The sequence below is a fragment of the Erythrolamprus reginae genome, chromosome Z, assembly GCF_031021105.1.
Source record: "Erythrolamprus reginae isolate rEryReg1 chromosome Z, rEryReg1.hap1, whole genome shotgun sequence".
In the NCBI taxonomy this organism is placed as follows: Eukaryota; Metazoa; Chordata; class Lepidosauria; order Squamata; family Dipsadidae; genus Erythrolamprus; species Erythrolamprus reginae.
The window spans coordinates 10,802,448-10,874,536 of NC_091963.1; the positions used below are offsets into that span (position 1 = coordinate 10,802,448).

The 72,089-nt window shown below is 41.0% G+C and overlaps 1 protein-coding gene across 3 annotated transcripts; it reads right to left on the bottom strand.

Moving 5' to 3' along the window:
• Positions 1-4,478: 4,478 nt before the first annotated feature.
• PAXIP1 (PAX interacting protein 1) lies at positions 4,479-57,633 on the bottom strand. 3 transcript variants are annotated; one of them, XM_070766895.1, is made up of 21 exons: positions 57,133-57,633; positions 51,866-52,000; positions 49,263-49,306; positions 45,274-45,337; positions 45,076-45,189; positions 42,076-42,708; positions 39,283-40,078; positions 32,014-32,108; positions 31,018-31,113; positions 29,462-29,599; positions 26,673-26,794; positions 24,838-25,022; positions 23,874-23,917; positions 22,644-22,711; positions 22,162-22,264; positions 20,748-20,916; positions 19,326-19,426; positions 13,054-13,188; positions 12,898-12,973; positions 6,807-6,867; positions 4,479-5,985 (listed from the first exon to the last, which is right to left on the bottom strand). In XM_070766895.1, exons 1-21 carry the CDS (start codon positions 57,226-57,228, stop codon positions 5,970-5,972), a joined length of 3,291 nt encoding a protein of 1,096 aa, XP_070622996.1. In that variant the 5' UTR covers positions 57,229-57,633; the 3' UTR covers positions 4,479-5,969. The 3 variants fall into 3 exon arrangements, with proteins under 3 accessions (XP_070622996.1, XP_070622997.1, XP_070622998.1); XM_070766896.1 differs by having other exon boundaries at positions 5,890-5,981; positions 6,803-6,867; positions 57,133-57,357; XM_070766897.1 differs by lacking the exons at positions 4,479-5,985; positions 6,807-6,867 and adding an exon at positions 9,398-9,503 and having other exon boundaries at positions 57,133-57,357.
• Positions 57,634-72,089: the final 14,456 nt, after the last annotated feature.

Sequence of the window (72,089 nt, forward strand, 5' to 3'; positions counted from 1 at the left end):
TGTTCACCCATTTTGAGACTGTCAGAAATCTCTACCCCTAAATCCTTCTCTTCTGAAGTTTTTGCTAGCACAGAACTGCCAATACAATACTCAGATTGAGGATTCCTTTTGCCCAGTTCTGGAGACTTCACCTACAAAAAGAATTTGAAGAATTTATTAGAATCACCCAATCAATTTGCTCTGATTAGACCAGAGGGGAATTCAGCCAGTTCAGACCAGTTCAAGCAAATCTGTAGTAGCAGCACCATGCCTTCCTATTTAGGGATGTTTTGAACTTGCATGCATTTATGCAAGCCACACATGTGAACAAAATGCATGCGTGGAAGACTGCACACTTGTGTAGTAAGAGCATGAACACTCACATTTTTGGTGCTGGGTGAACAAGTAGCTAAGTTATGTGAATCTCACCTCTGGAATATTCGTTACTGGTATTATTATATTCTTTAAACTACATGGATGTTAGCAAAAGCACTAAGCAAGATATTTTGTTTAATGTTCAATTCCTTGTCGTTTTGACCATTTACTGTGAACTTTTCCCTGTATCAAGCACAGGGAGATGTTTGCAGGTTTTCAGCATTTCTATGTAATGCAATATTCATTGTCAGTCATGCTCCTTCTGTCTTTCTGAAATGAGCCAACTTGATCTCCATATTACCACATGGATTGACACAATAATCAGATTATAATCGTTGTGGTTGTCTCTGGCCTAGCTCCTGCCCCAGGGAATGGGGAGGTGGATGCAGGGGAAACTTCAACATGTCACAGGTCTATTGCCGACAGAATCAGTTCAGAGTTTAGTTTCCTCGGACGAAGAAGAAGGTAGGAGTGACTTGGCAGAGGAGTGCTTGGCACACAGCCAAGGCAGTCAATCTCCCTTATCTTCCATTGATTCAGATGATGATGTTTTGAACCCACGCAAGCGCAAAATCATGGGTAGAAGAGACCAAGTAAGAACATATTACAGGAAATAAGGGAGGCCACCTGTGTTTGGGTGGGGCTCCAGTAATTAGGGCTGCTGCTATAAATAGCAGCATGTGGGTTTGGCCATTGTGGAAGAATATCTGATCACAGTTCGTCAGGAATCTTGTGTGCTGGACTTTGTTGCTTTTTCACGCCTTTGAAACCAAAGCAGAGCAAGGGGTGTGTGTGTGTGTCTCACTTTGTTGGAAGAAGAAGGGGTGTGAAGTTTCTTCACAGCTGCTAGCTAAGTACTTAATGACTATTTAAGGGACATTGTACAGACTACCTGGTTGTTTTGGGGAAGAGTGCTCTTTGCAATACAAAGAGTGCTTTGATAAAGAACATTGTTTTGAATTTTCAAACGTGTGTGTGTGTGAAATTTGTACCCTTGAACTTTCGGGAGGCTCCTACCAGAGAGCCCGGCAGAACAATAATTAAGCTTTGTAACAGTCGTTTCCTAGTCTTCTACATCTAATGCAGACAAAACTGTGCGTTGTGGCAACAAAACTTTATGTGGCAAATAAAATTGCAATAAAATTACAAACATCAGTTTGCATCCTTCATTTGCAATCATTAATTTAATGAACATTCAAAATTGCAAGGCACTGGGAAAAAAATGACTTACAACTGGTCATCAAGCTTACAACTTTGCAGCATTTCCAGTCACGTGATTAAAATTTGGGCTTAGCAACTTAGCAACAGGTCATGTATTTATGATAGATGCAACATCCCCGGGTCATGTGATCACCATTTATGACATTCCCAGCAAGCACTGGGAAGAGGAAGCTGGATTGATGATTAAAGAACACAAAATTCACTTTAACCTATGGCAAAAAAAAAAGGTGATAAAATTGATTCTGACTCACTTAACAAAATTTGGGTCCCAATAGTAGTTGTAAATCGATACTATCTGTATTGCATTTTTAAAAAATGCAATGCTGAAATAGCCCATTATGTATTTATACACTCACAGAAAACTGACAGCAACTAGAAAATGTCTTACGATCCACTGTAACCCTAATTGTCAGATTAAATATGTTCCGTTTAAAAAAGTCATCACACATCTTCGTTCAGAAGCCTGTAGCAAACCGGCTGTTGCAGTAAATGAATGTAGCATATGGTACCGCCGCCATGCATAGTATCTGCGTGGGTAGAAGGACCGATTAGGCTGGTGTTCTTCAGAGTTAGGGGGGAAAAACTGCCTGCAGCCAGTTTCATTTAAAACTGAGCAATAAACATGCTGTTTTGTGACTAGCAGCTCAATAGGGCCCGTAAAGTGTCCAAGAGCAAAATGTATACATTTATTTTTATTAACAGCCTTCAGAGATTGGACTTTTTTACAACCTGAACAAGCTCCAAGTGGTGGCCTTGCAATCCCACACCGTAACACAATGGCCTCCGATCTTAAAAACCAGTATCTCCATTTCGACATTTTCTCATGTGTCATGAGTGGCTATCAGCTGTGCTTTCTGTCAAAATCAACAGACGCACTTAGGAGCCAACATTTTTAAGAAGCGACTGTGGGAAAACTGCTTTCCGGACATGTTAAAAATCCTGAAAATAATTGCTGTGTATCCAGGTCATAGTTGCCCCAAAGGTGCTTTTACAAGAGGCAACTAGACCTTCTTGTTAATTTTATTGATAGCCGACAATTCTTTCTGTATGTGTCACATGTTTTTTTGCTGAATTTGAAAATTAAGGGAGACTAGGATAGATCTATTTCAGCCTTATTTTGGCCTCATCAGCTAGCCACTGGGATTTGAACCTGCAACCTTTGCCTTGTAAGGCAGAGAATTATCCTCTAGGCTACAGTATCCAATCCCTTCAGCTCTGCACCAGGGAAGGGTTACAATATTTTTGTGTCGAATCACCCTGGTGTGATTGAAGATGTTTCACTTCTCATCCAAAAAGCTTCTTCAGCTCTGACGGGATAGTGCGGAATGGAAGGATTTATATTCCTTGCAGACAGCTGGTCATCTGCATCCTTTTAGAGAATTGTTGAAGCACTTGGAGATTTATCTGTGTCCTCAGGGCCACCTGAGTAATGCTCCTGGTTCCTGTGGTCAGCAAGAAAGTCCAGTTGCCTCCTTTGAGACAACTATGACTTGGATGAGTGAGAATCTCTACAGACATTTAGCTATACAATCTGGGATCGACACCCTTTGAATGCTGTGAGATTTCTAGATTTCAAGAAGAAAAAATTGCATTGGCATCATCATTATTATATACTGTATATGTACAGAGGTGGGCTGCTGAGGTGGAATGGTCACGGGTGCTCGCCCCCGTGGCTCTGAGTGCTACCGGAGTCCAGCACAATTATGCTACTGCATCTGGGCAGGTAGCAAAATCATGCGCTGAGACGCAGGTGCGCCTGTGTTTCGGCGTGATTTTTTGCTTCCGCAAATGCACGGAAGATTTTTAATATTTAATATTTAATTGGATTTGTGTGCCGCCCCTCTCCAAGGACTCAGGGCAGCTCACAGCATGTACAGAAAAACAGGAAACAGTAATAACAATCCGATTAATAATACATTAAAAAACAATCTTTAAAATTCTAACTAAAACACTATCAATACCATCCATTCAGCAATCAAACTAAAACATTCATTGGTCAGGGGAGAAGAACTAAGGAACCCCAGGCCTGGCGGCAAAGATGAGTTTTTAAACTCTTTTGGAAGGCAAGGAATGGGCAAATCAGAAGTGTAAAAAAATCGATTTCTGCTTTGCCCATTTTGCTGTTTTTAATACTCCAGAAGCCTCAGGGAAGCTTCTTGAAGCTCCGGAGTGCAAAAAACAGCCCAACAGCCTTCCCCAATGCCAAAAAATGGCTGATTAATATTACATATAGGCAGGAGCTCGCATTGCTCCATGTGCTACCTGTGGCATGCATGCCATAGGTTTGCCATCTCTCTTCTACCCCATGGGAAGCCATCAACAAAAGCACACAGGCTCTCTATAAGGGACCACCAATAGAGTATGAATATTCCCAAATTAACCTTCCCTTCTAGCATCTCATTTTTCTTCCCCCGTCATATTGCTCATTGTTGTCTGCTTCTAATCCCTTGTCTCCTTAAAACAATATAGTAGATCTGCCCTTGGTCTTCCCCTTCATTTCTCCCTGAAGAGATTCCTACATAAAACTTCCTGACAAAACAGAATGTTCTTTTGCTTCAGAACTTGACAAAGATTGCTGGGAAGTTCTTGATGGAAAGGGCATTTTGGCTAAGCTGATCTTTCAGTGTGAGCAAAAAGAAAACAGAGCTCTGCTCTGGTTATGGGTTAAGTGCCATTGCCATGCCCATATTTCTAGAGGAATGAAACACTGGACTCAGTTCTCAGTCTATGCAACATACTCACCCGCAATTTGGGCATAATAATAAGAAAGGTGATGGTTATAAAAAACCCCCAGAAAAGCAACCAGCTGTATTAGTGACAACTGATAGCCATAGAAACCTTGACACATGTGGGCAGAAAATAGCAGTCATGTTTCCTTTCAAGAAGACAACATATAATCAGTGTTACGATTTAAAAATGAGTTTTATTTCTTTTTAAAGGTAAAATTTGTTTTTAGCTTGCAAAATCAATTGCCAATCTTGAGAAGAGTGAGCGAACGGGGTTTGCCCATTCATTTCAACCTACAAGGGTTGTAAAGCCTGTCACCTTTTACAAAAACCCCATTCATTTGGCTGCCATGGCTGAACACCTTTTAAAAAAGCACGCATAACCAAAGACAATGATGTAGCTTGGTCTTTTCAGTTCCTTAAAAACTTATATGGTTACAGCATGAGAAAAGTTATCTAACTTAACTGATTGAAATTAATGCAGTCTTCAAAACTACATAGCAGTTTTCAGTAAATATAATGGTAAACTGTTAAATCATTTCTATCAGGTTCAGCCAGTCACCAGATGTTTTAGTAGATTTTCTATGTGAAGACGTGGTGCCATACAGTACATTGCTAATATTTCTTAAATGCTGTACTTTTAAACCCAAGGCATTGAATTTCTAAGAACTATGGGAAATCTGTTGTCAATTCAAAAATAGTCAATACAGACTCATGTGTTACCGTAGTTGCAAACATGAAAAATGTATTTTTTTTAAAAACGAAACACACAGATATGATTTTAACATTTTATCTATTCAACAAAAGTCTTTCGAACTAGATAAAATTGCAAGCTATATGGAACTTATGCAAACTTGTTCAGTTACATTTTAATTATTTCTAAAATGATGAATATCCAATTTAAAATTAAATGGATTAAATTAGCAATAGATTAACAATAACATTTTAAAACCAATTAAATTTCAATGAAATAACTGCCTCCATGAATTCCATTTTGCATATTACATAAAAATTAAAAATAAAGTATATCACTGCAGAATATGAATGGATTCATTCTAACTGCAGCAGGAACATACTTAACATTAATAAACTCTGCTTAAAATACCAGGATTTTAATATTCAAACACATCTGGTAAAATAAATGGAAGAATATTTTACACCACATAACTCTTACCAGAAAGTGCTACAATTGCACAACATTTAAAAAAATTAAAACCACCACTAAATTTTAAGGAAACACGATTAAAAACTACATTTATTAAACCCTGGGGTAGTATTAATAAAATAGCATAATAAAATAAAGTATAAAATATTTGCTTCCTAATTTTAACATGCCACAAGCCCTTCTTCCTTTACATTTTAATGATTTTGGTTGAATACTGCTGATTATTAAAACGTAAAAAAACCAGGAATCTATTTTCAATATAAAAGTAATCTCTCTAGTTTACAATATAGTATAAAAACATAGTTAGTTTAATAATAAAAAGTGACACATCCTAAACAGATGCAGTAAAAATTTCCTTTCCTGCTTCAACTGTTCTTCCCTCTTCAGCAAAACAAGAGAAAACAAGAATTCGGTGAAGTCCTGATTAAATAATCCACAGGCTGGAAAATTTCAGAGGAAGGCTTCAAGAAATTTGAAGCAAAATAAGACATTTTACTTAAGAGTCAAGTAAATTTATATGTAGATTTTGTTAAGGGAAAAACTCACCGTCAAAATAATGATAGACAATGACAAATACGTAGATATAAATTTTTTGAACCTGTTTAAACGAGCCTCGGCTACATGAGACATATAACTTATTACTGGCAACATCAAGTTATGATAGACATACACAATTTCAGCATTTGTCTCATGACATCACCATGCCATGTCATCATTTTGATATCATCACGCTTCATCACATTATATAATAGCATAAACCAGTTTTGTCTAGTGGTTAAGACACCAAACTAGAAACTATGAGACTATGAGTTCTAATCCTGATTTTGCCACCAAAGCTGGCAGGACTTTGGGCCAATCACTTGGAGACAGTGGGTTCTAGTTGCATTTCAGACACGAAAATGCCTGGGTGATTTTGGGCCAGTCTCTCCCAGCCTAACCCACCTCACAGTTGTTATTATTGTGTGGAAAAGAATAGGAGGAATGAGTATTATGTAGATCTTTGGGATACCTGGGACATGCAGGCATGATCCTGTGCTAGGCCTCCAAGGGCCTCCTCCACCCCAAAGATCCTCTGCCCCACTTAATGGCCAGCAGGTTCATTTAACAGCTGCGTCAGGAAGAGCAGGGATGGGGTGATTTTGCTTAGTGGCTATTGTACTTTGAGACTCTAGTGGCAGGTTCCCTTATGATTGTATCTCAAGAATTAACTGTAATGTATTATTTCAAGTCTTTTACACAATATCCATTATGACTGAAAACAAAGGCTATTTCATTGAGCTTGGTATTCTTGCAGAAATCAGTGTAATATTTAAGGAAGGAGATGGCATACAAAAGGATATGAATCATAATCCAGTGTTTGAGTAAGGACTCCAGTCAGAACAAATTCTACACTGTGGACATCTGCAAAATATCAGAAGAACATACAAATATAAAAGTTATTAATATTAAATAAATAAATAAATAAATAAACAAACAAACAAACCTGGCAACTGGATCCCAATAAAAGATAGCTAAAAGGCAGGTGTGCGTTTGACCAGATTAAATCAGTGGCCAGTCATATCCTGGGCATTTGCCCAAATGTATCCAAGCAATAATTATATCTCACCCAAGAATTCTCTTGGTTTCAAGTCATAAAATGACCTGGCACAAAAATCAAATGTCTTTTCCTGTGGTTAGCATAATGGAAGATACCTTTACCATAAACAACAAAAGGAGATGAGATGCACAAAAGCTTTGGACACTGCTGCTTATAAGAAGTCATCCTGACTAATATCTAAAAACATCATTTCCAGAGCTTACTTACAGGGGTGTCTTATTTTAAATATGGAATACTATTTCGGAATCCACAAACATAATAAAAATGATATTTTAGCTTTTATTGAAAAAGATGTGCAGATTGCACTCTTAAAAAACCTGTCCATTAATAGTGATAATAATTACATTACTGACTAACAATAGTGTTAGCCTTTCTTAACAGTAGGTTTTAAATGGCGGCTAAAACTTTTACAAAATTGTCAGTGTCAACATGTTTGGCAACCCATTTCAACTTTTTATATTTTCTAATTTTCTAACCTGTTACACTAACCCATCTCTCTTTCACATTAATATGTATAATGGCATTTAATTTCATTGTACGAGGTACAATGACAATAAAGTAAACTTAACTTTAACATAACTTGGAACAAAATAGTACAGTGATACCTCATCTTACGAACTTAATTGGTTCAGGGAGGAAGTTCGTAAGGCGAAAAGTTCATAAGACAAAACAATGTTTCCCATAGGAAACAATGTAAAGCGATTAACTTGTTTTACTTGTTGTGAGCCGCCCCGAGTCTTCGGAGAGGGGCGGCATACAAGTCCAACTAATAAATAAATAAATAAATAAATAATGCGTGCAAGCAAAAAAAAACCCCGGCAAAAACGGTGCTCTGCTGGGCGCCGCCACCTTGCTGTCACCTTTTCAAACAGCCAGGTGCTTCTTGGCGTTCTCCCAAATGCCAAACCCGAAAAGTTTGGCAAAAGTTCGGGTTTGGGAGGCTGCCGCGAAGCGCTGCCGCCCGGCTGTCACTTTCCAAAACAGCCGGAGGGCTTCTTGGCGTTCCCCTGAACGCCGAAACCTGAAGTTCGGCAAAAGTTCGGGTTCAGCGTTCGGGAGAATGCTGAGAAGCGCCGCCGCCCGGCTCTCACCTTGCCAGAAGAGCCATGGAGCTGTTGGCCAGTCAGGAGGCTCAAACAGAGGTGGGGAATCCCAATAGGGAATTCCAGGGGCGGAGTTTTGACGTCATGGAGACATCTTTCCTGGAGTCCACGTTTCGGCTGGCCAGGAAGGACGTCTCTGTGACGTCAAAGATCTGCCCCTGGAATTCCCTATTGGGATTCCCTACCTCCGTTTGAGCCTCCCTACTGGCCGACAGCTTCACGGCTCTTCTGGCAAGGTGACAGCCGGGCGGCAGCGTTTCTCAGCATTCTCCCGAACCCGAACCTGAACTTTTGCTGAACTTCTAGGTTCGGTGTTCGCAGCAGCGGGTTCATAAAGCAAAAAAAGTTCATAAGAAGAAGCACAAAAATCCCAAACCCCGGGTTCGTATCTCAAAAAGTTCGTAAGATGAGGGGTTCATATCAAGAGGTAATACTGTACTTCCTATATTCAATAAACTCAGTAACTGTATAGAGTTGCTGGGAATCAGGCAGCATTTAAATTTAATAATGATAATCATATTTAATATTTAAAAATGAATATTAGTTATTTCAATTACTAAGAGTGCCAAGAAAATATAATTAAACATTTCTGTTATTTTATAAATAATTTGTAACATTTTAAGAATAAGAAAATGACAAAAAATAGAAAAAATATTTTATTACAGAATGCACAAAAATAGAATATAGTTCCTGATGTAAAAGCACAACAGAGTCCAAAATTTCCATTACTAAGCAAGATAGTTTAATGAGCATTGCTCCATTTTACATTTTTTGCAATGGCTATTAAGGGAATCACTGTAGCTACGTTAGAAACTTCCCAACAGATTTTGCTTGTAGGTCACAAAAGGTGATGATAGGACCTAGGGATCCTGCAACCATCATAAATATGAGACAGTTGCCAAGTGTTCAAATTTTAATCACATGACCATGGGGATGCTGCAACATTTCTGAATGTGAAAATGGTTGTAAGTTATTTTCTCCAGTGCCACTGTAATTTAGAAGAGTCACTAAATGAATGTTTGTTAAGTCTAAGACTACCTGTATTTTATCTGTCAAGAAGAATTTGCCAAACTAAGACTGAAATGGAAATAATGTCAGCATGTACTGCAATGTTTTTTTCCTGTAAGATTTTTTTTCCAGCAATATTTTAAAAATCATCCCAATGGTGAATTGTTATTCAGGCTGCCAATCCTTTCTATTCTTGCTACCCTGAAATGAAAAACAGCAGTACCAAAATTGTTCCAAGTTCGACTGTTTCTTATGGCCAGAACATTCAATTTATCATTGTCCTTTTGGATCACAGTCAACTGTAATGTTCAAATGAAACAGCATTCAGGCTTGAAATAAAACACAAATAAATAGGTAATGTTAAAAAAAGAGATTAAGGCACAAGTATTATCCAATCCATTTTGTAATGATGTTTTGGTGTTAATATTGATTACTGCATCAATATTTAGATTTATTTAAACAGTTTTTGAAAATAAATAAGACAAATTAAGAATAGATTCACGTAAATTCATGAAGTAGCATGTGGCTTGGGGCAATGGTAAAAATATTAAAAACTGTGTGATAACCACTAACTATGCTTTTTATTTATTTATGAAATTTAGATGCTGCCTGACTCCAAAGTGATTCTGGCAGCTTACAATAATAAGCAAACAAAATTTGCTGCATGCTCCTGCCACAGCTTTGGTAACATCCTAAAATGAAAGGGCAGCTGAGGCTTGGGACAGAATTGTGCCTGTGTGGTTTCCTCATGACCACACATTCCTTGTGATTCACACGAAGGAGGAGATGCAACGTTCTGAAAAGGATAATAAATGCTTTGAGCATTGCTGGAGAAGAAAGGAATGAAGCCAATGAAACAACTTTTATTGTGTCTTAAAACTATTTAGGCCTGCCTCTTCGCAATAACAGCAGCAAAACACCATCATTTATCAGCCCTTATTGCTTCCCATGCAGTCACTCAAAGGCACTGTTCGGGATCACGTGGTCCTTCCTGCAACACGAAGGCTCTTAATGCTATCAGTGCAACCACCTGCCAATTGCATCCCTGTCCCACCTGGCTGGTGAAAGCCTCCAGGGCAGTGACAGCCAGGTAAGTTCAGGCAATGATAAAGCAGGGCACATTTCCAGGACCTTTGTAAGAGATACTGACACCCCCCCTCAGAAAATTAAAACAAAAACCCCAATTCATTGACTGATTCTACAATTTTTTGTATAGTTTTCCATTCTCCCTTTTAGGGAAGGTGGTAGAAAACGTGATTGATCGGCAGCTCTAGAGGGCTCAGATGACACAAATTATCTCGACCTCTTCCAGTTAAGTTTTGGGCCTGGTTATGGGGCAGGAAAAACACTGCCATGCTTACAAATTATTTTTGGCACAAGTGAGATATAGTACATTCATCATTCCTCTCCTTGACCTCTTAATGATTTTCAGTATCATTCACCATAGTATCCCTTGAGGATAGCTGTGGGGTTTGGGGTTGGGCTGCACAGTTTTCACTGATTTGGCCCCTTTCTCCAAGGCCAGTCCCAATCGGTGTTGATAAGGAGGGAAAGATCTAGTCCATAGGACTCTATCTATCTATCTATCTATCTATCTATCTATCTATCTATCTATCTATCTATCTATCTATCTATCTATCTATCTATTACATTTGTATGCCGCCCCTCTCCGTAGACTCGGGGCGGCTCAGAGCAGTGATAGAAACAATGTACAATACAAATCCAATAATACGAAGTTAAAAACCCATAATTTAAAAAACATGCACACAACACACCATACATAAATTATATAGGCCTGGGGAAGATATTTCAATTCCCCCATGCCTGACGACAGAGGTGGGTTTTGAGAAGTTTACGAAAGGCAAGGAGGGTGGGGGCAATTCTTATCTCTGGGGGAGTTGGTTCCAGAGGGCTGGGGCTGCCAGAGAAGGCTCTTCCCCTGGGGCCGGCCAAATGACATTGTTTAGTCGATGGGACCTGGAGAAGGCCAACTCTGTGGGACCTAACCGGTCGCTTGGATTCATGCGGCAGAAGGCGGTCCTGGAGATATTCTGGTCCGATGCCATGAAGGCATCCGATACTCTCTCCACTCTTTTTCAAGGTCTACATGAAGCCCCTGTTGAGATATTTCACCATCATGGGGTGAGGGACTAACAATTTGCTGATTATATTCAAATTTCCATCTCTTTCTCAGACGCCCCAAGCAGTGTCTTGAGGTTGAGAGGGTGTGAATGGAGAGAAGAGAATAGAGCTGAAATGGTCCCTGGAGGACTTCTAGTCCTGCCTCTGCCCAAGCAGGAAATCCTATACCTGTGATGGCGAACCTATGGCATATATGCCACAGGTGGCATGTAGTGTCTCCTTTCTGTGAGTACATGAGCCATCGCCCCAGTTCAGCTCCATCATGCATGCATACGCACCTCCCACCAGCCACTGCTCATCAGGTCTACGGCGCACATGTGTGGGGGCAGAACAAGTGCAGGGGGGACGTGGGGATAAGGTGCGTGTGGGGGTGTGCGTGCATATGCAGGGGATACACACACATTGCATTTTGGGGAGGTCGGCCACGCCTTTACACGCACGGTTTGGGCACTCACTCCACTAAGAGTTAGCCATCACTGCCTTATACTATTTCAGATAGGTGGCTGTCTAGTCTCTTCTTAAAAACTTCCAGTGATGGAGCATTCACGGTTTCTGAAGTCAAGCTATTCCACTGGTTAAATTGTCCTCACTGTTAGGAAATTTTTCCTTAACTCCAGGTTGTTTCTCTCTTTGGTTAGTCCCCAACCATTGTTTCTTGTCTTGCCCTCTGGTGCTTTGAAGAATAATTTGTACCCCTACTTTTTGTGGCAGCCCCTCAAATATTGGAATACTGCTATGATGTCACCCCTAATTCTTATTTTCTTTAGACTAGCCAAACCTAAATCCTGTAGCCTTTTTTCACATGTTTTAGTCTCCAGGCCTTTGATCATTAGTTGCTCTTCTCTGAACTTTTTCCAGACATTAGCTCAACCCCGGTAAGACTAAGATGCTTTGGGTATGTTAGTTATTCCAGTTCCAGGATTCAACATATTTCATTCTGGACTGGATTTGCTTTATCACAGAGAGACCCAGTGCACAATCAGGTGGTTCTCCTGGACTTGCAATTCCTCCTCATGAGCAAGTGATGGTCATGTCTAGGAGGGCCTTTGTGTTGTGCACCAGTTACATCCTTTTCTGGATTCAGAGTTCCTGTGTTCAGTAAACTCATGGATGGACTACTACAGTGTCCACTACATGGGGCTGCCCTTGAAGAGTATAAGAATATTCCATTCTTACAGCCATTGCAGAAAGCAGATGTGCAGACAATTCTTGGGCCCCATAAGTGGCTCATGTTACACCATTGGTTTGCAAGTTTAATAAACAAACAGCAAAACAGAACCAACCTTCGAGTCTTCAGAGAGGGGCGGCAAACAAATCTAATAAATTATTATTATTATTATTATTATTATTATTATTATTATTATTATTACCCTTAAAAAATCCTATGCACAGTTTTAGCATTTGTATTATGGTTAAGCTCTGGAGTCTGTGACAGCATAATGAAGCATAATGCAATACATATATAAATCTCAAAATACATATATATTATTATTAAATTAAACATGCAATTTAATAATATATATTATTATTAAATTGCATGTTTAAACGTGTAAGTATCACCTAAGGATATTAAGCACCTACCTATGTTCCTGGCGAAGTATTCTCGACATAAGTGTAGATCATTTTCACAAGAGATAAGGATAATCTCTGACAAGCTCTGCATTAAAAAAAGGATCTGAATTACTTGATATAGTTTACAGCAAGATATTCCATTAAAAAAATAGAGGTAAAACCCACCTTATTTTGTTTGTGTTCCATAACTGTTCTGAAAGAAGGTTGTTTAGATAATAACTTGCCACCTGCTGACTCCAGAATTGATTTCATAGTACATAGGCTAGGACAAATTCCAGGAGTAATATAGAAATATTTCCCCTAAGACAAGAAAAATTCAAAGCACATTTACATTTTATCCATTTCTATGTACGTATGTATTTAAAAGTATTTAGATTTATTTATTTATTTATTCATTCGTCCAATACACAAATACATAGGAAGAAAATAAACACGAAGTAATATATATAAGGATAAAAGTGAAAATAGAAGAGAAGATATATGAAAGGAAGAAAATATATATGATATATGAGATAAAGGAAAGACAATTGGACAGGGGACGAAAGGCACACTAGTGCACTTATGTACGCCCCTTATGTTTCTTCTTTTATAGAAGGAAGTTTACAGGCACAAAAGCCTTTGTAAAATACATATGTCTTTTGTCTTAGAAAATGTATTTATGGACTTGTTTGATCATGGAAAAGTGTGATTTTATGTGACTCTGAATGGTAAGAACAGTGGATGGAAAATGCATGAGAATGGGCTGCCACAAGGAAGTGTACTGTCTCTAACATTGTATATATACGAACGATCAACTAATCCCCTAAAATAAATGTCTATTCATCTATGCAGATGATATAGCAGTGAGCTTACAAGGATCAACTTTTGATGAAGTAGCTGGGAAATGTATGGTATCACTTGAAGACAATATTACACCATCAACAATTTAAAGTCCAACCCAAACAAGACCCATGTTGTGCACATCAGTTTTCAGCATCTCTGCAGCAGAGTGTGCTGCTCCATTGTGACATTTCTCTGTATACAAGAAAGAAGTTGATGTAGCTGTTAATGAAATGGTCCGCATAATGACAGGTGGTCTCACACCTACACCAATTGAGAAAATGTATCCTTTCGCTGACATTGCCCCAAGTAAGACCGGGACAGAGTAGCTAAGAGAACTAAGTAAGAGAATGATTCTCGTTCTCTGAAAGGACTTTTGCCCCAAGCCCACTGACTCAGATATAGAAACATTATGGCAAGAAAAAAACACTATTGCTGGTACACAAGGAACAAAACTGAATTAAAAGATGGAGGAAGGTGATCATTGTGCAATGAATAACATCAGTGGAGGATATGGCTGGAGGATACAACATCTTTTATACTACATGGAGGACCCTGACATTGGACTGCCTAAATGTAAAGCCAATATGCTCAAGTGGAAGCTCTTAACAAATAACAACATATTGTATTAATGTGGAGAGAAACAGAGCCTGGGCCATCTGCTGGTATGTTGGCTACTACCAGAAACATATACCAATAATAACTTATTTTTGGCCAACAACAAAGCCAAAAAAGTGGCCTCATTCTAGCAGTTTAAAAGTTTGATCTAGATATGAAAGAAGAAGATGGGGCACATGTCAGTTCAGAGAAACATAGAAAAATCAATATCTACACTTATTCCTGACCCATGTGGATTTTTGCAAAAAAAAAAAAAAACAGAAAAAGTTGAACTTATGATTTATGATTTTGAAGACCAGATAGCATAGATTATAGAAAGAAGTGATGAAGAGATAAATTTAGAATTGTTCTTATGTTATAAAGATCAGAAGTCATTTATACTACTTTGTTTTCTTCTACTTTGACTTTCTTCTTTCTACTTTTAGATTCCTCTTTAAGTTCTTTCTATTTTTTTCCTTATTCTATAATAGTTTGTATTAGTTTTTACTTGTGTGTGGGGGGGTCTGTATGGGAGTATTGGTAACTTTTTTGCCAAGAAGAAAATAATGCATTCTTTACACTTTAACATTCTAGAAAAAATTCAATAATGACCTCTCTGTTCACCATTATGTGGAAACTCTAAATGAAACTTGTTCTCTCAATTTTCTTCTGGAAAACGAGGAACATTTCAGGCAGATAGTTGGTTTTAGTACATAAATTACAATTGGTTTATATGAAATTGTTTGGTTTATATCCCACTATTTCTTCCAGAAATTTATGAGGTTTACAAGGGATGGTTTTCTCTTAAAATACCCTTTGCTGCGAGGGAAGTTGGGAAGAGACTGAGTGACTAGCCCAAACAGATTTATTTTCCCTTTCTGATTTTCTTATTATATTACCAGGCTGCTTAAAAGCATTTGTAATAGAATCTGGCAAGCGCCCTGACAAAGTTAATTGGCTTAGAAGCTAGAGTTGTCAACCATACAATTCCTTCAACACATCCAGGAAAAAGAGTTTAAATTGTACATGTGACCATAGGTGAGATGCAAACAATGCTCTGCATTACCTTTTATCCTACAAATCCAGTTCTGAGGCACAATCTGGTTAGGACTTCTTAACAGGTTGCCAAAAATAATAGTTGTTTCTTTAAACCCAAATGGAATGATCCACAAATCAAAATCCCCATAGATAGTTTTATAAATGTTGCAACATATTAGAAGTTGCTTATACAAGCAATTTCCTAGTAGGTCTTGTTTTCAGTTAATTCTCCATCATAAATTTTAAACAAAGAATTCACACTGCCACCAAGAGTCAACATATAAAACTACCAGACATAACATATAAAACTGTAATATAGATTTTTCTGAAATTTAACTGTGCCTATAGAATTTTTCTAGAAAAGTCATTGATTCCACTTTATGACTTCCTAAGCACTGAGCCGCCCCGAGTCTTCAGAGAGGGGTGGCATACAAATCTAATAAATAAATAATAACTAAATAAATAATATGTCACATGACAAACTAAGATAGCAACTTGGGAGTCGGGACTGGCTGGTAAACAGAATTAATCAATAAAGAACAACATTTCTAGCTCATGATTGAAATGAAGAGTCCTTGGTATTTGTTTATTTTCTTGCAAATATGTCATTATCTTAACTAGGTAACATCACCTGTGCTAATAAAAAGCTGGTGTTTGCTGTCAGTTTGTATTCTGGTGACTTGCTTGTCTGTATGGGAGGGGGCAGTAGGTTGAGCTGTTTATTAGAAAGGCTCATTTAAACACACTGCAGCAACCCAGAACAGCAGAAAAGGGAAATGGAGCATCTATACAATACATTCCAACAAATGGATACCCATGCAACTATCAAAAAGTCCCTGAGCATTCAACTCAATAAAGTACGAGGGTCGCCCAGAAAGTAATGCACCACATTTTTTTTCTCAGCCTACAATAATGGTACAAATGCGAAACTTTAGATTTGAACTGTCAGGAGTGCGTATGTAAATTTTGCATTTCTTCAGACTGATAGCGTAGCTGCAGCAGTGTTTCAAAATGGCGTCTGTGTTGTATGTTATGAGGATCGCTCAGAAAGTAATGCACCACATATTTTTCTTCAATAATTATTTATTTAACACAATGAAACATACACACAAGAAAGAGTGATGTTTCTTCTATGCTCCTTATTTTTCCACGTAATCTCCATCCCGTTGTATGGCCTTCCTCCAGTGAGACACAAGGCCGTGTATACCCTGTCGGTATCACTCCTTGTTCTAGTCACGAAGCCATTTCTGCACTGTGTGAATCACATCTGCTATATTTCCTTTGCTGATTGACAGCTTCAGCGCCAACTGCTGAGTCGTTATGCGCTGGTCCTCGCAAATAAGCATATCAGCAAACTGTGTCTTGTCAGGTGTGACAGCTGTGGCTGACCGCCCCGAATGCTGCAAATCTTGGTGCTCTGGCGAACCGTCTTCTAATAGCCTCACCTTCTGTGCCCAGCAACTAACCGTACTTCTGTCGACTGCAGATTCTCCATAAACTGTACACAAATGTTTGTGAACGTTCCCAACAATTTCTTTCTCCGCAGTGATAAATTCAATGACGACACACTGCTTGTAACATACATCACTTACAGACGCCATTTCGAAACACTGATGTCTGAAGAAATGCAAAATTTACACGCGCACTCCTGACAATTCAAATAATGTACAGTGGAACCCCGACATACGAGCAGCTCTACTTACGAGCTACTCGAGATACGAGCTGCGAGATTAGAGAAATTTTTGCTCGACTCACGAGCTCACATTCGATATACGAGCCGAGAAGACCCGGGCTGGCTTACTTTGCTTCCAAGCGGAAAAGCCGTGCGTGTGTTTTAAAACATCGGAGCCGGCATGGGGAGGCTCTCAATCAACCCCCGAGTCCGGGTTGGGGGCTCGGGGGCTGATTGAGAGCCTCCCCATGCCGGCTCCGATGTTTTAAAACACACGCGCGGCTTTTCTGCTGCCTCCTGGCGAACTTCCCCGCTTTAGGAGTCAGCGGAAAAGCCGCGCGTGTGTTTTAAAACATCGGAGCCGGCATGGGGAGGCTCTCAATCAACCCCCGAGTCCGGGTTGGGGGCTCGGGGGCTGATTAAAAGCCTCCCCATGCCGGCTCCGATGTTTTAAAACACACGCGCGGCTTCTTTGCTGACTCCTGGCGAACTTCCCCGCTTCAGCCGACGTCTTTTCCCCTCAGCCCTCGGGCTTGCACGCATTAATCGCTTTTACATTGTTTCCTATGGGAAACAATGTTTCGACATACGAGCTGTTTGACGTGCGAGCCTCCTTCCGGAACCAATTAAACTCGTAAGTCGGGGTTCCACTGTATATCTAAAGTTTTGCATTTGTACCATTACTGCAGACTGACAAAAAAAGGGATGCATTACTTTCTAGGTGAACCTTGTACAATCTACACAAACACTAAAAGGAAATTACATTGCTATACGTAAAGAATATTTCAGAAACCACAAATAGACTACTACAACCACATGGATTCAGCATAGCACATAAGCCAACTAAAACGCTTTAAAACATCCTAAGCAACCCCAGAATAAAAGACAGGACTTGTCTGCAACATACAATATAAGAACCACAACAACCACTATGTAGGACAAACAGGCAGAAGACTGGCTGAATGCATCCATGAACACCAGCTGGCAACTGGAAGACATGATGAACATTCTTTAATTTCACAGCATATAGACAGGTAGTTTCAATTGGGAAAATGTGACAGCCCTAAAGCAGGCCTAGTCTAGAAGTCTGACACAGACACCAGAAGTGGGTTCCCCTCAGTTTGGACTGGTCCTTTAAAACTGGTAGTGGGATTTTTCCCCCACTCACCAAACCGGGAGTGATGGCCAGCTGGCTTACAAATTGGCTCTTGCAGTAGCAGCATCTTGTTTTTCACTTCTGCACATATGCCGAAGCGGTTTTTTGCTTTTGCACATGCGCAGAAGCTGAGTTTTTGGCACTGCGCAGCATACCCACAGTGTGCCCGCCCACCTGCAAAGAGCGTGCTTGCCTGCCTATGTGACGCAGGAGGAAGTAAACCGGCAGCAAGGCAAGTTAGAACATACTCCTGACCATAGACATTGACAACATCTATAGACTACACAAATGAAAAAAAATTCCAGCATCTCTCCCTCTGCTATCAGCACTCAGATCAGCATAAATTAACTCCAAGGCTAACTTCAGACCAGCAATCAAGAAACTGCCAAAGAGCCATCAGTAAATAGCTCAACCCAGTCTCGAACACCGCCCCAACCCGCAAAGACTGGGCAGACACCAGAATATAAACTGACAGCAAAGAGCACTCCTTACCAGCACTGATGATGTTATCTAGTTTGGATAATGAAATTTCTGCAAGAAAGCTAACAAGCTCAGAGATCACCGAGGACCCTTCATATCATGCTACAAATATTCTCTTTTATTGGTAACACTAATGCAATTCTGATCCACATTGTTTTTAGAAAGTAAAAACATGAATTCCAACTAACTTTGGTCTATTAGTTATTTGTGCTTGGATATATGTAGATTCGCTTTTAAAGCAAATTTTAAAGCTCAAGACATTAAATGCTCAAGACATTTCCTTTCCAACTTGGTTTTCTGATTCCCAATTTCTCTCAGATTAGCCTCCTGTGTTTTGTTTTGTTTTTAAGATTGAATAACATGGATTTCTCCCCTGGAATTATCCTTAAAAATAAGAACATAAGAAGAGCCATCCTGAATCAGGCCGAAGCCCATCGAGTCCGGCATTCTGTTTCACACAGTGGCCCACCAATTGTCCATGGGGATCTTGAGCAGAAAGAGAAGGCAAGACCCCCCCCCTTCCCTTGACCCCCAACAAATGGGACCCAAGGGAATCCTGCCTGCCTCAACCAACATAGAGGCAGTTCTTTTGTTTCTGTAAACTATGTTGCTGACCTAACTCAATATATGATGATATATGAATCTGTAGCTCTCAGTAAACAAATAGAATCTTACCTTAAAGAGTGGTGCCGCATGTGCCCTTTTTAGAGATTCTTCCAAACTGAAACAGAAAAGAACTTCAGCCTCTGCATCTCGGAGCATGTAGCTTTGCTCTTCTATAAAAAGGTATAGGGAGGGGGAATATAATTTTAATTGTTCAAAACAAGGTGTTTACTCATTTACTCATTCTTAAGAATTATTCTGAGAAAGTTTGAGACGCTTAAGTTTTAAATACCTCGTTGATGTTCACTAAGTTGACAGAGCGAAAGCTCTCACCCATTGTATTGACTAAATAAAGAATGTATGTAAAAACTATAATACAGGAAGTTCTTGGGTCAGGATACCAAGTGGGACTAGGTGTATGGTCACTAAGCAGTGCATCAGGAAGTGCAACATCACTTGGTCACACTGCTTACTAACAGCTTACTAACGGCTTACTAACAGCTATATTGGCAGTACGAATGGCCATCATAAACCCAGGACAATGCTAACCGTTAAGAGGCAAGGAATGAGGGAGTGGGATATGCAGCCAAGTGCTATAAAGTGCAGATGGGCTGGCAGAAGCTGTAGCTGAATAGAAGGCTGCTATGGACAGGCAGGCACTATAGAAGGTGAATGAATGTTACAGAGTATAAGATCCCTGGGGCCAATTTACCAGATCAACTTATGACCTTCCCTGCCGGCTTTGCCACTAATGTTTGTGAGAAGCTGACAGGAAAGGTCATAAATGGCAAACTCAGGATGTGGTTCACTGCAATTGTATGACCATGGGAATGCTGCAATGGCCAGAACTTCAAGATTCGGTCCTACCCCCATTTTTTCAGCACTGCCATACTCTGAACAATCACTGGCAAATGAACATTAGCCAAGGACCACATGGAAGATGAAGAACAAGGAGGAGTAGAGGAGAACAAAGAAAAGAGGGTCAGCATAGTCTTCAAAGTATCTGAAGGAAAGACAAGAAGCAATGGAGAGATCCAACCCAGAACTAAGGAGAAATTTCCTGACAGTTGCAATTAATGAGTGGAATAATTAGTCTCCAGTGTGAATGCTCCAACACTGGAGGTTTTAAGAAGAGATTGAGAAAATATTTGTCTGAAGTAATACAGGGTTTCCTGCTTGAGCAGGGGGTTGGATTAAAAGATCTCCAAGGTCCCTTCCAACTCTGCTTTTCTATGATATCACACTCTTTAGACTACTAAAACAGAGGGGTTAGAGGTAGAGTCAGAAATAGATTTTTTGATGAATTGACTTGTAAGGGACCAGTTTCAAAATGGCACTGCAGTTTATTCTATTCTAGTCAAGCGTAATGAAAATATTTTAGAGGAAAAAGCATTTATTCTAATTACTTCAGTGAAGTTAATTTACTTATAAACCAAAGACACTAGTTCCAATTACACTGTCACATTTGAAGGAAGAACTCTACAATTTACTAACCTATAAATTTCTGAAATTTGTAACATTCTTCCAACCATTCCGGTGTTACAATATGTTTTGCAATTGAAATTGCGCTCAGGAATTTTACAGTACGGGTTACTTTACTAGCTACCAAGTGAGTACACTTCTGAGCAGACTCTACTACGTCACCTCCAAGAACATAGACTTTCTAAAAAGGGAGAAAAAAAGAAAAGAAGGAAACAGAGTTTTAGATTTAGATTTAGATTTCATTGGATTTGTATGCCGCCCCTCTCCGAGGACTCGGGGCGGCTCACAGCATGTACAGAAAACAGGAAACAATAATAACAATCCAATTTATACCTTAAAAAACAATCTTAAAATTCTAATTAAAAACTATCAATATCATTCATTCAACAGTCAAACTAAAGCATTCATCGGTCAGGGGGGGAGATCTAAGAGACCCCAGGCCTGGCGACAAAGATGAGTTTTTAAACTTTTTCAGAATACGAGGAGGGTGGGGGCATTATGAATCTCCCGGGAGAGCTGATTCCAGGGGGCCGGGGGCCCTACAGAGAAGGCTCTTCCCCTAGGTTCCGCCAGCCGACATTGTTTGGTCGACGGGACCCTAAGGAGACCAACTCTGTGGGACCTCACCGGTCGCTGGGATTCATGTGGCAGAAGGCGATCTCGGAGATAGTCTGCTCCTATGCCACGTAGGGCTTTATAGGTCATCACCAACACTTTGAATTGTGTCCGGAAACAGATCGGTAGCCAATGCAGTCCGCGGAGTGATGGTGAGATGTGGGCATTTCTTGGACTGATTTCCAGACTGCTCGCATGGCTGCATTCTGCACGATCTGTAGTTTCCGAACACTCTTCAAAGGTAGCCCCATGTAGAGAGTGTTACAGTAGTCGAACTTCGAGGTGATAAGGGCAGGAGTGACTGTGAGCAAAGACTCCCTGTCCAGATAGGGCAGCAACTGGTGCACCAGGCGGACCCGGGCAAATCCCCCCCTCGCCACAGCCGAAAGATGTTGTTCTAATGTCAGCTGTGGATCGAGGACGCCCAAGTTGCGAACCCTCTCTGAGGGGGTCAATAATTCCCCTCCCAGGGTAATGGATGGACACATGGAAGTGTCCTTGGGAGGCAGTACCCACAGCCACTCCGTCTTGTCTGGATTGAGTCTGAGCCTGTTGGCACCCATCCAGACCCTAACAGCCTCCAGACATGTATTTTAGAATGTTTAGTCATAGGGCAACAGACTAGAGAATGAATTGTGATCATACAATCAATGGACAACCAAGGACTTTTGAAAAACAATGCTCAATTATTGTAAAGTGATGTTTTGATACATGGTTTGATCCAGTCACACATTCGTCAGCGGAGATAACCAGCACATTGTAAAATCAACCCCCAAAATCACATAATATTTTAATTCAAGAAGGAATTTACCTTTCTATACTTCTCTACTTGAGTAAGGTCAAATCCTGTAAAAAGAATCACTGGTGTCGATTCTGGTGGCAGTTTTTTTGTAGGTGTTGGCATGTCTTCAATTCTAGAAATATAAAATTAACTTAATGTTATTTTTTAACTTTTTAAATCAAGTAACTTAATAATTATTTCCTAAATCCGAAATTAGAACAACAGCATATAATGTTCTGCAATGCTAAATGTCTAAATTAAAGAATCCCCCCCTCAATTTAGATTATAAAATAAAAAGGGGTATATGTCTGCTTTTGCTGTGAGGTTTCATATTCCTTTGACATGTCTCTCACCTCAAAATGTTTGTTCCTTGATTTCTCCCCATGGTTATACTTTTCCCCCCAGATATATGTAATTAAAAAATGTATGATCTTTAAAATCTAAAACTAATTTCATTTAAGCAACAATACCATTTCCAAGCAAATATTGGGACTGCTTAAGCATTTTCTTACCTTGGCCTCTTGATTGAAGGTTGAATTACTGGTTCATTCTGCTTTGGTTTAAGTGGTAACCTCACGTTCTACAATTGACAAGGTATACATTTGGCTTTCTTAAGCACTATTTAGAGTTTTGTATCAATAACTTTAAATATATATAAAAACATACACTGAATTAAAATCATGTAAGTGTATAAAACAACCCTCCCCCTGCTAGCTCATAAAATTACATTCAGCAAAATAACCATATAAAGTCATAATGCTGCAGTAGAAAAAGATACATGGATTATGTACTAAACATTTTGTGATGCTTTCAGAATAATTTTCTTTATTTAAAGAAATAATGCTTGGAGCAATCGTGGGGAAGACGAAAAGGGATTCTGACCAAGCACAAATATAACCTCAAAACTACACTATAGTAGCAAGAGGCAACATAAAGTATAGTTGTTCTCTCAAATTGTGCTATTGCCGTTGTTCAGGGTGAGCAATTCACTTCTTGGGAGTGAATTAGATCTTAGATTGTCCATTTGATTAGTGCAACTAATTTGCACAGCACTTTGTTGATGAATCTCTCCTGAGTCTGATGTAGTCACTGGAATTGAATCTTGTCCTGTTATTTGGGACATTTTATGGCCCGCGGAGTCTTGGAAAGGATGGTCCTTTACTCCTAACTGTTTATAAGATGGACACACATTTCTCTTAAGAGCAAGAGCGTGAAATAGACCGCATATGTAGGAGGAAGAATAAAGTAGAACTGAATTTCACACCAATAAAACCATAGATTTAAATGGGGGGAATGTGGGTGCGACATTGATGAAAAGGAGTATACAACAGAATCCAGGAACTGGATAAGACCGACTACCCTGATTGAACACCAAGTTAGAGCTTTGCATGCAATAAATAGTGTTCTGACTGAGTGAAACTAAATTTAGATTTATTCATCTTCCTATAGGAGGAAGCAGCAAGCACATGAGCCTAGAAGCCCCTTCTTACTGGTAGTCTTTTTGTCCCAATCAGTGATCATAAGCAGGTTGGAAATTCCCAGTCACTTGGGCAAATATTTACAGCCCAATTGATTCCCAAGGAAGGAAATAAATGTAATCATCAGGTACTGCATCTGAGAAATTTTAACTAAAGAGTAATACAAAATGTAAGTATTTTATAGTCCAGATCTCTTCGGGTTTTTTACATGGGTTCTTTTTTCTGTTCCCCATATGGAAAGATGTTTAAAGCAACATTACATACCATTTGAAGTTCTGGTGACACCTTTAAAGGCACCCTCCAAGCATCTGGAATTAATGAACAGAAAGAACATAAAACTCTTACACCAAGGGTGGCTTCTGGGATGTTCCAGTACTTGGGTTAATATCCGTTTGGTACATCCATTCTTTTTAGCCAATTAAGACATACAATATAACTCCACAGAATACTCAAACATAGGCAATTGGCCTAGGTTGGATGAATATAAAGTGGTTTCATGTAGTTCTTCCTATCATTTCTCCCTCTCCCTTAAACTGGGTTAATAGAAAGGGAGAGATTAGGTTAATTGACAGATTAAGTTGATAAAGACAACTTACAGCAATTAATTACATCACCGGAAAAAAGGCTACATTTAAAACTCTACTTTAAGTCAGATTTCCCATTAATAATCATCATATTAAAGGATGTTTCATGAAATCTTCTCTTTGAACTGTATCTTCTGTTTCTTCTTCTTTTGGCTAAGATATACTTCTGCAGAAAGAACTTAAAAATGATATACCTATGAAATAAAATATAGCTAGACTAGAATTTTTTTTCTTCAGATGGACATGTTTATTTGTATCTAAGAAATGATTTAAAAGGTTTTATTTATTCAGCTTACCGATTAATAAGATTAGCATAACTACCACTAATCAAATATTACTTTACTACCTACTCTAAAAAGATATATACTTAAAAAAATAAACGTAGATTTGAGACTACAGAAGATCAATGGTTAAATTGATTAAGTCTCATTGGGTTTGGCCAGCATAGAGGTCGAATAAATTAATTTAGTTTTAAAATTATTTTTATGCATATTACAATTAAATCTCATTAAACTTTTAATATCTTTGTCAACATGCTTAATTCGTACTATCAAAAGGACCACACATAGTGTATATAATGGAAGGTCCAAAAGAAACAAAAAATTATTTTGAAATGAAATGTAATGTTTGTAAAGTCTTCTTACCAAGAAGGTTTGGAACTAGATGCTGATTAGGAGCAAAGGGTTCCTGAAGATTGAAAACAGTGTATCGATTGTGCTGCATTTGCCGCAAAGCTTCAAAATTTCCAAGCAAGATATCACAGAGCCATTGAACATTAACGCAAGGTATTCTCCATTCTTTGGCTTTTTCATACTTTGCTCCAGTTGGCCTTGAAATAAGCAAAAAAAGTCAATGACAGGAAGTAAATCAGAACAGCTTTTCCCAAGAACATCAACCCAGACAGCTTTCAGTAAGCACTCAGGGTGCGGAAGACTGTCAATATTGCTAATTTGTTAAGCTTTACATCAAATACCATGTTTCCCCGAAAATAAGACATGTTCTGATAATAAGGCCAATTAGCCTTTTCAGTGAATGAACGGAAATAAGCCCCCCCCCCCCTCCGCAGCAGCAGCAAGTAAATAGAGGAAATAAGAGAGAAAGACACTAAGTTGAAATGCAACCTGAATTCAAATTAATTTCGATAAGTATCAATAATAATGGCTATAAAAGAAGAAAAATATTCTCAAAACTACTCAAAAAAGGGGCAAAACTCAAATAAGGGGTCTCATGGCCCGCCCCATCAGCTGCCCTACCACGAGACAAGTCCCAGGTAGGACATATAGCCTGGCCTGCCACCCCCTAATTATGCCCCACAGTGAGACACACATCCTACCTGACACTTGTAGCTCTGTCGCATTCCTTGACGTTGTGTCTGAGGCAGCCCAATCTAAAAGAAAATGTCTCACGAGTTCAAGAAGTTTGCTTGAACTTGCAAGATGTTTTCTTTTAGATGGGGCTACCCTGGAGACAATGCCGAGGAACACGACGGAGCTACAAGTGTCAGGTAGGACGTGTGCCTCACGCCTTGCCCTGTCCTGCCCGACCTGCCACCTCCAAATTGCGCCCCACAGCGAGATACACATTCTACCTAGCACTAGTAGTTCTGTCGTGTTCCTTGGTATTGTGTCCAGGGCAGCCCATTCTAAAAAAAATAATCACGCGAGTTCGAGAAGTTTGATTAACTCGTGAGATGTTTTCTTTTACAATCAGCTTCTCTGGAAACAATGCGAAGAACGTAACAGAGCTATAAGTGTCAGGTAGGATGCGTATCTCATGGCCCAACACATCCCACCAGCCAGAAATGAGTCTCTGTGAGACTTGTCACAGCACCGCCGCTGCCTCATGGAGCAGGATTCTGCAAGACTTGTGCCATTGCATTCATGAATAGCAGCAGGACCCCACCTGTGCTGGTATGAGGAAGCTTGTGGCAGTCCTGCGGTTTGTGCATGGAACGACACAAGGAGTCCTGCAAGGCGGGAGTCTTGAGGCAGCTGCGGTGGGCCAGCCACTTGGTCGGTCCCTAGAACAGGGAGAGGAGGCAGAGGCCATGGGGCATCCAGTCCCATGCTTGCCACCTACTGCACCCCCAAAATAACTTCCTCCCCCGATAACAAGGCCAAGACCATATTTCAGGATTCAAAAAAATATAAGCCACTGCCTTATTTTTGGGAAAATATGGTAGTACTTACTATAAATTCCATAGTATTTTTTAAATATAAAAATGAAAAATGATTTTGGACCTTCTTAAACCATTTGAACATACAATTTTGAGGGCTCCAACACTAGTTTTTATAGAATAAAACAGACAGTAAAACATAACACTGTAAATGAAGAATCTACTCAAAGATTTTAAATATAACATAGCATAACAAAACCAGGAAAACTAAATGCTTTTATTCTGAAAAACGACTGTTAGGAAAAAAATATAAAACTGGATCCATTCAGAGTTACCCACATTATTATTCCAAACAGCACTTACGTTTTACAGATAAGAATGGTGTTACTGCGACAAAAGTAGCCTGTGTATTTTGCTCCTGCTAGGTAGGTCATCAACTTGAGATCGACTCTGTCAACATCCATAAAACCTGTCACAGCAATTATCTGGACAGAAATAAATGAAACAACTGTAAATATGTTGTTGTTTTTTTAAGTCACACTAACCTTTAACTAATTCAATATGTCTCAAAATAAGATGCAATTGCAACTCCCAGAATAGATTCAAGTTCCAGATTTTCTGTATATGGGCTGGAATGCAAGACATTCCTCTTCTTCTGCCTTAGTGAACTAGAACTGTATTAGAACTGCAGAAAAAACAATTGCTACCAACCTTCCTTCCATTTAGTACCTGTATACTACATGAGTCAAAATGGGGGCTGTGAAAATATCTACAGATACTTCACATCTGGGACATAAACTGTTTCAACTCCTACCCTCAAAAAGACGCTATAGACAACTGCATACTAGAACAACTAGACACAAGAACATTTTTTCCTGTCAAACTATTTCCAAAGTCCTCACTACTATTAATCTTCTCATGGTTCTTATCACCCGTCTCCTCCCACTTATGACTGCATGACTGTAACTTTGTTGCTTGTATCCTTACAATTTATATTGATTGCTTCCCAATATGATTTTGTTGCTTATTTTGTACCCTATGACAATCATTAAGTGTTGTACCTTATAATTCTTGATGAACATATCTTTTTCTTTTATGTACATTAAAAGCATATGCACCAAAGACAAATTCTTTGTGTGTCCAATCACACTTGGCCAATAAAGAATTCTATTCTATTCTATCATATCCTACTCTACTCTAAATAAGGCAATGGGTCCAGATGGCATCAACCCCAGAATTCTTAAAGAACTCAGATATGTGATTGCTGCCCCCCTGACTGATTTGTTTAACCAATCCCTTTTAACAGGATATGTTCCTGATGATTGGAGAATGGCCAATGTTGTGCCTATCCACAAGAAGAGAAGTAGAGAAGAAGCTAGTAAAAACAGGCCAGTTAGCTTGACATCAGTTGTAGTTAAAATGATGGAGACTCTACTCAAAAAAAGGATAAATCAGCACCTAAAAACCAATAACTTATTGGACCCAAACCAGCATGGCTTTACTGAAGGCAAATCATGTCAGACTAATCTCAACTGATTTCTTTGACTATGTCACAAAGGTGTTGGATGAAGGTGGTGCTGTGGACATTGCCTATATGGACTTCAGAAAAACGTTTGATACGGTTCCACATAAAGAACTGATAGATAAGTTAGTGAAGATTGGAATTAATCCTGGGATAGTTCAGTGGATTTGCAGCTGGCTGAAGCGTAGACATCAGAGGATTGTTGTTAATGGCGAGTGTTCTGAGCAGAGGCAGGTTACAAGCGGTGTGCCACAAGGGTCTGTTCTGGGTCCTATTCTTTTTCATATGTTTGTGAGTGACATAGGGGAAGGTTTGGTAGGGAAGGTTTGCCTATTTGCCAATGACTCTAAAGTGTGCAATAGGGTTGATATTCCTGAAGGTGTCTGTAATATGGTAAACGATTTAGCTTTACTAGATAAATGGTCAAAGCAATGGAAACTGCAGTTTAATGTTTCCAAATGTAAAATAATGCACTTGGGCAAAAGGAATCCTCAATCTGAGTATTGTATTGGCAGTTCTCTGCTAGCAAAAACTTCAGAAGAGAAGGATTTAGGGATAGTGATTTCTGACAGTCTCAAAATGAGTGAACAGTACAGTCAGGTGGTAGGGAAAGCAAGCAGAATGCTTGGCTGCATAGCTAAAGGTATAACAAGAAGGAAGAGGGAGATTTGATCCCGCTGTATAGAGCGCTGGTAAGACCCCATTTGGAATACTGTGTTCAGTTCTGGAGACCTCACCTACAAAAAGATATTGACAAAATTGAACGGCTCCAAAGACGGGCTACAAGAATGGTGGAAGGTCTTAAGCATAAAACATACCAGGAAAGACTTCATGAACTCAATCTGTATAGTCTGGAGGACAGAAGGAAAAGGGGGGACATGATCGAAACATTTAAATATATTAAAGGGTTAAATAAGGTCCAGGAGGAAAGTGTTTTAATAGGAAAGTTGACACAAGAACCAGGGGGCACAATCTGAGGTTAGTTGGGGGAAAGATCAAAAGCAACATGAGAAAATATTATTTTACTGAAAGAGTAGTAGATCCTTGGAACAAACTTCCAGCAGACATGGTAGATAAATCCACAGTAACTGAATTTAAACATGCCTGGGATAAACATATATCCATCCTAAGATAAAATACAGAAAATAGTATAAGGGCAGACTAGATGGACCATGAGGTCTTTTTCTGCCGTCAGACTTCTATGTTTCTATGTTTCTATCACTTAGTGATGGGCATTCCCAGTGGCAATTCCCATCACTAGGCAAGAATTAGCTGCAGTTATTACTTGAGTCCAACATATTAATAACTGAAAATGGCTACATTTTAGCATCGTCCAGCCCCCAAATATCAATAGCAGTTCCACACCATCTCTTAATCACCCAACTATTCTCAAATTCTCCTGAATTGCCATTTTTCAGGCAGATTTATGATATCTGGGGAGGGGCATTTGTACAGCTTTAAAGCTGTGAGTAACAGTAGGAGAACCATAGGAGGCAAACCTGCAAAATTGTGTTACCTGTGTTCATTTTTCTAAAAATGATGGAGCACTATGTATTTACTCATTTTTGAGCTCTAAATAATAACAGCAGTCGTTTCAAAACAAAAACTTAAGGCTTTTAAGCTTCCTTACGTGATGAGAACATGGTTTTCCTCCGGGTGGAAATGCTACGGGAAAATGAAGAGCTCGATGGGGTGGCACCATTTTCTTCTTTCTTAACACAGATTTCAACCAGTGGACAGTAATGCATCTTTTCCTTTCTTTCAAAGCCTACAATATTCACATGTTCAGTAGAACATTGTTACTATAGGTTTTAATTTACCACATTTTATAAGTACTACATAAACATATTTTTGAAAAGGTGAACAAAATGCATTCTTGGTGTATTACGTTTTTAGTTACAACTTTTAAATTAATGCTGAGGTCTGAAAGTTTAGATATGTATGCTATACAGTGTTCCCTCGATTTTTGCGGGTTCGAACTTCGCGGAACGTCTATACCACGGTTTTTCAAAAATATTAATTAAAAAATACTTTACGGTTTTCCCCCCCTATACCACGGTTTTTCCCGCCCGATGATGTCATATGTCATTGCCAAACTTTCATCTGCCTTTAAAAAACATTTTTTTTAATAAACTTTAATAAATAAACATGGTGAGTAATAATCTAAATGGTTGCTAAGGGAATGTGAAATTGTAAATTTAGGAGTTTAAAGTGTTAAGGGAAGGCTTGGGATACTGTTCATAGCCAAAAATAGTGTATTTACTTCCGCATCTCTACTTCGCGGAAATTCAACTTTCGCGGGTAGTCTCGGAACGCATCTCCCGCAAAAATCGAGGGAACACTGTAGTACAAACAACACCAAACGTTGTATGGCATTTACTTCTTAAATTTATCTCTTGACTTAGGCAGTATGATGTCTTCTATTTTTTCTCCATAATAACAACCAGTAGATAAACCGAATTGAGAAAAAGCAACTACCTTCTTCACCAAATGCTGTCACTAAATTTCTTAGTTGTCATTTGTCACCTTGAACATTACACTATTATTTATTTATTTAAATTTATATGGCTGCCTATTCACCCATGGCAACTTAAGGGAGCTTACAGAATAAAACCACATTTAAAGCAATAGAAACTAACAAAAATAATCAAAAATTAATGTAGTACAACATAGCAAAGTCACACACACCCTGTCCCGGCAACAGCAGATCACATGAGCCATTTAATGGGCTCCATCCTGCTTTGCATTAACAGGCCCACAGGCAGAAGCAGGTCTTCACCTCCTTCTGGAAGAGTACAACAGCGGGGCCATTCTAATCTCTGGGGGAATGATGTACCAGAGAGAGGGAGCCACCACAGAGAAGGCCCTTCTTCTGGGTCCCACCAGGTGTCTCTCCCTTCGGGATGGGACTCGCAACATTCCCTGCCTTTCCACTCTGATGGGTTGGGTAGATGTGGCCAGCAACAGGTGGTCCCTCAGATAGGGACCTGTAAACTTGTAAGCCTCCTAGAATTATTGAGTTGGGCTGTAGAATTTGAATGACTACATTTCAAAAACTTCTATTATTAATGTTTTGTATTGTGAGATAATATAGAGAAAGAAACCCATTTCTGCGACTGATAATAAAACTAGAAAGAGTTTTCAGACTTTTACCTTAACTAGAAATGATATATGGCGTTGTCATACCTGTGCATACATATTACTAAGTTGACTTTCACAAAGAAGATGTGTACATCGGCTTGTAAGTGTAGCATCAATTGTACCACCATAAATCTGGATCACCTAAAATAAAAATTAATAAAACTGAAAAGACATGTCAGTGTAACATAATAAAGAAATATTTGAAGTTATCCAGTCAACGGGGGGGAAATCTAAACGAATGGTGAAATACTGCATCTTTTGGTAAAAACAAGTATGGATACTATTTTGGATAATGCTAAACACATTTTATTATAAATCATTTTTTACAAAGAACTGGAAAAGGTGCAAAAAAGGGCAACAAGTATGATAAAGGAAATGGAGCATCTCCCTTATGAAACCAGGTTGCAACGCCTTGGTCTCTTCAGCCTTGAAAGACGGCATTTAAGGGGTGACTTGATCGAAGTGTATAAAATCATGCATGGGATAGAAAAAGTGGATAGAGAAAAATTCTCTATCCAAAAATTCTTTTCTCTGTCACACAATCCTAGGACAAGAGCCACTCCCAAAAGCTCATAGGTAAGAAAGTGAGGACAAATAAAGGGAAATATTTCTTCAAGCAGAGGGTCGTTGGTTTATAGAATTCACTTCCAGAAGAGGTCGTGACAGCTGTCAGTCTTGATAGATTCAATGCAGGATTAGACAGATTCATGGATGCCAAGTATATCAGTGGTTATTGAAACGGATGTTCATGTGCTGCCTCTATGTTGGTTGAGGCAGGCAGAATTCCATTGAGTACCATTTGCTGAGGGTCAAGGGAAAGGGAGGGTTTTTGCCTTCTCTTTCTGCTTAAGATCCTCATGTACAATTGGTGGGCCATTATGTGACAAAGAATGCTGGATTCGATGGGCTCTGGCCTGATTCAGCATGGCTCTTCTTGTGTTCTAAAGAAATTACTGCAAATTTATTTTTAAAAATAGGTTAATTTGAATGTACTTAGAAATTCTGAATGGAAAAATATTCAGAAATGGAACTGATATTCACCCTTTTCCAAGTTGCCAACAGATGTTTATCAGGCATCTGTTCAGGATAGTCAGCAATTGCAAAGACACAACCCAGTAAGAAACATTCTCCAGGAACTGAAAAAAAATAATACAGTTGAAATTAATCTAAAACATCTTTTTCTCTTGAATTATAATTAATGCAATCATCTACAATGGCATATACATTTAAAACTTGGTTCTTCTGAAACCGATCAATACTAAAATGCAGGTGCCTGGCCTTGTCTTTCAAATGCAGCAAGAGATCTTCTTGCTAAGTTTGTGCAAAGCATTTGAATTCCCAAATAGCCATTTTATAGATTCCAAGATTGAAGGTTCAACCTTGAGAACAAATTACATTCATTTTGCTCTATATTTTGACCAATATTATCTCAAGGTTCCAAAAATCCCAACAGCAATAAGACTCCTGCCTTGTGATTTGCACATTGCATCCCTGTCATCCACTAGCTTAGTAGACAGCCACGGAAACCAGTTATGTCCATATAGTTGTTAATTTAGAATGAAACGGGAAATGTGGGAATGGATTGTTGAAAAAGGAGTCGCATGAGGCAGAAGTTAAGCATGTCTACCTGTCTAATAACTGCTATAAGAAAATTGCAATCCATGCAAATGTGTGGGCTGAATGTTTTGAGAGGACAAGATTTGACAAATATACCCTATATTAAAAGAAAGCTGACACAGAAGTAAACATACTGGATTCAAGTACTAACTGAATTCAAAATTTAACCATTATATTTGAGATATCACTATTTGAAGCACAATGAAACTGAGTAATTTGGTTTTCTTCTAGTGTTTCTAATATGAAGTTAGGTAGGCCAGAAATCCGTTTCTAGCTTAATCCAATTGATGATACTTCAAATAACTGAACAGGGGTCCAAAAGTCCTAAGAGCAATCTTTTAACCATTTTACAAGAACTTTCTCAGGACAGAATAGGCGTTGGACTCTTATCTGAACGCCTCTTCTCATACGCTGAACAGGTACAGCAGTCACATGGGTTGCTCGCTGTCCAATCCGCTTAGGACTGAGCCTTGTCTTTTAAAAGATTGCTGGATCCGCCCCTTCCCAAAATTCACGAATCCGTAGACTTGGCTCGATAGTGGTGGCTCAAAGATGCTCTACTCTCATGAATGAAGATAAAGTTTAGAAAAACACAAACAGGTAGTCAGATAAGACATAGGGAGGGAAGTGAGTGCTGTACCCATTCAGCATACGAGAAGAGGCATTCAGGTAAGAGTCCAATGCCTATTCTCCATACTGAAGGAGCGGGTCCAGCAGTCATGTGGGACATACCCAGGAGATGTGTCCATAGGGAGGAATTAGTTTAGGTGTCATGGGGAATAACAGATTGAAGGACTCTTCTGCCAAAAGCTGCATCTGCTGAGGCATAAGCCAATTTTATAATCACATGTGAAGGAATTAGGGGAGGCTCAAGTGGCCGCTTTGCAGACCTCTTCCAGGGGGGCTTGAGTGGCCCAAGCCGCTGATGTGACTGCGCTCCATGTAGAATGTGCAGTAATACCTCTTGGCACGCTAAGGGAGGCGGATTCACATGCTTTGGTTATTGCGCCTTGTATCCAATGGCCTAACACAGTGGATGGAAATTTGGATCCCAGGGATCTGGGGTGGTACGCCACAAACAAGGCTTCAGACCCACAAAAGGTCTTGGTCCGTTGGATATAAATACGCAGCACTCTGGTGAGGTCTAATGTGTGCCATCTGATGGAAAGAGGATGGTTCGGGTTTGAGCAGAAAGAAGGTAAGATGATGTTTTGGGATCTGTGAAACGTGGAACTGACCTTAGAAATGTAGGGTCCAGGCAGGGGACTACTATGTCTTGGTGGAACTGGCATAGGTCTTGGCGGATGGAAAGTGCCGCCAGTTCAGAAATGCATCTGGCTGAAGTGATTGCCACGAGGAAGGCTACCTTGAACGACAAGTGATGGAAGGAGGCTGATGTCAATGGTTCGTATAGAGTGTGCGTAAGAGAATTCAGGACTCGAGGTAAGTCCCAGGTGGGGTATCTGAGGACGGTGGGAGGTCTGAGGTGTGAGATGCTTTTCAATAATTCTTGGATTTCAGGAGTGGTTGTCTGCGAGGTCCCGCGAGGACTGAAGATAAAGCTGCCAGATGCCTACAGATGGTAACAGTGTTCTCTCTAAATTTTTTTGGGGGTGAGCGGAAAAGTATAGTGTCTGAGCGACAGTCCCTTCGGGACTGGGCGGCACAGAAATAATAATAAAATTTCCCTCTCGGCTTCTGGGCAGGTTTGGAAAACTCTGAATTGATGATGATTTTTAAGTGAGCGATTGCTCACTGCTCAGCTTAGAGGGAACTATGGATGGTATTGACTGACAGGCCTTGATGGAAACCTCTCATGAAGAAGGCCACAATCCTATGGATGGGAATGCAGATGGTAGAGAGATTCTCCTGCGTACACCACTGGCAGAATCTAGACCAGGTATAGTTGTATATCCTGTTAGTGGAGATTCTTCTGGATTTTAACATCACCTCAATGGTGTCTGGGTCATAGCCTCAAAGGTCTAGATCGTGCCAGATAACTGCCAAGCAGTGAAGTGGAATCATTCCGGGTCTGGATGGTAAGAGGCCCCCTGCTGCAGCATATAGTCACCAGGGGGCCTGGACGGAGAGGTGTTGAAGGTCCACAAGCCAGGGACGGTGTGGCCAGTGTGGAGCTACTATTATCACCTGGGCCTCTTCGAGGATGATCTTGTGGATCACGTCCGGGATTATTGGTATCGGGGGGAAGGCATAGAGTAGACCCCGAGGCCAGGGAGTTCTGAGAGTGTTTGTCACTTCCGCTCCCGGGGACAGGAACCTGGAGTAGAACTGAGGGAGTTGTGAGTTGGCGAGACGCAAACAGGTCTAGCGATGGACGACCGAACTTGAGGCAGATCTGATGGAATAGGTCCGGATGGAGACTCCACTCTCTTGGGTCCAGAGTTGACTGGGAGAGCCAGTCCACCTGAAGATTGAGGACTCCTGAAATATGGTCAGCTGATAGGGATTGGAGATGTCTCTCCGCCCAGAGACCTAGCTTTAGTGCTTCACGCATCAGGGCTTTGGACCGGGTGCCCCCATCGGCAGATGTGGCTCTTGGTGGCCATGTTGTCTGTTAGGATCAAGACTTGTTGGTTCCTGATATGTTGTCTGAATTCCTTGAGAGCTAGGAACACTGCTCTCAGTTCTAACCAATTGACTGGCCAGGAGACCTCCTCCACTGACCACGTGCCCTGGGCTAATAGGCCTGAAGTGTGGGCTCCCCAGCCCATCAGGCTGTCATCCGTGGTGATGGTGAACTGGTCTGGTAGCCTGAAGAGGAACCCCTTGTCCAGGGCGGAGGAGAGCTACGAGAGAGATCTCAGAACGGTGAGAGGAACAGTGATGATGCATGCCAGGTTGCTGTTTCCCGACCTTTGGAAGGGCAACAGAAGCCATTGGAGGTCTCTGGCGTGCCCATGGGATGACTCCAATGCAGGATACCATTTTTCACAGGAGGGAAAAAAGAGTGACAATAGGTACTTTCTTTTGTAGTTTAACTTGGGAGAAAAGCTCCCTGATTCTGGTTTTCCTTTCGGGAGAGAGGAAAACCTTTAATTGACCCAGGTGTTGGACAGTAGTGGAGGGATAGAGATGACTTTTCTTCAGATTAATACAAAACCCATGTTCCTGTAGGATTGACATGGAGGAGTGAAGATCTGAGATGATGCCCTGTTTGGAAGGGCCGTGAATTAATATATCATCCAAATAGCATAATATATGGATGGGGGAAGCTCGAATGTGAGCTGCTAAGGATCCCAGGAGCTTAGTAAAGACTCGTGGGGCTGAAGATAGACCAAAGGGCATGGCCCTGTATTTATAGTGCCTGCCCTGGAAGGCAAAGCGGAGGAATTGCCTGTGACTCTTGATGATTGGGATGTGGAGATAGGCCTTCATGAGATCAAGGGAAGTCATGAAATCTCCTGGGTGGATGGATGCTAATTGGACGATAGGGAATGTGTCTTAAATTTTCTGTACCTTATGTAATGATTTAGACGCTTAAAGTCCAGGATGGCTCTCCGTCCTCCGGAGGTCTTAGGGACCACGAAGAGGATGGAGTAGAAACCTAGGCCTCTTTGAGAGAATGGGACTGGCTGAATTGCTTTAATGGATAGAAGGTGATGGATGGCTTCCTCCTTCCGGAGGCGGGAGGCAGGGTATCTAGGAGTTGGGCATTAAATGAAATGTTTAGGAGGCATGGAAATGAATTCCAATTGGAGCCCCCATTCGATGGTAGAGAGGACCCAAGAGTCCTTGCAGGACTGGCACCAAGCCACCGAAAACTAGGACAGGCACCCCCCAATGTGGATAAAAGTCAAATTACCATCTGATTTTTTTCGACGATTTTGAGGAGGAACCTCTCTGGTAACGGGAACCCCTGCCCCTGGGAGCTCTATCTGACTGGGAACGAAATTGAAACTGACCTGAGCTTCTCTGGAAGGCAAAACCTTGGTCTTGTTTTGCAGCCAGGGTGCCGAAAGGACTGCTGCGTTTTGGTTGCCTTCTGAGTAGTGGGTCCCAGGATTTTCTTTTTATCTGTAGTTACAGTAAGTAGTGAATCAAGCAAGTCAACAAACAGATTTTTGCGCTTAAGGGGGCTCATGGGGAGCTGCCACTTCTGCCTGACTCCCGCTTGCCAGGGTCAAAGCCAAAGGAGTCTTCTAGCCACTGTTGAGGCAGCTACCGATTTTGCTGCAAACCTGGAAGATTTCAGCATGGCATCTGCCACGTATTGGGCCACTGCAAAAACCTTGTTTAGATCCTGTTGACCAACTAGATCATCAGGGGGAATGTGCTGTTGAAGCTGTTGAAGCCAGAGCAGCATGGCTCTAGTCAACAAGGACGCTGCAGCTGCGCATTTTATAGGTGTTGGCGAAGAAGCATTTCTTGAGCATTTGCTTCAGACATTTGTCTTCCGGTTTTAGGACTTCCTCTGCCTCGCCAGGCATGGCCACTAGTGAATGGAGGATTATTACTGGTTCATCTAATTGGGAAAAGAGAAGAAGCTCTTCATAACACAGTGAGACTTTATATAATCTCTTATCCTTAGAAGTGGGATTAGAGCCCAAGGTTGGATGGTCCCACTGTTTAAGCAGTGCATCTTTAAATAGTTTTGTCATAGGGATGATTTCTGTGTCTTCCTGCTGCTCCATGAAGAAGGGGAGGTTTTCTTCTTGGGGAGCGGAAGTGGATGGAGTTGGTTGGTCCTGACCAGTGAGGCCTGTGGACACTCTAGCCTTGCATAATAAGGATTTGAACAATTGAAATGGAAAATGGTGGCGGATGAAGGGGTCTTGATTTGAGATTCCTCATCCTTCGAGAGGCCTTGGAACAGATCATCCCTATCATCTGGATCCTCGTCATCCTCATTGTCCTCCTGCGAAGATTCGGACTCTGGTTCTTGAGCGGGAGCCCTGTAGGCTGAGAAAGAGCTCAGGGCCTAGCAGCGCATAGCTGAACATGAGGATGAGAAGGCACATTGATGGCCATGAATTTGGCATCAATGACTTGGGACAAGACTGAAAGCATGGATTACAGTTCAGGAGGTAGGTTAGTAAGAGATGCAGGGAGATCTGGGGTTACCCTATGAGCCTGGGCTGGACCTGGCTCTGGAAGATCTTCCATATTGATCTCTGATTCTTCTGGACCTAAACCCTAGAGATTAGGCTGGGGCCTATTTAGGTTAGGCTCATCCAGGGAGAAGACTAGGTCACCTGGGGAAGGCAGATCAGGGGTATCTGCGGGTTCAGGTGAGCTAATATGTACTTGGGCCTGAACTCTCAAGTGCTTAGCTGACTGTTCATGAATCTTTTGGAGAGTTTTGTCCTATCTCTTCTCAGCTCTAGTGGGCCTAGCCACAGAGGGAACTCCAAGAGAGCCGGACGTCTGAGGAATGGGTTCAATTTCATCCCCAGAAGGTCTAACTTCCTGATGCCTTTTGCTAGCAGCACCTTTCTTGGAAATGGTAGATGCCATGGCCTGAGAAATTACAGGATCAAGGGCTGAGCCAACTAAGGAGAAGCTTAATAAAATAGAAAATAATTCCCAAGAAGAAGAGGCCCAAGCTCCTTGGCCCAGAAGCGTTTGCCAACCAAAGACAATTTGGACAATTCCAAAGTTCGTGCCAATGATCACAGACAGGCTAGGCCTCTGTTACTTCAAGCCACGAGGACTGAGAGGCCTAGCAGTTGAGTAATAGCCTGAGCGTCTCACAGCAAACTCAAGGCCAGCGGTCGACTGTTTGGCACCAAACGGCTTTTGCGTGGGCGAGCCGCTAGTGCCGGATTTTAAAGGGCGCTGAGGGCCGTTGCGCCAGAAACTCCGATGGAGGGTCAGACTAAGTCCAGGAGAGGGAACAAGAGCCCTTGTTTCGAGTCCCACTCCGCAAGGGGAACCCCTCCCAGCTGGGTAGATTTACCATAAATACAGCCAGTGGCGGCATGGCCAAAGCAATTGTGCAATCCATGTTAAATAAACCGTGCCAGGGTTTCTCCGAACTGGAGCCGAGCCCAGGAGGACTGGCTCAAACAAACTAACAGTTTCTAAGCAAATAGGGGGGGGGGGGGGCTGGGAAACCAAGGAACTAAAATCTTTAACCTATCAATTTGCAGGGAAAGACGAAGAAGGGAAGGTGTTTGGAGAGGAGCTGAACCACCACACGTCCTGCCGGTAGGAGGACCCAGCAAATTCTGGGAAGGGGCGGATCCAGCAATCTTTTAAAAGACAAGGCTTGGTCCTAAGTGGATTGGACAGCGAGCAACCCATGTGACTACTGGACCCGCTCCTTCAGTACGGAGAAGCTATCCTTGATATCCTTGGTTCCTCATATATAATGGCTTACAACACAGCCTTTCTAGAACTGTCCTGCTCACCTACCAACATGGCTTCCTTCTTTCAGAAATCCATTGAAAGGGGAAAGGCTTGCCTTGCTGACAGCTGTTTATACTGATCACGAATACTGTGCGCGCTAATATATTCCTATCCAGTTTACTCCGGCTGATTTACTACTAACCAATAAAAATCTTTTTTTTCTTCTCATTTTAAACAATTTTGCCTCATTGTGAAAAAACAAAATAGATTAACCACTAATCTATCTCACAGGATTGATCTTTGGGGGGAAATGGGAGGGAACACTAAGCACCCCACCTTTAAATCCTGTACGACAGTCAGGATGCGTATAACTAATTAACCTACTTTCTATAGATGGGTCGTGTCCAAACAGTTGATACTGCTGCAGTTGTTGCTGCTGGGGATTCTGTGGGGCCTGGATTGGAAGTTGATGATGTAGTGTCTGAGATATTGAGGTCAAGTGTTGTGGGGCCTGATTTTGCATTTGCATCTGCATCTGCTGCTGCTGCTGCTGCTGCATTTGTTGTAAGTGCTGCTGCTGGAGTTGTTGCTGCTGGAGTTGCTGTTGCTGCTGCTGCTGTAACTGGTGGAGGTTTTGTTGCTGAAGCTGCAATTGCTGCTGCCGCTGCTGCTGCTGCTGCTGCAGGTGCTGCTGTTGCAATCGATGCAATTGCTGCTGTTTAAATGGCGAGGGTTGTGGGGGGCGGTGCATTTGTTGCTGGGAGTGTACCAGTTGGGAAGGGAAGGGAAGCTGCTGCGGCTGCGGCTGCTGCTGCGGCTGCTGCTGCGGCTGCTGCGGAAACTGGTGCTGATGGACTTGTTGCTGTTGGGCAAACTGATGCTGCTGCTGTGGGAAAGGCGGTTGGGGGATTTGAGCCTGTGGCGGCTGCGATTGTTGCTGCAGCTGCAGGAGCTGCTGGGCTTGGAGATGCAAGAGATGGTGATGCTGCTGCTGCTGCTGCTGCGGTGGTTGCTGCGGTGGTTGCTGAGGCTGGTGATGCTGAGGTGGAAGCGGCTGCACCAAACGCGCTTCTGGGGCCAGTTTGACCTGGCTAAGCAGGACTGCACTGGGATGCCCCTGCTGGCTGTGGTTTATCTGTGGCTCCAAAGTTTTTGTGGGTGCTGAAAGTGACTGCAAGATCTAGAAAATAACAAAGGCTTTATTATAGTTATAGTTCTATTTCCCCCCCCTAATATATCTCCCAGGTAATAGCTGCCAGGATTATTCAGAACGAATCGAATAATAAAAACATAAAAACAGTGAGAATGAATTAAATATATTTTAAGAACATTGAAAGCAAAATGAAAGTAAATACTCTAGCACAGGGGTGTCAAACACACAGCGTCACATTGTCGCCATGTGGGTGGTTGTAGTCAACATATGATACATCTGGCCCACTGGCCATGAGAATGGGGAACCTTATTATTTATTTCTTTTATTATTTATTAGATTTGTATGCCGCCCCTCTCCGAAGACTTGGGGCAGCTCACAACAGTAAAACAGTACAAATCCAATAGTTAAAAAAAAAATTAAAACCCTTAATATAAAAAACAATCATACATCTCAGACAAACCATACTGCTACATTGACTGTACATGGGGTGGAGATGTACAGCTGGGTATCATCAGCATATTGATGATACCTCACCCCATGCCCCTGGATGATCTCGCCCAGCGGTTTCATGGAGGACCGACCCCTGAGGCACCCCACAAGGGAGAAACCTAGAGGTTGACCTCTGACCCCACACTAACACCGACCAGAGAGGTAGGAGGAGAACCACTGAAGGACAGTGCCTCCCACTCCCAACCCCTCCAGCCAGTGCAGAAGGACACCATGGTTGATGGTATCGAAAGCCGCTGAGTGGTCAAGAAGCACCAGAACAGAGGATAAACCCCTGTCCAGGGCCCGCCAAAGATCATCCCTTATAGTTCTGAATAAAGTGAATCACTCCCATAAGTTTGACAAAGTGATATTAGTGTCAAGGGAACTTTACTGAAGATTTTAGTAAACAACGAGGCGCATATAATAAAATAAACATTTCCTTAGTTTATTGGATATTTAGATAGACCAATATTTGGATTTTAATTTGAAAAATAACTTGCACGGGTGAGACCAGCAACACTGCTGTAGAAATGCTTTCTTGATACTATACTTTAATTGCACTTCGCCTGACTTGAAATCTAAAAAGTTCTTTAAAAGCTGCCCTAATTACACTCTATATCAGATAACAAACCTTTTTTTCCTCGAGTGCCGAAAGAACATGCGTGCACACTATTGTACATGCTCGAATGCCCACACCCATGATTCAATGCCTGGGAAGGGTGAAAACAGTCCCCTCCCCCCCCCCCCCGGAGGTCCTTTGGAGACCAAAAACAGCCTTTTTCCCAACTCCTGGTGGGCCCGGTAGGTTCGTGTTTCACCCTCCCCAGGACCCAAAGGCTTCCCTGGAGCTGGGGGAGGGTAAAAACAGCCTCCCCTATCCCCCTAGAGGCTCTCTGGAAGCCAAAAATGCCCTCCCCAGAGCCTCCGTGTAAGCCAAAAATCAGCTGGCCCTCACATACATGCATCTTGGAGCTGAGCTAGGGCAAGGGCTCATGTGCCAGCAGATATGGCTCTGCGTGCTGCATGTGGCTCCCATGCCATAGGTTCGCCATCACTGCTCTAGATAATTGCTTCCAGTTAAGTCAATACTTCAGAAATGTCACAAGTAATTTACCAAAGCACAGATATGTAAATAAAATTCTTCCCAGAACTGCCACGTAAAAATCCAAGACTAGATAGAAAAGAAGAATGTTCCCTTAAATTATATTTTTATATTCCACTAGACTTTCAGAAAACATCCTTCATTTTAACAAAACAATTGCATTTTTCTCTTCAAAATGCTTTTATTTCTCAAGTTCACAGACACGTGAAGATACTTATTTATTCAAAAAATCCAGGATGATTAAGAGTGGTCTAAGAGCTCCAAACAGAAAAATTTAAATCAACAACAAAATCTTCATTACGACAGATGACAAGTGTGTTTGCAATTCTGTATGCATCACTTCAGGTAAGTCCCAACTATTGATGTAACAGTAAGACAGAAAGTGTTCATTTTCAAGTAATGTTTTATCAACGTATATTTTAAAAGTACTTACATGTGCTACATTTGATTGTCTATTAACCTGCTGAATATCAGCATTATTGGTAATATTTCTTAGTGTCCTGACTGCAGGACTCCATGTTGCCATCATTTCAGGATGTCCAGAACTTTGTGGAGTTTGTACTGAAGCCATTATATTATTTCTGATATCAGGAGACATAATATTGCCTGGGACAGGTGGGACATTGGCACACAAGTTAATCAATCCAGAGTCCTTGCCGGGAGTCAATGTGTGCTTTCTGGCAACAGTCTGGGGAACGTCAGCTGTGGTCCAGTTCAAATTTCTTTCATGCTTTTCAGGAGAGGAATCTGATGAATCATCAAACATAAGTTCTCCTTTGTTTCTGTCAGCATCAATAGACTTAGGAGAAAAAGTTCGATGGCCCAGAGGAGATCCCTCACGAGAAGACGGTAGACTTGATAACTTTTCATCAGTACTCCCTTCATTTTGGGAATCCTGTTCTTCATTTTCTTCCTCCTCCTCCTCTTCCTCTTCTTCCTCATATATTATTAAACGAGGGTGATAGGGAACCTCATCTTTTTTGGTTTTATCAGATATAGAATCTAGAATCCAGTCGGGTGTCACAATTTTAATGTTCTCTCGTTTACTGGCACTTTCGTATTTTTCCTGGAAAAAAGACAAAAATATTTGAAATGTAAATATTGTAAATGCAAATTAAATGAATTGAAAAAGTTTCAAATGTCAGATTGCTGGTAGTTGAAAACTTACTTACTCTGTAGTTGCTCAATTGGCTGCTCCTACCAATAGGTTTCTCAGCTGAATTCATAATAGAAACATAGAAGACTGATGGCAGAAAAAGACCTCATGATCTATCTAGTCTGCCCTTATACTATTTTTTTGTATTTTATCTTAGCATGGATCTATGTTTATCCCAGGCATGTTTAAATTCAGTTACTGTGGATTTACCAACCACGTCTGCTGGAAGTTTGTTCCAAGGATCTACTACTCTTTCAGTAAAATAATATTTTCTCATGTTGCTTTTGATCTTTCCCCCAACTAACTTCAGATTGTGCCCCCTTGTTCTTGTGTTCACTTTCCTATTAAAAACACTTCCCTCCTGGACCTTATTTAACCCTTTGACGTATTTAAATGTTTCGATCATGTCCCCCCTTTTCCTTCTGTCCTCCAGACTATACAGGTTGAGTCCATGAAGTCTTTCCTGATACGTTTTATGCTTAAGACCTTCCACCATTCTTGTAGCCCGTCTTTGGACCCGTTCAATTTTGTCAATATCTTTTTGTAGGTGAGGTCTCCAGAATTGAACACAGTATTCCAAATGTGGTCTTACCAGCGCTCTATGTAGCGGGATCATAATCTCCCTCTTCCTGCTTGTTATACCTCTAGCTATGCAGCCAAGCATCCTACTTGCTTTCCCTATCACCTGACTGTACTGCTCACCCATTTTGAGACTGTCAGAAATCACTACCCCTAAATCCTTCTCTTCTGAAGTTTTTACTAACACAGAATTGCCAATACTGCCAATAATGGGGGTTATTACTTACCAAACCCTACAAAGCGCAGCATCAGACTATATCAAGGACCCCTTGCCTGTTCACCTTATTTATTTATTTATTTATTTATTTATTTATTTATTTATTTATTTATTTATTTATTTATTTATTTATTTATTTATTTATTTAATTGGATTTGTATGCCGCCCCTCTCCGAGGACTCGGGGCGGCTCACAGCATATATAAAACAGAACAATAATATGATCCAATTACTACTACGATTTAAAAACTATTAAAAGAGAAGATTAACCAAAAAATAACTTATTAACCAAACATTCAGCAATCATACTTAAGGCATTCAGTGGTCAGGGGAAGATCTAAAAGTCCCAAGGCTGGCGGCAAAGATGAGTTTTTAAGCTCTTTCGGAAGGCAAGGAGGGAGGGGGCAGTGCGAATCTTTGGGGGGAGTTGATTCCAGAGGGCCGGGGCTCCCACAGAGAAGACTCTACCCCTAGGCCCCGCCAACTGACATTGTTTGGTCAACAGGACCCTAAATAGGCCAACTCTGTGGGACCTCACCGGTCGCTAGGATCCTATGAATTTATCTAGAGAGGACCTGTTTAGAATATCATCTTCTCAAAAGGTGAGAGGAACATGTATCAGAAAGAAGATGTCCTTGATTAAGGGCCTAATGTTAAAGAATAAATTGACATCATAACCATGTCCAGCCTGCTTACTTCTGGCATGCCAAGGGGTGTTAAAGCACTTTGTTTTTCAGTAGCCAATCAATTGCTAATCTGGTTATTATTGATAGCTAATTAGGCTTTTTAAAATTGCTACTTTACTTGGGGGAGAGGGAGTTATGGTCTGGCAAAATGCTTTGATTTACACAGATGTTTTTACTTTATAATTATCCAAAGTCTATCCCTTCTTCTACTTTGGAATAAGAGACATAATTTAGATGGAACTGTGGCGTAATTAATTAATAAAAAGTAAATAAAAATTAAGCAAATGGATGATAAATCTGTGCTATTTGGATTATGCAGCACTAAGTCTTTCCTTAGAAAATAGCAGATATTCCAATCCTGTTACTGTTTTCACCTTCATCTCTTCCCTTCCATAGAGAACAAGCCCCATACCCTCCTACCACTGATGATATTATCTAACTGTGTAATGAAAAGTCTGCAAGAAAACAACCAAACTCAGAGCACCAACGGCAACACAGTTCAATCCTGACTATTCTATCTTATTCCCTTTTATTGGTAATACCTATTTAGTTGTGACACCAATTATTTGAAAATAACATAAGCCAATAGTCAATATAATTCATCTGTATATTTTATCAGTTCCCAAAACACAATTTTGCCTAGGAACATCTCAGGCAAAAGTATGAAATGACTTCCTATTAATCTACTTACATGTTGCTAATTCCTCTTAAAATGGTAACATACTTACAAGACACAAACTATGTTGATCTGCATTCCACATGCTAAAACAATACTAACATGCATTAAAATTCTTACCCCTTTTGGTTCAGGCACAATCAAATGAGTACAGTTTTTGTTGAGGCTCAAACAGCAATCCCCACCATAAAATGTAATCAAAGCCCACAACATATTCCGATCTGCAGAGGAAACCTATCAAAAAAAGTAAAGATACTTTAGTAAAAAAATATTTGAATTGTATATTGTATCATTTAGCTGCTATGCAAAATATTTTACCTGAGACAGACAAGCAGCAACTCCAAAAAAGATCTGACAGGATTCTGGGGAAAAGCCGTTTACTCTGACAAAATTAAGTCAAGGAAATAACATAAATAAAATGTAAATGTATCAACATAAAGAAATGAAAAATTTCCCAAACTTCACAAGAAACTATGCATAATTTTGTGTATACCAAGTTTTCTAAAAAGAGAGAGCAGAAAGGAAACTAATCTAGCATTATGCAATCAAAAGAGGAAAGGAACTTGGTAGATTTGAGATTACAATCCTTCTGCTACAAAATCATCAGATATTTGAATGAATACTTTGTCTTGTGAATGAACAGGCTGCTTTTTGGAAGTGTGTCCCACAAAATCCATAATACTGTTTCACCAAAAATAAGATCCGCCCTGAAAATAAACCCTAACCTGATTTTTAAGCGAGCACCTAATATAACCCTTATTCCAAAAATAAGCCCTAGTGAAGATTGTCATTATCCCAGGAAGGGGTTTGTATAACCGGAACCAGCAAGGTCCCACAGCGTCTTGCAGCAGCTGTGGCCTACATAGGACAAGTGAGTTGATTACGTGTCCAAGTAGAGGTTGGGGGGGAGGCAGGTGATCTGGATGTGACAATGGACTTCAGAGAAGCTGACTCAATGGGCTGGAGTAGGTAAGGGCCACAGGAGGTTCGTGTTCATGCAGCAGCGCTGGAGACAGAAACGAGGGGGAAGGTAGATGATCCAAACAGTCCATACGGGTTGCAGGTAAACTGAGAGATGTGAAGACGAGCCTACCGTGACCAGCCATCCACTCTGTCCCATCTCTCAGTTTACCTGGGGCCCACATGATGAGTATGGATTGCATGCCTCCCCTCCCCTGCACTCTGCCTCCGTCTGCTGCCCCTGCCTCCTGTACCTGGCCACCCGATTCTCAGTTTGCACCACGTCAGGATTGTATTGCACCTCTGCTACTGTTTGCTGCTTGGACAGAAAATCACCTGAACTGCATGAGCTGTGCAACCCCAGAGTCTGCTGTCTAAGGGGGCTAATGAGCAGCTGCTGCTGGATGTCAGCCCCGCATGCTCGCAAAATTTTGTGTGTATGATGGAGGGTGGGGGCCCCCAGCCATGGTAATCATCCTGAAATCATGTCTCCTCAAAAATAAACCCTAGTGTTTACTTTCAAGCCCCAGAAATATAAGACCAGATCTTATTTTCAGGAAACGTGGTATATATGTTTTGCAGTCTTTGTTTCAATTATTTATAGTTATATATATATATATATACATAGTTCAAACTATCTCACAAAATCATGGTTCTAAGAATTGTATTATTATCATAGATAAACTTGTATTTATGCATAACATTCAATTAGAGAAATGTAAAAATAATCTATAGAGAGAAAATGGTAATCCTAAATTATGCAGTTAACATTACATTTTTCTTCAAACATTGATTATGGCTTTGTAGATAAAGAGAAAAAAGTGGTCATTGGGGACAAAATTGGTGTTAATAGAAGAAATCAAAAGGGAAACGAAGCTCAGTTTTAACAGTACTTAAAATGACTCAGAAGAGGCAATAATGTAGAGTAATACAGTAGTCCCTCACCTATCGCTGGTGTTATGTTCCAGACCTGGCCGCGATAGGTGAAATCCACGATGGGGAATTTATCGCCTGATAGTACTTATTTAAGTATTTATATTGTAATTGTTTGGTAAGTTTTCATTGTTTTAAGTGTTTATAAACCCTTCCCACACAGTATTTATTTTAGATACAGTATTTAAATACAGTATTTACAATTTTAGATATTTATTTTTTTTTAAAAACCTGCCGATCGAGTTCGGCGAGCTTTTTAAATCTGCCGATCGACTTCCTCAGAAACCCGCGATGAAGTGAAGCCGCAGTAGGTGAAGCGCGGTATAGCGAGGGACTACTGTACTCTTGTTTATTGTTCTCTGTCAAATATCCGCCACTTAACTGTCAAAATACACAGTGTAAAGGTTCTGAGAGGACATAGGGAACAGCAGGCAGGAATCCACAACTTGACATGGCAACAAAGTTCCCGCCAGAAACAAGTATCCAACCGGGGCATATTACATGAATATTTAACACCCCTCTCCTCTTAGTTCAGTTAGAGGTCAGACAGATAACCATGTGATGAAGTCATCCAATCGGCTGGGTCTGCCGAGGCATGCAGAGCAATTCTACAAGATGACTTCCAAAGGTCCCAACGACCCCCAAGACAACTACCTACAGCCTGGCAGGAATCCACAACTTGACATGGCAACAATGTTCCCGCCAGAAACAAGTATCCAATCAGGGCATATTATGTAAACAGAGAAAGTCTGCCCTACTACATGAATATTTAACAATATTGTATATATATATTAGGAATCCTGAAAAAAAGTCTTTGAAGTTAACTTCATGGACATATTATTCAGTTTTCAGTATTACCAAAATGATTTATCTATGAAATAGCCTTTGTATTTCCTGGAAATCTTCTACCTAACTACCATGTTTCCTTTCCAAATCCAAACAAGATTGGCCAGATGTTGTTCCTACTGACACATACAAGGGTCATCCGGAAAACAATGCACTTCTACCCCCCCACCCCCCAGCCTACAGTAATGGTACGAATGCAAAACTTTAGATATACATTATTTGAACTGCCAGGAGTGAGTGTGTGTAAATTTTGTGTTTCTTCAGACAGACAGTGTAGCTACAGCAGTGTTTCAAAATGGTGTCTATAAATGATGTGCATTACAAGCAGCATGTCGTCATTGAATTTCTCACTGCAGAGAAAGGAACTGTTGGGAATATTCACAAACGTTTGTGTACAGTTTATGGAGAATCTGCAGTTGACGGTTAGTCGTGGAAGATATTTTGAGGATGACAAAAGGTGATTCGCAGAGTGCAGAAATGGCTTTGTAACCAGAACAAGGAGTGGTATCAACAGGGCATACATGCCCTTGTGTCTTACTGAAGAAAGGCCACATTGAAAATAGGGAGTGTAGTAGAAACATAATTCTTTCTTGTGTGTAAGTTTCATTGTGTTCAATAAATAATTGTTGAAGAAAAAAATGTGGTGGACTACTTTCTGGATGACCCTCGTATAATCAATCAATAATTAAAATGCTTATTAAATCTATTGAACATTTGATTTTTCCAGAAAAAGAAATATATTTATTTTTTACAATGAGCATAAGAAATATAAATAAATAATATAAATAATATTAGAGGGAGATAAAAGTATAATAGAAAGGTAAGACATCTGGAAAGCACAGATTTATACATAGAATGATTAGGGACATATACATTTGAGATTGTAAATTATGATTTAGCAAATTCCTAATTTATAATCTCTACAAGATTAGAAAAATCAATTAATTCTAAAACCCAGGGGAAGAGCCTTCTCTGTGGCGGCCCTGGCCCTCTGGAACCAACTCCCCCCAGAGATTAGAACTGCCCCCACCCTCCTTGCCTTTCGTAAACAACTTAAAACCCACCTCTGCCGCCAGGCATGGGGGAATTGAGATCCTCTTTCCCCCTAGGCCTTTACAATTCTATGCATGGTATGTATGTATGTATGTTTGGTTTTTATATTAATTGATTTTTAATCATCAATACCAAATTACTATTGTACACTGTTTTATTGTCGCTGTTAGCCGCCCCGAGTCTCTGGAGAGGGGCGGCATACAAATCCAATAAATAAATAAATAAATAAATAAATAAGACAGGTTTGACAAAAATTAATAAGGAACGACAATCCCAAACAGTTTTATGTTTCACATATGTGCATTTTATTTACTGTAGATCCGACTAATTGGACAATGTAATTTCAATATACACTCTCTCAAAAATTTCAAAGGACTAGCAAAAAAAGAAAAAAGAATTATTCCAATAAAGCAACTGGACCTTCTTTAATTCTCTTTCTTGCCTAGCTAAAAAGCAAGTTATGAAAAACAGCAAACGTTACGTAATTTTGTTAATATTTTCTTTGGAAAGGATACGGCAGAAGAGCTCCACACTGAACAGACAAAGTCACCCAGGAAGGCTAGAATAGGTTTTAAAAAATAATCTAGTAAGTGTCTATAAATAAGTATTTATATATCTGAGAATAGTTTTCTAATTATAACCATAAGCATACACACTCATTTAGTTATCATTCATTAATCATATTTAATTATAGAGGGTAACATGCTCATTCTGTAAACCACCTTAGAGAGGGCTGTAGAACACTGTGAAGTAGTATACAGTGGTACCTCTACTTAAGAACTTAATTCGTTCCGTGACCAGGTTCTTAAGTAGAAATGTTTGTAAGTGGAAGCAATTTTTCCCATAGGAATCAATGTAAAAGCAAATAATGCGTGCAAACCCATTAGGAAAGAAATAAAAGCTCGGAATTTGGGTGGGAGGAGGAGGAGGAAGAAGAGGAGGAGGACAGTCGCTGCTGAAGGAAGAAGGGGAGGGGAGGGGAATTTTAAAAAATCCAAAACTTTAAGGCTTAAAAAAAAAAGAGGGACTCTGAGGTGGTGAGAAGGGACATGCACCACCCATACACCCGGTGCGAGGCTGCCACCCATTGCGCCAGAGAGAAATCCAGGCGGGCGAGAGGGGGGAACCTCCCACTCCTTTGACCGAAAGGCGGCTGCTATTAAGCTATCTAATGAGATAGCTTAATAGCAGGAGGAGTGTTTATTTCTGTGTTATCTGTGTCAATTGGCAACAGCTGTGTCTTCAAACAATTTCTCCCAGGCATATCTGTAAATATAAAATATTGAATAGGAATCCTTTACATGTATACAGTTAATAATTTGTGGCTTTTACCTTCATATTAGTATTCCAAAATAGGCAACACTATTCTTTTATAAATATCTTTATCAAACAATCTATGATCTCTTTAACCAGCCAGACAACCGGAACTATCAATTCCAATAACTTAGGGCAAACCTATGGAATGCGTGCCAGAATGCGTCCCCTTTGTGCACATGCACGCTGTCATCAGCTCCTCCCCTTGTTCACGGCATGCAACTGGTCTTTGTGGGCGCCAAAGTTCTAAAAACATTCCAAAAATGCCCAAAAAATAGGCAAGTTTTGGGCTGTTTTCAGACAGGTTTTTTGGCCCAAAACGGTCCGAAAAATGGCCAAAAACAAGTATGTGCACACTGGTCAGCTGGTCTTTGGTTTACCAGTGTGTGCATGTGTGCACATGCACATGTGTTCCGGTTTGGACACTTGGTGCCAAAAAGTTTCACCATCGCTGACTTAGGGTTTGGGGTTTTCTTTGAGTGCCAGGAATTTGAGCTGATGTATTAACCTAATATTTACCATTAAACTCATAATACACACAACACAGTGCTCAAGGTGATGGAATTGACCCTTTTCTCCCTTCCCAATACACACAAAAAGCATTTATTTGCATGCAAACCTGGAAACATTAAGTTCTGTATCAAAATGTTAATTGTACTAAAGCAACAGAATAGAATAGGAAAAAATAGAATAGGGATCTTGGAGTTTTCTAGTCCATTCCTAAGGCTGTGAGGGCAAACCTATAGCACATGTGCCACAGGTGGCACATGGAGACTTATGGGAGGGTACACAAAACTTTTCTATGTTTTGGCTCCAGCCAGATGATTTTCGACCTTTGGAAAGGCAATTTCATTCTCTGGACGCTTCAGGGAAGCTTGCCTGAAGCCCCGGACGTAAAAAAATTCCCCCAATGGACAAATCAGAAGTTGAGCACGCGAAGAGCAAAAAGTTGCGAGGGCGGAAGCTGAGCTTCCTTCTTCGCGCTTTCCATACTAGCGCTGCGGGGCTGGCACTGGCCCCTGGCTGGGGCGGGACAGAGGTGCCAGCCTCGCACTCATGCCCAGCGCAGCACCAGCATGTATAGTGTCCAGCAACACATCAAGCCACCGCCAGCGGTGCCTCTGTCCTGGAGCTCCCGCTCGCAGCCGACCGCCCTGCGGCTACTGCCCGAGGCGCTGTTGCCGGCGTGGTGTACGAGAGAGATAGATAGCAAGAGAGAGAGAAAGAAAGGAAGAGAGAGAGAGAAAAGGAGAGGGAGAGAGAGAGAAATGGGAGGAAAGAGAGAAAAAAAAGAAATGAGAAAATGATTGAGGCAGAGAATGAGAGGAAAGAGAAACAAAAGAGAGAGAGAAGTGACTTTTGATTTAAAGCATATGATAAAAAGCACCCAAAGAATAAGAGAAAAAACCGCAGCCCTCACCTGTTTTTGGAAATGGTTCAAGTGTGTGTGTGTGTGTGTGTGTATATATATATATATGGTGGGGGAGAGGGATGGAAAAAGAGAGGAGAGTGTCTCAGAGTGTCATTTCGGTTGGTGGTGTGCTCCAGGATTTTGTAAATGTAAAAAATGTATCGCGGCTCAAAAAAGGTTGAAAATCACTGCCCTAGACCACTTCAAACAATTGGTTATCCAACATCTTAAAAACTTCCAGTGCTGGAGCATTCACAACTTCTGAAGGCAAGTTGTTCCACTGATTAATTTATTTTAAGTTCTAGGTTGTTTCTATCCTTGAGTAGTTTCCACCCATTGCTTCTTGTCCTACCCATGCATTATAACAATAGTGATAACACTCTAAATATTTACTTTTACTACTGGAAGATCAAACACTTCACGAGATTCACCAACTTCTGGATTATCCCCATCTTCTGAAATGATGTGTGAAGCTAGAGCATTATAGGAAACCTCCTTTGCTTTTCCATCTTTCAGAAGTTGAATGACCTATATAACATGAAAGTGAAATGTTACTCTTTTCAGTTTCAGAAAAATGCTTATCACAACAAATCACATTTTCCAAGAGTAAAAGTGCATACATTCATGGTAATATTATCCTCTTTCCCAGAGATAGCACATATTTCAATAAAACCAAACAAGAAAGCTGTTGCTGGACATAAGTGAGTGATAGAAGCCATCTGGTTTGCATTCAAGGCTGATTCAATGAGCTGCTCCCCTAACTGCCATGGAGAAAGGGTAACATTCCTAGGTCTTTGCTTAGGGTTTTGGGTTGTTAGGGGGTTTTTTGACGGAGAGAAACTTGGCCATCTTGTGCAACTTTTTGCATTCTATTAAACAAAATAATAAAAACATTCTCATGAGCAATCTCCATAGATAATTTGGAACAAAGTTGGCCAAAAATATTGCAGCTCGAAAAAAGGTTAAAGTTTGGCTCCTTATATCTGTGGAAGGAAAGGTATGAGAAATGGAAAACTGTGCGAAATAACTGAGCAACACAAGGTTTTTGAATATAAAATTTCATTCTTCTACTGCTTTCCAATAGTTTACAAATTGAGTGTAAAGGTGTTTTTAAAAATGCCAAAAAGTAGGATATTTTCAGCCCATTTTTACAAAGACCTTCTAGAAACTCTGTTAAATCATTCTCATTAGAAAAAGCATGTTTCACCCCCTTAAAAAAGTAGGGTTAGTGTTTCATCGCTGATACTGTATATAAAGCCCTAAAAATATGGACAAGGTAGAGGATGTTGCTATGGCAATATCACATGTATTCTAATATTGTTTCAGCTTGTTTGTTTTATATAGTCATCATTACTACTATTATATTGCGTTGATTCATGGTGACATTGTCACTACCAATTTAGGCACTTGAACCAGCATAGGGGGCATGTCCAATAGCTGCGCAATACCAGCCACGACTTGGTTTCCTGGTTCAGGATCCCAAGCCTGTAGTTTGGTTTCTTCCTTGAGGTTCCAAAGCTTTGTATGGGTATCTGTCTGGTTCCCAAGCCAATAATTGGGCAGTTTGTGCGAGGTTCCCAAGCCTAACGTGTGTATCTTATGGTTCCCAAGCTGATGTCTGTACTATTCCTATAAACTGCCAAATTCCAACAATCACTTATTTATTATAAGTGATGATACCCGGCTGTACATCTCCACCCCATGTCCAGTCAACGAAGCAGTGGAAGTGATGTGCCGATGCCTGGAGGCTGTTAGGGTCTGGATGGGTGTCAACAGATTCAAACCCAACCCTGATAAGACGGAGTCCGTCCATTACCCGGGGGGGGGGGATTACTGACTCCCTCAGAGAGGGTCCGCAACTTGGGCATCCTCCTCGATCCACAGCTCACATTAGAGAACCATCTTTCAGCTGTGGCAAGAGGGGTGTATGCCTAGGTTCACCTGGTGTATCAGTTGCGGCCCTACCTGGACCGGGAGTCACTGCTCACAGTCACTCATGCCCTCATCACCTCGAGGCTCGACTACTGTAATGCTCTCTACATGGGGCTACATTTGAAGAGTGTTTGGAAAGTATAGATCATGCAGAATGCAGCTTCGAGAGCAATCATGGGCTTTCCCAGATATGCCCATGTCACACCAACACTCCACAGTCTGCATTGGTTGCCGATCAGTTTCCGTTCACAATTCAAAATGTTGGTTATGACCTATAAAGCCCTTCATGGCATCGGGCCAGAATATCTCCGGGATCGCCTTCTGCCGCACGAATCCCAGCGACCGGTTAGGTCTCACAGAGTTGGCCTTCTCCGGGTCCCGTCGACGAAACAATGTCGTCTGGCGGGGCCCAGGAGAAGAGCCTTCTCTGTGGCAGCCCTGACCCTCTGGAATCAACTGCCCCTGGAGATCAGGACTGCCCCCACCCTCCTTGACTTTCTTAAAACCTATCTCTGCCGTTAGGCATGAGGAATTGATTCCCCTGGGCTGGTCCATTTTATGCATGGTATGTTTGATTGTTTTTACATTAAGGGTTTTTAAACTGTTTTAATAATTGGATTTGTATTATGCTTTATTGTTGTGAGCCGCTCCGAGTCTTCAGAGAGGGTCGGCATACAAATCTAATTAATTAATTAATTAATTTAATTGATTTAATTAATTAATTAATTAGATTTGTATGCTGACCCTCTCCAAAGACTCGGAGCGGCTCACAACAATAAAGCATAATACAAATCCAATTATTAAATTAATTAATTAATAATTGAGTTTATGTGCCACATTCTTTAACATCACTGCTAGGAATTGATACTCTCGATCTGACAATGTAATTGAAGACACTGGAGCATGCAAATAAGATTTAGTCTTATTGCCAGAAACTGAATTTTAAAAACCCTCTCTCATTATTTTGTGACATGATTGATTTAACTCCCCAATCCTACTGCTGATCTGTTACATTTACTCCAATACATTTAAGCATGCTGTATGAATACATTTCATTAAAACTTGGCTACCTAAAGTGTTCCTTTAAAAATAATCAACTCTTGTTCTCTCACACATAGTTGGCCAAGACAGCAATAAAAAAAATGAAAAAAATGAAATGTAGCACATTAAGAAATTTCCACTTTCACCATCTTTTCCTTGGATGTAAGTATTGCATGAAAGATGCTTACATTCCACATTTATTGTTAAAAACGATTATGTATTTGGTGCACCAAATACTCTATAAATGTCTTGTTTTTTAAGAACGTCCTTCTGCTTATGCCATATAGAATTATATAAGATTATATAATATATAAAGAATTATATAAGAGTCTATGGAGAGGGGCGGCATACAAATCTAAATAAATAAATAAATAAATAAATAAATAAGATAATGTGTCATCTGTTGAAACTTCTAGGAAAAGAACATAATTCTTTCTTGCACTGAATTCATTTTATTTCTCATCAAGTAACCTGCCTAGGAACCTATCCTTTTACTTGTTGAAAGGCAGAAATCCTGAAATGAAAAGACAGATAAGTTCCTAATTTAGCTCAGTCCCTGCAAAGAAAAGTGCTTTATTACTAAAAAAAAAAAATCTTAACTTTCATACCTTCTCAATTTCATTTTATTTCATTTATATAAAGAGATTAAGTGTGAAACTATCCGTAATTCCTTATGATTGTAAAAGCTCATCAAACTATCACTTTTTATTTTGGTTTCAGCCAAACCTTATTTTTCCAAGACTGGACAAAGAAAATTATGTTTACCTCAAAGATGATATTTCATCAGGAGAGGAAGAAAAAAGTTACTGTATCCTGGATGAAGTTTACTTCAGCATTAAATTGCAATCATTTTGTGCCCCAGATCCACATTTCTAACATTGAAATTGTTAAAAAAAATATATGAAAATCTCGAAACACAAAAGCAAAGCAGATTTGGTATGTGTGAGGGCCGTGTGCTGTATTGAAATTTGTTGCTTTCTTGAAAATAGGTATCAATAATGTCAGCAAGAAAATAACAAGAGCACCAAGGACTCCTCCACTTTAACCTAAACTACAGATATTCTCTATTGGTGTGATTTTATTAATCCATGGGCTTTATTACAAAGAAACTGAAAAACATTTTAGGCAGGCAGCATGAGTTTCTCTTTGGGGATATTTTTCTATCCTCCCCCATTTCAACTCTAAACTACAAATATCCTCTATTGATGCAAGCGATTTGATGAATCCATGGATCTTATTACAAAGAAATTGAAAAGTATTTTAGGCACACAGCATGAGCTTCCCTTCCAGGGTGTTTCTCTGCTTCCCACTATGCTGCAGTCTATGATGGCCTAGTGCAGTGATTTTCAACCTTTTTTGAGCTGCGGCACATTTTTTACATATACAAAATCATGGGGCACATTGAGCGGGGGGGGGAGTGGGTGGGGGCTAAAAAAAGTTTGGACAAAAAAATTCTCTCTCTCTCTCTTCCTCCCTTTTGCTCTATTTCTCTCCCTCTTTCTTTCTCTTCCTTCCTTCCTCTCTTTTTTGCTCTTTCTATCTCTCCCTCCTTCCCTGCCTCTCTTTCTCTTGCTTTCTTTCTCTCTTGCTTGCTTGCTTTCTCTCTCTTTCTCTCTCTCTCTTGCTTTCTTTCTCTCTCTCTCTCTCTTGCTGAGCTTCGCGGCACACCTGACCATGTCTCGCGGCACACTAGTGTGCCACGGCACACTGGTTGAAAAACACTGGCCTAGTGGTCTCCCATCTAAAAGCTAACCAGGTTCGTCTGCGTTTTGCTTCCCAATCGGGATCAGCCAGCAGCTGCCCTCTTCCAAACCCAGGAGGCATTAGCCCTTGTCAAGTCTGACGGCCTGATGTGGCTAACGGCAGGAAGCTTCCCCTCCTGCAGATAAAGAAGATTCATTCATCTTTCTTTCGTTCTTTCTTTCTCCTCTTCCCTTCCTTCTTCCTGTCTGTTTCCGTAGAAGAATAGGAAAAATTGGGGATTCCTTTTTCTTCCCCCGGGTGGAAGGAATCCTTCCCTCCCAACGACATTTTGTTTTTTTGAAAGAGGCCCGCGTGCCGTGCGGAGGAGGAAGCAAGCCAGGGGTTTTAAACCTCATTCACAAGCGGGCGACAGAAAAGAGTTAGCAGGCAAGCGAGAGAAGGGGAACGACCAAGGCCTAGTGTGTGTGTGTGGGGGGGGGGGGTGCTCTTCCCGAGCGGGAGCTACAAGCAGCGCCGACACCTGCGGGACCACCCGGCCCCCTCAGCTGCCCCTCGCCTCGCTTTTCCCGCCTCCCAAACCCCCCTCAGTCGAAGCAGAGGCCTGCCCGGCTTGTACAACACCGAGCGCGGGACTGACTGGCTGACTGACAGGAGGAGGAGGCGGTGGTCACGTCAGTCCCCGCGCACCAACCGCCGGACACTGCGAACGGTTTAACGGCTGATCTCCCGGCCCCCACCTCCCCCCCGTCCGGCACGCGCGAGGGGCAACAATGCACACGTCCCGCTCTCTGGAAAGGGGCTCGCGGGGGGGCGCATGCGCCTTCGCTCTTCCTTTCCCCCCACCCGCCGCGCAAGCGGCTGTCATCGCAGGGTTCCAACGGGGTTCCGCGCGGGCAGGGTGGTGGTGGAGGAAGATTGGGAGGAAGCCCAAAGGTGGAAGAGCGCTCCCCCCCCTCCCTCCGCGGCAACGTCCCCTCAGGTACCTTGGAGTCGATGTCTCCCACCACGAAGAACTTGACATCCTTGAACATCTCCTCGGGGACCTTCATCTCCTCACCCGCCTCTTCCCCCTTCGCCATGATCCCGCCCGGCGAGGCAGCCGCTTCGGCTTCCGAGCGCGGTGATTGATGATGCTCGTCCAGCGCGATTGCTGAAGAACACACAAACACACCTCCGGAAACCCCGGATCACCTCGCCTGCTGGCCCCCACCGCCCAGACACCCGCCGATTCCTGGGAGAAGAGCGCGCTCTTTGGGCTGGATCATTTCAGGCCAGCGGGGGGGGGGGGAAAGCAGGAGGGTAGGCAGCGGGTGCCTCCCTCCCGCTTGGGACGTCCCGGAAGGATCTTTCTAGCTCTCTTCTCAATGGGACAGAGCGCGTGTGGATAAAACCCGCGGGTCCGCTAAAGGCGAGGTTCGGTTCGTCCAACCGAGAGGCATCCGTCTTCCCCTCCGTATCGATATAGTGGGTACACCCCAATCCCCGCCTACTAACAAAACAAGCGGCAGAAATACTGTACCAAGTTGCAGGCTCCGCCCCGCGCTACCTCCCCCGCCTGCGTTAGTTCCGCCTACCGTCTTTCTCCCGCCGGCGGGGAATTGTTGGGTAAGGGTTTTGCGAGTCTTAAACAATAGGCATGAATGGAAACTTTTGTTTTAAAGAAGCAAAAATGCAACGCGACCGCAGTAAAGGTTTAACAGGGGTCTGCGCGCAACGAAATTGCATTAATTAGTGTGCATGCAAAGTGACAAAATTAAGTTTTACCTGTCTGCCTGCCTACCCACCTTTGTCCTTCCTGGAAAATCATTATCCTAACTCGAGGCCTAAAAGGGAATGAGAAGAGAATCTTTATGCGTTCTTCCTGAATGGTATAATTAATAGTTTAAGAAAGTGATAGAAGGCGATCGTTGTGAGCAGAGGCTGCATTTTTTCGTGCATTCCAAAATCTGCTCCTACTTGGCTTACCGGTTCCAAAAAAACAAATACAAAACTACCTTTGTCAATGTAGGAAGTTGGCGCCCGACCCTCTCCTAAAGGGTTCTCCTTTTGGGCTCAGGAGCTCATGCCGCGGGCTTCCGTCCATCATTAAACCTTTCCAAGCAACCTCCATGAATCCAGTGTCCTTTTCCCCCCCCCTCGGAACTGAAACCAGAAGAATATTACTTGCAACACCAGCAAGATGTTGAATCTCAATAGTACTCAATGTAGCAGTCAATGGTGCTTTGAAATTCTGAAGGGCTCCAGAATGGAGGCTTTAGTAGCCTGTAAAGGACTTTTGGACATCATAATAAAATGTGCCACACAAGCACGTATGTGTCTGTACGCAAATGTGCCTGCATGGGCACACACACATACAAACACGGGGTAGAGAGGGAGAGAGATGGCTCATCTTTATGATCAGCTGTAGCATAACTATGATTTGTAGCTTTCAGGGAGGGCTAGTTTCTGACAAGCCCCCATTCAAATGGGGGCCCCATTCAAAATAAAATATTTGTCCTTGCAATTGCTTAACAGCCAATGCAAAAAATATAAAATGAGTCTGGTCACACAGATGCCAATTTATAACCATAACAACTGGTCCTAAACTGAGACTACTTGCATTGTAGTTTGCATAGGCAGTATTGATTATTAGAAACTCCTGTATCCTTTCTATTTTCAGATTGCAGGCAGTCTTCAACTAACAACTAGTTACTTAAAGCTACAATGTTCCCTCGATTTTTGCGCGTCCGAACTTCGTGAAAAATCTATACCACGGTTTTTCAAAAATATTAATTAAAAAATACTTTGCGTTTTTTTTCCCCTATACCAGTTTTTCCCGCCCGATGACATCATATGTCCACCTTTAATAATTTTTTTTAATAAACTTTAATAAATAAACATGGTGAGTAATAATCTAAATAGTTGCTAAGGTAATGGGAAATTGTAATTTAGGGGTTTAAAGTGTTAATTGAAGGCTTGTGATACTGTTCATAGCCAAAAATAGTGTATTTACTTCCGCATCTCTACTTTGCGGAAATTCAACTTTTGCGGGTGGTCTCGGAACGCATCCCCCGCGAAAATCGAGGGAGCACTGTATTCTAACAAAATGCCCCCCAAAAAAGGTATTTGTGACCCAGTTCCAAAGTTAACATCTGCAGTACACAACAGCACCTCCCCCCCCCAATACTACCTCCCATCCTATCCCATCAAGTCCGCACAAGCACAGGCACTGCTTTGTTACCCCACTGTGTTCCACAGCCTTCCCCCATCACTGACCACTCACTTTTCATAACGAGCTCGCTTTTGGGATAGAGAACGAGGGGAGGGTGCATATCCATTGCTGGGGCACAATCCCACAAGGCCCCATTTTTTTTCTGGGTGAAAACAATCTTGGCAAAGTTCTTAGCCTGGCAGAGCTAAGGCAATTTTTAGCAAGATAAAACCATGATAATTTATTCTTTTTTTCTGGTTAAAGCTAACCTCGGGTCTGCCAGGCTAACACTGGCAGAGCTATGGCTACTAATAGAGAAACGATTGTGGGGACTTGAAGGGGGCAGGGAGTAGAGCATGGGATATGTCAGAGAAGGGTGGAGGCCTTGGGAGGCCCAAGGAAAGTGAGCTCTTGTGCCTGCATTAGATTTCCCAGGGTTTCCCCACATCTGAGAGATCCCCTTAACAATCTGCACAATTGTTTGATTAATTATTTGGGAAAGCAGGGATGGGGGTGGGTCATTAACTCAGTGTTTCCCAACCTTGGCCACTTGAAGATATCTGGACTTCAACTCCCAGAATTCCCCAGCCAGCGTTCGCTGGCTGGGGAATTCTGGGAGTTGAAGTCCAAATATCTTCAAGTGGCCAAGGTTGGGAAACACTGCATTAAGTTCACTTAGCAGCCTTCCAATTTCTGGTTGTAATGAGCAGTCGGCCCATTGTGATCCTAACTTGAGGACTGCCTCTTTACAAAGCTTCCTGCTGCTTCAGAGATCTCTGCAAACATTTACAATGTACAGTGATACCTTGTCTTACAAACTTAATTGGTTCCGGGACGAGGTTCTTAAGGTGAAAAGTTTGTAAGACGAAACAATGTTTCCCATAGGAATCAATGGAAAAGTGATTAATGCGTGCAAGCCCAAAATTCACCCCTTTTGCCAGCCGAAGCGCCTGTTTTTGCACTGCTGGGATTTCCCTGAGGCTCCCCTCCATGGGAAATCCCACCTCTGGACTTCTGTGTTTTTGCAATACTGCGATTTCACTGAGGCTCCCCTCGCTGGGAAACCCCACCTCCAGACTTCCGTTGCCAGCAAAGTACCCATTTTTGCGCTGCTGGAATTCCCCTGCAGCATCACAAAAAACGGAAGTCCAGAGGTGGGGTTTCCCATGGAGGGGAGCCTCGGGGGAATCCCAGCAGCACAAAAATGGGTGCTTCGGTGGCAACGGAAGTCTGGAGGCGGGGCATCCCAGCAGTGGTGGTGGGTTTGTAAGGTGAAAATAGTTTGAAAGAAGAGGCAAAAAAATCTTAAACCCCAGGTTTGTATCTCGAAAAGTTTGTATGGCGAGGCGTTTGTAAGACGAGGTATCACTGTATTTGTTTAGCTACAGCTGCAAACTTTTACACTGGTGGGACAAAATGCCAAAGAGATCTTGGGAGCAGAGAGAAGACTGGAAGACATTCAAGAGAGCAAAATATATCCTTGATCCTGGGAATGAGAAAAATGTGAGAAGGACCCTGAGGAGGAGAACTTCAGGGTCTCCACTTTAATTAATCATATGTTGTGCAGAATTAATTTAGGAGGCTTTCGAGTGAGATTTCTGCGACATTACTAGCCATAAAGGTCTTTCCAATCATCCAAGTCATTCTTGTTCCCTGAGCTTTCCAGCCTCTTAATATTCATCTCCCAAATTCATTTCGTGCATATGTGTCATTCACAAAAGTCATTGACCAGCAGGAGTCACTATAAGCGAGTTTCATTCTATTTGGAAGGTGTCAGAAGTAGATAGCTAGATGTTATTCTGTTCCATTCATAAAACCTATCAGGAATTGCATTTATTAGGCCTGCAAGCAGATTAGATTACTTGCTACCGTGTTTCCCCGAAAGTAAGACAGTGTCTTACTTTCTTTTTATCCCCAAAAGCCCCACTATGTCTTACTTTTGGGGTATGTCTTATATTGGAAAAAAATTGTCGAATTTTTTGTTTTAACCATAAAATTAACATTTAGACGCGGTGACTTATGGAGGGGGGGCGGCGCGGAAGTGGGCAGGAGGCGGCGCTCATTAAGATCAGAGGGAGGTGGCAGACGCAGCGACGTATGGAGAGGGGGACGGTGCGGACGTGGGCAGGAGGCGGCGCGCAGCTAGATGAGAGGGAGGCGGCAATACCCCCATGTTTCCCCGAAAGTAAGACATATGTCTTACTTTCGGGGTACGGCTTATATTAGCCGACCCCCCTGAAACCCCCGATACGTCTTACAATCGGGGGTGTCTTACTATCGGGGAAACAGGGTATATGCAGAAAGTCCTCAATGTATAACCAGGCACTTAGTGACTTCTTAGAACAGAACTCCCCCCCCCCAAAAGCTACTTATATGAAGAAACTGCCCCCCCTTGTCAAATCACATTTCAGATACTCTCATTTATAGCGCTTTGCAGCATTTACAATCATGTGACTTGGGTGGGTTCCGCTTACCTTCGCCATCGGTTCGCGATGTGCATTTCCGCACATGCTCAGTAGCAGGATTCAGCCCGAAACACAGCTGAGGAGCTGATCAGCTGTGCTTCCGGCGAAGAAGTAAAGGTCAGTATTAACCCAGGGGCAGGCGGGAGGGCTCTCTATCAAGCAGCGGAAGAGGAGAAGCCATTCAAACACGGAAAAGCCATTCAAACACAGAAAAAATTGCCAAAAATTCCTCAAAAAAGATGGTGGCGCCCACAGACCAATACCAACCAAACCAGATGTACGACAACATTGTCACGTCACCTGTGAGTTGCTAACGCTTCCCGCGATCTGGTCTGAGTGGGAGGAAACCATCCCTGATATGACTGCAATTTGCAATGTTGTGGAGTGGTTGTTTTTGCTGAAAATGGCCATTTACTTCTACTTTTCTGCAAAAGCACTCCATAGCGAACAATAGGTTTGGTTAACAACCACTGCCTTTCATTTTATGACTAATGTGTTTGCTTAATAACAGTGTCAGAGAATATTATAAATCTGACTTGCCTCATGGATGACATGCTTTATCGTTGTCATGACATAAAGGCAATAATGGGCAGGCTTTCTAATGGTTGTAAGTTGAGGACTACCTATAATTAATTGTACAGAAAGCTTAAAGCTTAATCAAGCCATAAAACAATGAAATAATGGAAAGTTCCCAGCTTGCATCTCTTGAGTTCAGACAACAGATTGTTTTTCAAGATAAATTGCCAGTGAAATTAAATATTGAAATAAATAAATAAAAATTTAAACAAAATAATGGTTACACTGGCTAAAGTCAGTGTGCGAGTTGAAAAAAATTCCAGTCTGGTGGATGTGCTTTGTATAACTTCACAATAACAAATCACCCATTTTCTATGCACAATTGTGACCTTGCCTTGGAATTACTGTATTTTTCAGTCTATAAGATGCATCAGGATTTTGAAAAGGTTTTGATTTTTCCTGTATTTTCTGTAAAATCTAGTATTTTTTCATTCTCAATTCCTAATTCTCTCTTATTGCTACCCACCAACTCAAGATAAGGAAAAGGGTAAAATAAAGGTCAACATGAAAAAATGGGAACAAAATTTCAGTTACAATATAGAATTTGATAAATGGCAACAATCATGGGAGAGAAATCTAAAATGGATACTAGCCACAGAGTACAAAGAAAACTGGTTCAAAATGTATTACAGATGGCATATAGCCCCCGTTCAACTAGCCAGAATGGATAAAAAACTTACACCCAAATGCCGGAAATGTAAAGGAGAAATTGGCTCTTATTTTCACCTTTGGTGGAAGTGTGAAAAAGCAAAATCCTATTGGGAAAAGGTTACAAGCTCATTGGAAGGAATTTTTGGTACTAAAAGAAAACTACGGAAGGTTTTTTGCTAGGAATACTTCATCAAAAATTAGAAAAACATCAGATATATTTGTATATCCATCTAACAATGGTTAGGCTAGGTTAATATGCTCAGTACTGGAAAAATGAAAGGGGACCTCAGGAGGAAGAGATTATACAAAAAATTACAACCCATGCCGAGATGGATAAATTAACGTTGGAAATTCAAAATAAAGAAGAATCCGATTTTTACAAATACTGGGATATATTCTACTGTTGGTTAGAAAAAAGGATAAAGTAATTAATGTACATTGGATTAATATTTCATTAACAAAGTAATTTATTAATCAAATCAAATTTATTATTATTAATCAAATTTGTATGCCGCTCCTCTCCGCAGACTATTGCCTGGTAATCGAATATACAGTGATCCCTCGATTTTTGCGATCTCGATCTTCGCGAAACGCTATATCGCGATTTTTCAAAAAATATTAATTAAAAATATTTTCCCACCCGATGACGTCACTCTCTTCCTTTCTCATCTTTCTTTCTCTCTCTCTTTCTCTATCTTGCTTCTTCCTCTCTCACACTCTCTTCCTCCCTCTCATCTCTTTCTTTCCTTCTCTCTCTTTCTCTATCTCTCCCCCTCTTGCTCTCAAGCGGCGCGTGGGCGGCGGGGAAGACCCAGGGAAGGTTCCTTCAGCCGCCCAGCAGCTGATCTGCTCGGCAGCGCCGCAGCAGCGAGGAGCCGAAGATCCGGGTTTCCCCTTTGTGTGGGCGGCGGGGAAACCCCGATCTTCGGCTCCTCGCTGCTGCGGCGCTGCCGAGCATATCAGCTGCTGGGCGGCCGAAGGAACCTTCCCTGGGTCTTCCCCGCCGCCCACGCAAAGGGGAAACCCTGATCTTCGGCTCCTCGCTGCTGCGGTGCTGCCGAGCAGATCAGCTGCTGGGCGGTGGAAGGAACCTTCCCTGGGTCTTCCCAGGTGCGGAAGTAAAAACACCATCTGCGCATGCGTGGCCATGGGGGGGAAAAGGGCGCGCATGCGCAGATGGTGTTTTTACTTCCGCACCACTATATCATGAAAAATTGATTATCACGAGGGGTCTTGGAACGGAACCCTCGCGATAATCGTATTGTAAAATGTATTGTAATGTATTGTAAAATGTATTGTAAAAAAAATAGAGATAGAAGATTATCTATATGATTTAGGATTTTTATTGTCAACAAAACTGGTGTATATGACCTATCGAATACGAGTTGTAATAGAATGTTAACATACATGTAGTTAGAACCGCTATTAGGATTAGCCACACTTTCGTCCAACTTTCTTTTATTTAAAATTAATTAATTAATTAATAATAATAATAATAATAATAATAATTTATTAGATTTGTATGCCGCCCCTCTCCAAAGACTCGAGGCGGCTCACAACAACAATAATAACAATGTTACAATGGAAAACAAATCTAATATTAAAAGACAGTTAAAAAACCCATCATTTAAAAAACCATGCAACGCACGCATACCATACATAAAAGGTAAAAGCCTGGGGGAGGTGTCTTTGTGTTGTTTTGTGGATTGTGTTGATCTATGTATTTCAATAAAAGTTTAAAATAAAAATAAAAAGATTTTGAAGAAGTAAATAAGAAAAAAAAAAGTTTTTGTCCTCCCCAGCCCCCAGGAGCACTCTGCAAGCCTCCCAAACCCTCTGTGCACTGAGGGTTTGGGGCCCTGTGGATTGCTTCTGGGGGCTGGGGGAAGGCAAAAATACCACCACCGAGAAGGACCTTCTTTTGTGCCCTGCCAAAGGTATCTCCTTAGGAGAGGAGACCCACAATATTCCCTGCCTCCATGCTCTGGTGGATCCCTTTAGATGTAACTGTGAGGAGACTGCCTTTCAAATAACCTGGCCCCAGGCATGTAGGGCTGTAAAGCAGCGATGAAATCTACTTAATTTCCCTACTCGTTTGGAAGCACACGTACCACCATTTTGCGCACTTTTTTGCTCTCTACGCATGCGCAGAGGATAAAGAAAAAGAGAAAATGGCGATGTCTAGATGTCTGGGTAAAGGCTCCAGCGGCTGCCACTACCAGTAGGCCCAAACCAGGCCAAATCAGTAGCATTTTACCCCTGCTGTAAAGGGACAGCCAGCATCTTGAATTGTGCCTAGAAGAAAACAAATTGCTTGTCTGAAATGGCTTCTTCCATGTGGAGTCCTCATTAGTCATTTCATTATCCACGCATTAACGGTAAAAAACTGGTCAGATTACTTCAAAAATCACGAAGAGCCATTTTATAGCACTAAGGAAAGTTTCAGATTTACGTTGCAATCCATACTGTCCCTTCACATTTGGGGGCCTGGTTTCAGTCTTTTGTATACAGTGATACCTTGTCTTACAAACTTAATTGGTTCCAGGATGAGGTTCTTAAGGTGAAAAGTTTGTAAGATGAAACAATGTTTCCCATAGGAATCAATGGAAAAGCAATTAATGTGTGGAAGCCCAAAATTCACCCCTTTCGCCAGCCGAAGCACCCGTTTTTGCGCTGCTGGGATTCCCCTGAGGCTCCCCTCCATGGGAAACCCCACCTCCAGACTTCTGTGATTTTGCGATGCTGCAGGGGAATCCCAGCAGGGAAATCCGAGCATCGCAAAAATGAGTGCTTCGCTGGCAATGGAAGTCCAAAGGTGGGGTTTCCCAGTGAAGGGAGCATCAGTGAAATCGCAGCATCGCAAAAACACCAAAGTCCTTGAAACCCCACCTCCGAACCTCTGTGTTTTTGCGATGCTGCGATTTCACTGAGGTTCCCCTCGCTGGGAAACCCCACCTCTGGACTTCCGTTGCCAGCGAAGCGCCCGTTTTTATGTTGCTGGGATTCCCCTGCTGGGATTCCCCTGGAGCATCACAAAAACACGGAAGTCCAGAGGTGGGGTTTCCCATGGAGGGGAGCCTCAGGGCAATCCCAGCAGCGCAAAAACGGGTGCTTTGCTGGCAACAGAAGTCTGGAGGCGGGGCATCCCAGCAGCAGCGGTGGGTTTGTAAGGTGAAAATAGTTTGTAAGAAGAGGCAAAAAACCCTTAAACCCCGGGTTTGTATCTTGAAAAGTTTGTATGACGAGGCGTTTGTAAGACAAGGTATCACTGTACCATTATGGTTGATATTCTCCAAGGTGGGTTGCATGTTTAATTTTTCTGGTGTTGTGACTCCAGGATCACCTGCATTGCATAAGCCATGGTGGCGCAGTGGTTGGAGTGCAGTTCTGCAGGCTACTTCTGCTGACTGACTGCAATTTGGCAGTTCAAATCTCACCAGGCTCAAGATTGACTCAGCCTTCCACCCTTCCGAGGTGGGTAAAATGGAGACACAGTTTGTTTTATGAAACGTTTCATTTTCTGAGACACTTCCTGCCTATGTTATTAAGTGAATCATTCACTTGGCAAGTTAGCAAGCAGGTAGTTACGTTAATCTGGTTTCCCCATTGACATTGCTTGTCAGAAGGTCAGAAAAAGAGGATCACACAACCCTGGGACCCTGCAACCCATCATAAATATGAGACAGTTGCCAGAAACCTGAATTTTGATCATGGGGATGCTGGAAAGGTCATAACTGAAAAACAGTCATAAATCAATGATGTTGCAACTTTGGACAGTCACTAAATGAACTGTCGTAAGTTGATTTATATATGAACTTGAGCTTACTAGAACACTCAGTTCCCACTATGTTCACTTAGAGTTGTTGTCAATTAAAGGTGCACAGGACTAAAACCTGAAGCAATGACTCACCAACTCTAATATTAGCTCTTATCTCCCTTAGACAGTAGTAGGGTTATTTCAATTTTCCTTGTTACCAAAAAGTTTTCATATGTTTCTGCTTGATTAACATAATGCTAAAGCCATAATAAACCCTTTAGTCAACCCAATATTTACGTAGCAGGAGGGGGAAACAGGAGAAAACACCCATCTGATATTTAAAAACTCATCCAAGCTGACATCCATCTTTAAAATATCAAATGTTAACCATGCTAGGTTAAGGCACCACACGTGTTCAAATCATTGAGAAATGTCTTCATGTCAGTTGCAGCAGGGTAAAATTCTATTAATAAGATGTCAATCATTTTGCTGTTTGGCCAATTATGATAAAGAACTCAGAAGGAAATATCTTCAGCATGGATATTTAATGAGTCAAAAAAGAGAGAAGAAAAACCCACAAATGAAACTCTACTGTATTCATTTCAACAAAAGAATTTATTTTAAATAAAGAGAACATGAAATGCAGGTTACTTTTTTAATTTTTTAATCTATTTACTCTTCTGTGGAGAGATTTCCTTTCAAATGTATTCAAATTTCCAATGAAATTTAAATGTAAGTCAGTGAATTATTCATGATATCATTAGGGGATAAATGTGTTTTCCGTAGTAACACAGAAAAAATAAGTACTGTTTTAAAACATGTTCAGAATATTACTTTATAAGATTAAAAATGAATCAAAATGACTACTACCAAATGATTAATTAAGGCTTTGCCTGTGTTCTAACTCAATAATAGAGGAACATTGGCCATTACAAAAAACGTATCTGCGCTAAGTTCTTTTCCATTATAGCATCTGCTGCTAATGTCATTCATTCATTCATTTTTTCATTCATTCACTCACTCACTCAGTTTGTACACTTGCCCATATCATATTTGTGACTCTGGGCAACTCACATAATTATAATTAAACATCCAAACAGCACAGTTACAAAGGTCAGTAAAAACCTATAACCCTTTTAAACACCAATTAAAATACCATTGAAACAGCACTGAAACAAAAAGTTAAAATTAGAAAACAGAATAAACAATCAAGTATAAAGAGTCATAAATCACTTTTTAGTGCTATTGTAACTTTCAATTGTCACTAACTCAATGCTTGTTAAGTCAAGCACTTAAATCACTAAATCTGCCATATTTGATAGATTATTTGTTATTTGTCACTGTCTTTTGTGGCTTAAAAACAGGGGCTAGGCCACGAGCCGGAATGCTAAATTACATTTGATGCCATGGCTTGTAAGTTCTTGCGGGACCAGCGCGATTTTGCTGCTGCACCTGTGAAGGTAGCAAAATTGCGCACGGAGCCGCAGGTAAAACCTCGCTGAAACACGGGCACAATTTTGCTACCTCCACAGGTGCAGCAGCAAAATCGCGCTGGTCCCGCAAGAACTTAGAAGCTGCGGCAGCGAGCGCAATTTAGTGTTCCAGCTCATAGCCCTTTGCTGCTTAAAGATATTTTAACTAGATTTTAGGTCTCAGTTGTTTGTTTTGGTCTGGTAACCTTTGACTTGATCTGTGTCCATAATCTCAGCCACAGATGGTGTCATCATTATTTCACTGCTGAGGGCCATTTATTACACAACACGCAAATATATTTATATATTTTCAGCTCCTTTGGGAAACCATCAAGCCGGCTTTCCAAAAATGTAACTCCAGGATATTCTTTGTACAAAGGAGAGGGGAGGGGGAAGAAAAATTTAGAAGTAAATTTATTACGTTTAAAGTATTTTTCATTTCACGCCCCGTGTGGGCAATCGGGAACCAATTATGTATATTAATCTACCAGAAATATATTGATTCTTCGTACACTCGCTCGTGATTATAAATTGATCTTCTAGAATTGTGGGAAAAGATGTTTTGCAAATACAAAGTTCCCCACTGAGAATGTGAATGTGAAAATCAGTTGAATGAAAAAAAGCATAGAGTACTGGTAATTCTCAGGACCACAATTGGGGACAGAATTTCTGGTGCTAGACAAAATGGTTATAAAGTGATTTCCAGCCATTTTATGACTTTTTTTCTTTTTTTGGCCCTGGTTGCTAAGCAAATCACTGCATTTGTTCAGTGAATCAGGCAGTTGCTAAGCAAATCCAACTTACCCCATTAAATGGAAGCTGGCTGAGAAGGTCACACAGAGTTGTCACCTGAGATGTTGCAATTGTCATAAGCAGATGCCAATTGCCAAATACCCATATTTTGATCACGTGATTGGTTGGGGGATGTTGTAACAGTCATAAGTGTGAGGACTGGTCATAAGTACCTCTTTCCATGCTGTTGTAATTTCAAACATTTACTTAAAGAATAGCTGTAATTATTTGTTGGAAATCTAAAAAAGAAATTGGTACATATTATCATACATGGTGGACATGTCCTGAGACTAAAATATTTTGGAACAAAGTAGAGAATTGGATAAATGAAATAACAAAGGAGAAGATTAAAAAATCTCCTGAATTCTTCTTATTGGGTATTCCAAACACAAAGTATAAAAAAGAAATCTACTATTTAATAATACATATATTGGTTGCGGCCAGAATAGTATTCGCACAGAAATGGAAAGAAAAGACAATACCAAAAGACACTGGAGTATTTAAAAAATATATAGAATGTGCAGAACTAGATATGATGACTAAACATTTGAATAATCAAACTTGAACAGAATTTTATAAAATATGGGACAAAGTATATGATTGGTGGAATTTTAAAAATAGTGTTAACAATTAACATATAAGAATATATAACTATTTGAAGAACTATAAGATAGAATGAAATAGTATATAGTATAACCAACTTAGAAGTGTATATTTTTTCCTTTTTCTGTATTACTAATACTTTGTTTCTTCCTTTTCTTTTTGTATATGTACATAATATTTTAAAACATAAAGAAATTTAATTAATACGTTTAATATTAAAAATATAGAGTTAAATTCAATAAGAATGTAATTTACACGTGTGGCATTTCTGCATTGATCTGATAACAGTTAGGGTTTTTTATATTTCTGTATTAGTTAGACTTCTACGACAAGCGGAGCAATGGTAGCTCCTTAAATGTTTAATGTTGTATGTCTTTGTCTGTCTTTTTGAAAAACAATAAAAATATTTGAAAAATAAAAAGAATAATTGTAATTCAAGGACTACCTGTAATTGATTTCCAGTGTAATTTTTAAAAAATCAGGAATGCATCAAGAATCCAGGGCAGGGGTATCAAACTCAAGGCTCTGGGGATTGGATCCGGCTCGTGGGGTTCTTAAATCTGGCCTGCAAGGCCACCCTGGAAACAGCAAAGGACTGGCCCGCTGTGCTTCTGCCAGTGAAAATGGAGCTTTGGAGGGCTGTATGCACTCCACACCTGCAAGCTCTGTTTTTGCTGGCAGAGGATTGCAGGAAGCCATCACAGCTGAAAATGGAGCTTGAGAGCCTGTTTTCACTGGCTGAGCACTCGGGCCGCCACAGGTGTCCCCAACATGAGTGACGTCAAGCTAGCCACACCTACGCCCACTACACTGACCCAAGCCTCCCAAGGTCAATAGTAGTAGTAGTAGTAGTAGTAGTAGTAGTAGTAGTAGTAGTAGTAGTAATAATAATAATAATAAATTATTATTATTTATTACTATTTATTATTATTATTATTATTATTATTATTATTATTATTATTATTAATTAGATTTGTATGCCGCCCCTCTCCGAAGACTCGGGGCAGCTCACAACAACAATAAACAATTTAGTACAAATCCAATAATGAAAAAATAAAGCTAAAATCCACTATTATTTAAAAACAGTCAATACTACTCAATCATACCACACATAAACTCTGACTTGGCCCTCAATGAAAGCAAATTTGACACCCCTGATCTAGGGGATATGGGGAATATAAGGGTGTGTTCAGCCAAGGCTCAATTCAGGGATAATTCTCCAAATGCATTAACGCCAATGTAGGGAAACCATGAGAATCAATCTTTTGTATCCTTCTTTCTCCCTCTCTGTTCAAAACATTTGAACATGCCCTGTTTGATCATCTATCAGCAGGGAAGGAACAAGCAGTCATGAATTAACTAGCACAGGGGTATCAAACTTGAATTCATTGAGGGTTGCATCATGGTTATGTTTGATCTCAAGGGGTGGGGGGGGACATGGCCAAGGTGGATGTTAGATTGGAGGTAGACATCAGATTAAGTGACAGTAACACCTCTTTATTGAGAAAACTACTGTATTTTTCAGAATATAAGACACACTGGAGTATAAGACGCACTTAGATTTTTGGGAAGAAAATAGGGGGGAAATTTGCATACCAGGTGTCCTTACTCTGGTCAGCTTCAATACATTATTTTATCCCCTGATTAGGGCTCAAAAAACATTCAGAGAGAGTAACAATGAAAAAGCTTCCAAGCAGGGTAGGAGCAGGAAACATTATTAGCACCTGGTTAGGGCTGAAAAGAAACATTCGGAGAAAGTAGAGCAATGAAAAAAACCCTGCAAAGATTTAGGGCTTGGAAAACATTCTTCGCAGAGAGTAACAATGAAAGAGCCTGCAAGCCATTAAGAGCTGAGAACATTATTAGCACCTTGTTAGGGCTGAAAAAAGCTTTTAAAAAAAGCTATATTCAGAGTATAAGACACACCCAAATTTTCAGCCTCTTTTAGGCAGGAAAAAGGTGTGGCCTATAGTCCAAAAAATATGGTTTGTATAATCCAGTAGCTCTCTGAGAGCTTCCCTTTTTATAGGGAACTGTCAGACTGCTCAGCCAATCGGATTCAAGTATTTTCCCACCGGAGGACCTGTCTGAAACTTTATTGCTCGTAACGGTGGGCGTGGCCAACTCAACATCACTTGTGTCAGGGATTCGCTGCAGGGAATCACCAGCGAATACAAAGCTGCAGTGCTCTGCGAATGAATATGGAGCCCTGGAGAACCACCAAGCTGTTTTTGCTGGCAGAGGCATTGTGGACTGGTCCTTCCAGGGCCAGATCTAACCCCCACCATGTGCCAGATCCAGCTAGCAGGCCTTGACTTTGATAGTCAAGGTATAAACGGCCAAGCTCAAATTGTCCTACTTTTGAATCATTATGTGTCACTGGATCATCATTATCATAATCAATGGAATAGCTTTTCAAAAATAAACTTGACAA

Excerpts from the sequence above, each read along its gene's own strand:
- PAXIP1 (XM_070766895.1), bottom strand. The coding sequence starts at position 57,228 with ATGGCGAAGGGGGAAGAGGCGGGTGAGGAGATGAAGGTCCCCGAGGAG. Across the intron at positions 52,001-57,132 it reads TGGGAGACATCGACTCCAAG|GTCATTCAACTTCTGAAAGA; the intron begins GTACCTGAGGGG and ends CATGTTATATAG. Across the intron at positions 31,114-32,013 it reads TGTTGGCAACTTGGAAAAGG|GTGATCCAGATTTATGGTGG; the intron begins GTGAATATCAGT and ends TTTTTATTTTAG.